Consider the following 65,699-nt stretch of genomic DNA (forward strand, 5'->3'; position numbering starts at 1 on the left):
CGTGTCTAACTTAGCCTAAATTACATTCAGCCACATGTAAATTACCCATCTTTCTTTATTCTAATAAATCACACTTTCACTGGCTGCAGCTTTATAAATTCTCAGTCTTAATACATAAAAGAATTAGGACAGGAAGAAATCAAATCTAACAAATTCAAATGTAAATCAAAGGCCACAGATGAGTTTGATTCTCCAAAAAAGACCAACCAAGGAAATCACTACTTTGACAGCAACCGCAAAACGATTGTTGTATTTCCTCAAAACTTCTTGTTTGTGAGAGAAGCTATACATTTTTGTATTAAATTCCGCTCTGTGTTTCATCCAATATCCAGAGTCTTCAAAGTGGGTCTTTCAAAACTTGGCTGTGCCTCATTTTCAAAACACTTCTTGGGGCCTGAACATCACATGAAACACTTTATAGTGTTTTGTGTTTGACATTATTACTTCAACAGTCCGCAACCTTAAAGGATCAAGTCGTGAAAGTAAATTAAAGGCCATCTTTTGGACAAGTTTGTGAGATGGGCCCTTCTTGCCCCAGACACAACTATACTCCTGAGCAACATAGATTCACTTCAGCTTTGAAAAGTAGCCATAAAAAAATCATAGTACTTACTTTAAAGTGCTCTGTAATATCTTCCTTCTGTTCAGTTGTTATTTCTCCAACACTGATCCGCCTCGGTCGATGGTCCAATGAAGCACTGTCTCTTGTCCACACCCGTGTTGTTCTTGGAAGTAGTCTGCTTCTCACTGGTGTTCCTCTGCCACGTCCTCTTACAACTCCTCTTCCTCGTCCCTTTGTGGGTGGATCCAGCAAGCCAAGAGATTTTGCCTAAAAACAGTACATGGTCAGTAACTAAAATACTCCTCACAAATCAATGAAACAGACACTGCTTCTCTTGAATTTTCTCTAAAATTTCTTATTCACTCTTCGCACTTTTGTTCTCACTCAAATGTGCCCCTCCCCTTCCCCAATGTTGAGCCACGCATATTTTGGAGCACTGAGACAACTGCAATACCCAAATCAAAATTGGAGAAGGGGAAACACACACATGTGTTTCAAAATTTTTGACAAGTATTGTAGATATATTCCTGCTGTGAACTACTAAAAGCCGAAGACACTGGGTTTAACAAATTTAAACATTCTTTGATTAACAAGTACAAGCATTGTTGGGGTGTAATTGCCAAAATAAAGTCCATTTTTATATTCTATTCTCATTCATCAGCATTCAACATGTTTAATTGCCCATTTCAACGTGCCATGTACCATGATACATTATTTAAAAGTTGATGAACAAAAGCTTAAACATTGCTGATCAACAAAATTAACATTGAACTATGTGAAATTCAATCATATATTCATCATTTCATTTAATACAGATGTGAGAAAATGTTACGATAAAGAATTTGCACATAATATCTCACATCTATCAAAATGCTAAAAATGATGCACTAGACAGATTGAATGTATCTCAAGTAACTACCTCTTGCTTTAGTTCTTCAACTTTTTTCTTCAGTTCTGTTGTGTCTTCCCCAGTATTCTGATGTGTTATCAGGTCAAGCTCCTGGTCAAGAATTGCTTTCTGGGCCTAAAAAAAAAGAAGGTCAAGTAACAACAGTTAGTTCTAATACATCACTTATCTTTTCGTGGGTTTAAAGCAAACCATCTCAATGACTAGCTCTCAGTCCGCTTATTAGCTTACACCAGTACTACACCAGTATAACAGAGGTCATGGGTTTGAGTCCCATTCACAAAGCCTGGATATTTTGCAGGCTTTCCTTTTACAAAAATTGCTTATTGTATGCTTATTCAGGTGACAAAGTTTGCTTTTCAGCCGATTCAAACCCAGTCAATTTAAGGTATAGTATCTGTCAATCTTGGACAAAAAAGATGGGAAATTTATACCCCCCTCCCCAAAAATCAAGAAATTATGGGAAAATGACGTCTTTTGTATCTTGCCTGGCTTCATCCTTGATTTAGGGGGATGGGCATTCAATGTTCCATTCTGTAGGTGTGCACAAGGTTTATCTATTTATCCACACAAACAAATGGTCAGCTACAGCAAGCAAAGGTAATTATGTTGACTTCGTAACTAATTATAATTCATTTATCATTACACAGTTTGTACTTACAATCTGTCTGGCCTGTGAGGGACTTTCTTTGGATTTTGCTGCCATAGCTGCTAACTCAACTTCCTTCTTCAGTGCTTCAATGTTTGAACTTAGAGATTTTACCGTCTGGAATAAAAAGCAAAAATATATGAACCATAAGTTGTAACAAGTGACATGAATACAAAATGCTTTGTTACAGGGTTCGTACTCTTTTAAGCTCTTCAAATTCCGCGACTTTCCATGACTTTTTCATGATGACCTTTTTTAAGATTTCCATGAGCTAATAGGCTGAGCTTTCGCTTTAAATATTTTTAAGATTTCCCTTGGTTTAGGAATACATTTTTGACCTAACTCAGTTCAGCGACTAGTTTCATTTATTTATTTATTTAGTAAGCTTCTGCAAGAAAAAAATAATAATAATAAAAATATTATATACATAATTATACAAAAAATCAAAAATAGAAGCAACATTAGGATTGGAAAAAGAAAGGCTACATGGAAAAGGCTAAAAGCAGCAGGTTACATGGCTAGTGAGAGTGCAAGCGTAGTTACATCTTAGGCAAATTGTTTTCGGTGTTCTGGGGTCCTCTACATTATAGCAAGTCCATAAGGCGGCAGTATAGTAATCCCTAAGAAGTCTCTAAAACTGGGCTAAGCTTAACTTATTGATCTTAACTCTGGCAGAAGTCTTACATTCTCCTTGCTTCAACATTCTGCAGTAACTAATCTAACAAAATTAACTTTAACTTCCCATCACTTTCCAGAACCAACAATAATTTAAATTCCATGACTTTCCAGGTCTTCCATGACCTGTATGAACCCTGTTTAGTAAGAGGATTATAATACCTTCACTATCATATCTTTCTCTGCAGCACTAAGATTCTTCTTTTCAAGTTTGGAGATTAAAAGCTGGCAAAGAAAACCAGAAACAAAGTATTAAGCATAGAGTAAAAATGAATTTTCAAACATAAAATGTTTTCACTTTCAATGTGACTGGTCAATTTTGTCTATAGGTGACCTCAATTTAACCCTTTAAGCCCCAATATCCACATTCAAATTCTCTAAACTGATCTCCATACATCTTCTTTAAGAATTAGGTGAGAGAATTTGATAAATGATCATGGAATTTTCTCTATGATGATCATTTTATTAATTCTCATAACTTTATCTCTTGACAGTGTATGGAAATTGTTAGGAAAAAATTGCTGTTAGTCACTATTGGGACTTAACGGGTTAAGTAAAGTCATGCAATAGGACATTTATAAAAAATCCCATACTGAGCGATGGAGAGCTTGTTTACTCCAAAAGAGTCAGCAATCTGTCTTTTTTTGTCTTGCCCTATTCCCTTTTTGGTTAAAAGTCTTTTGTTTCTTCTCCCTACAAATTTGACAGTTCTAAGAGAGACAAAGTGGGCTGCAAGCAGGTCTAAGAAATATCCGACAAATGTGAAGGGGATAAGTGGTGAGACAGACAACTGTAATGAAATTCATAATTTTTACCTTCTGTTCCTTGATCTGTTTATTGAGTAGTTCTTGTTTATGTTTCTGAATTTCCAGTTTCTTTTTTATCGCCTCCTGTTAAAAAAAAAATAAGACAAATGATACAAAAAAGATTCATAAACACTTTCATCTATGTTGAACTTATCCCCAGTGATAATTCATTGTTTTTCCCTCTGACCTGAGGATTGTAACCCTTTAAGCCCCAGTATCCAGAAACAAACTCTCCAGACTGATCTTCATACAGTTGCTTTGAGATTAGTGGAGAGAATTTGATATCAAATTGGAGATCAAAGCATTTTCCCTGTGGTGATCATTTTATTGGTTCTCATTACAATTTCTCTTAATTGTGTATTGATATTGTTAGGAGAGAATTGATGTTGGTCACTCTTGAGACTTAAAAGGGTTAAACTACTCAGCTGCTGCCATGACAACATTGTCGATAGATACCAGGTCCTGTAGAAATATTACTATTGATGTTAAACTATTGTGGCCCTGTTACGGTCTAATTCTGACAAGCAACATGTATGGCCTTGAAGCCGCAACATAAGACAGGCAAAATGACAACAAACGACATGAAGATGGGTTGAATCTGTGACAACGACGAGGAAAACCACAAATACAAAAGTAAAACTACTGCTACTGCTTTTGAAATTCAGACTAGGGGCATACACCCCCCCCTCCCCCCCCCCCCCCCACCCGCCCCAAGAAGGTCTCTTTATTATTATTATTATACTGTACTTACCTGCTTTTGAAGTTCTTGCTGTCTCTTGTTCATTGGTGGTCCACTTGGTACAAGGACAGGTGAAACTTTTGATGTCTTTGAGAATGTTGTCTTCCCACTTTGAAACATAGTTGGTTTGGCTTTGGGTTCTGTAGGAGCCTACAATAAAAATATTTGTGGTAGATCAGCATCAAATATCACCACTAGGTGTTTATCTCTGAAGAAAACCCAGCACACTAAATGTCAGCTACTTAAATCCCGGTACAGTGACCACATAAGTTTATCAACCTACTTGATACAAATGATTTTCATGCCCCAACTCCCCACCCCCAACCATACAATAAAGCCACCTATTCAGTGGCCTCCCTCTGTTGAGCGAACAGTAATCAAAGTCCGGAAATAACTGTAGGAGAGAATACCGTAAAATTCTGAAAATAAGCCCCGGGCCTTATATTTTTCAAAGGCCCTTTTGAGGGGCTTATTTTGGAGGGGCTTATATTCGGGGGGGGGGGGGGGGGGGCTTGTCTACGGAGGGAAATTTCCGGTACAAAATCAATTGGACTAGCCTTATAGTTGGAATTAAATTTACCACTTTTGCTTTGTTTTACTTTGTATTTGAGGGCAATTTTCCATATTTAGTACAAGCCCCTAGGGGGCTCATTTTTGGAGGGGCGAGTTAACTGAGGGTTTTTTGCGTTACCGGTTTGGGGTGCTTATTTTTGGAGGGGCTTATTTTCGGAATTTTACGGTAGTAAATTAAACCTCTATTGAGCAGCTTTGCATACACCTTTTGGCCACATGGAAGGGAAATGAAGCCCATGAAAGAAGGTGGCGACTTATTATGGACCAGTAAAGATGTTTCAGTCTTATGTTTCAGCTGCACATTATGTTAGTTTATGATGAACCTCCATTAAGAAACTACTTACCTGTACCATAAGGGTAACCACTCAGTGGGGGTTCAACTGTATACTAAACAGTGCATTTTGAGGTTTGTCGTGAAGGGGTTTAACATATAATACAGCTATTACAGTCAACTCCCTCTTAGACAGACACCTTTGGGACTGGCAGTAAGTGTCCGTCTTAGAGAGATGTTCATCTTATAGAGAGTCAAATAAAGGGAGTAAAGAAAGGCAGGGACCAACTCTAGGTGTCCGTTTTAGGGAGGTGTCCATCTTATAGAGGTGACCATTAAGAGAGAGTTGACTGTATTCAGGGTGCAAAGAAAGTCAGTTTTACAGCCTGCCATTCGGGCAAGCTGTAGCTATCATGAACTAGCCCACAAGTCATTTCAACCAGCCCCAAAACCCTTTTTGATTAGCAGGATTGATCACAATCCTGTAATATGAATTTTCCCAAAAAACAGCACTAGCCCATCAGGCAAGTTAAGAGCAAAAATCACTAGCCCGATGGCAAAATCCACTAGCTATCGGACACAACTTTCTTTGCATGCTGTTATTAATATTACCTTGTTGGCATCCTCTGTTGTGGTTGATTCAGTTTTCACTGGTTCTGTGTTACCACTACTGACTGTGGCTCCTTGATTTGAATGTCCATCCTAAAGAAAATGTCAACATACAGTGGCACCCTAATTTAACAATATGCCAAGGGAGCACTAAAATTATATCGTTAAATTGAAACTCTTGATGTAACGATATGGCTGTAAAATAACTGAAAATATTGTTATGTCAGAGTTAACCTTATGTACCTTTTTACTGCATATATTATTTCACTAAATATAATTTGTAATAATTATCAAATGATTCGCAAATGTGACATTTCAAGCGCCCAGCAATGTCCTTAAACAGTTTGCAAAGCTCTAGAAGTTTTCAAAGTTTACACAGTATATTCTGTGGTTTAAATCATAAAAGAGCAACAAAACTAAACTTAAACGTTCGAAGTTGCAACTTTTCTCGTCTCTGCTTATTGAGTTTGCGAAAAACAGACCGGTCAGTGTAAAACGCAGACTGCGGACTGCAGACTGCAGACTGCGGACCAGGGGTAAAATGCAGACTGAGTGTAAAATGCAGACTGCAGACTGAGAGTAAAATGCAGACTGGGGTAAAATGCAGAATAAAGACTGTAGACTTTTTTAAACATTTTTGCTCCTTCTTCTCCAAATCGGTGAAATAGCTAGCCGGTATCAGTTACACACTTCGCTTCCTAGTTGAAGTGGATTGCACATTCGCCAGAAGTTTCAATGAAAATCCGAACAGGTTAAGTCTGTGTACCTTGATTTGCAATACTTTCATAGAAGGTCATCCAAATTTCCTGCAGAACATCTTTCTTTGTTGTTGGAATGATTTACTCCCTTTTTATCAGCATAATTCTTCCTGTACAGTATTTTGGGTCAGCAGCTTCCATTTAAGCGTAAACATCGTGGTGTTGTAACAATTCCCGGTCCCTGGTCACGTATATCGAAAACTTCGCGTCTAAACTTGAAGCGTGAGGTCTCTCGGACGGAAAAAAGGTTCAAGATTGCGATTATATGTTTTTGGGTCGTCGACAACGTTCTAGAGAAGAAAGTCCTGAATGGATTTGTGAGAAGATGTCGTCAAGTAAGTGTTCGTTTACATGTATTTGCGGGATTTTTTTGCCCTTAAACCCTTCCGCGACTACAGTTTATGCTCGGTCTGCATTTTACCCCGGTCTGCGTTTTACTCTTAGTCTGCAGTCTGCATTTTACACTCAGTCTGCATTTTACCCCTGGTCCGCAGTCTGCAGTCTGCAGTCCGCAGTCTGCGTTTTATACTGACCGAAAACAGACAGTGGCCAGGAAGTAATGTATTATCGGTCAGTGTAAAACGCAGACTGCGGACTGCAGACTGCAGACTGCGGACCAGGGGTAAAATACAGACTGAGTGTAAAATGCAGACTGCAGACTAAGAGTAAAACGCAGGCTGGGGTAAAATGCAGACCGAGCATAAACTGTAGTCGTGGAAGGGTTTAAGGGCAAAAAAATCCCGCAGATACTTGTAAACGAACACTTACTTAACGACATCTGTTTTCACAAATCCATTCCTTTCTTCGCTGGAACGTCGTCGACGACCCGAAAACATAATCGCAATCTTGAACCGGTCAGTGTAAAACGCAGACTGCGGACTGCAGACTGCAGACTGCGGACCAGGGGTAAAATGCAGACTGAGTGTAAAATGCAGACTGCAGACTGAGAGTAAAATGCAGGCTGGGTGCAAAATGCAGAATAAAAACTGTAGACATTTTTAAACATTTGTGCTCCTTCTTCTCCAAATCGGTGAAATAGCTAGCCGGTATCAGTTACACACTTCGCTTCCTAGTCGTAGTGCATCACACATTCGCCAGAAGTTTCCATGAACATCCGAACAGCTTAAGTGTGCGTACCTTGATTTGCAATACTTTCATAGAAGGTCATCCAAATTTCCTGCAGAACATCTTTCTTTGTTGTTGGAATGACTTACTCCCATTTTTATCGCCATAATTCCTGTACAGTATTTTGGGTCAGCAGCTTTCATTTAAGCGTAAACATCTTGGTTGTTCATGGTCCCTGGTCACGTATTGAAAACTTCGTATCAAAAATTGAAGCGTGAAGTCTCTCGGATGGAAAAAAAGGTTCAAGATTGCGATTATGTTTTCGGGTCGTCGACGACGTTCCAGAGAAGAAAGGAATGGATTTGTGAAAGCAGATGTCATCAAGTGAGTGTTCGTTTACAGGTATTTGCGGGATATTTTTGCCCATTAAACCCTTCTACGACTGCAGTTTATGCTCGGTCTGCATTTTACCCCAGCCTGCGTTTTACTCTTAGTCTGCAGTCTGCATTTTACACTCAGTCTGTATTTTACCCCTGGTCCGCAGTCTGCAGTCTGCAGTCCGCAGTCTGCGTTTTACACTGACCGAATCTTGAACCTTTTTTCCTGTCCAAGAGACTTCACGCTTCAACTTTAGATGCGAAGTTTTTTTTCGATATACGTGACCAGGGACCTAGCCTCCCCGCAGACGTCCGTTGGGGTTCGGTTGTCACGCATTCATTTCTCCCCCGTCGGGGAGAAATGAATGCGTGACAACCGAACCCCAACGGACGTCTGCGGGGAGGCTACCAGGGATCGTGAACTGGTACAACACCACGGTGTTTACGCTTAAATGAAAGCTGCTGACCCAAAATACTGTACAGGAAGAATTATGGCGATAAAAAAGGGAGTAAATCATTCCAACAACAAATAAAGATGTTCTGCAGGAAATTTGGATGACGTTCTATGAAAGTATTGCAAATCAAGGTACGCACACTTAAGCTGTTCAGATGTTCATTGAAACTTCAGGCGAATGTGCAATGCACTTCGACTAGGAAGCGAAGTGTGTAACCGATACCGGCTAGCTATTTCACCGATTTGGAGAAGAAGGAGCGCAAATGTTTAAAAAAGTTTACAGTCTTTATTCTGCATTTTACCCCAGCCTGCGTTTTACTCTTAGTCTGCAGTCTGCATTTTACCCCCGGTCCGCACTCTGCAGTCTGCTGTCCGCAGTCTGCGTTAATAGGTCATATTGATGTATGCCACTATGTATCAACCACTGCCTTACAATCAAATGCCTCCATTTCAATGTGCAGTGAATTAACAAATGATACTCAGTCATCAATAAATAAGCATTTTATTATGTCCATATATGCAGTTTGTTTCTCTGTCATCAAATCAATTGCACTTACTGGGATTCTTCAACACTACAGGCTCTCCATGAACATGCATGTTTGTTCTATAAGAAGTGTAATGCAGGCCGTGTAGGCAAAATTGTGATAATTCTGTAACAAACTTCTTTGCAAACTTTGTCATTACCATTCAACCCAAAACTGTCAGTGAGTTTTGCTCTTTCACTCAAACTTAAAAACAAATAAAAACCTTATACAGATCACACTTATTGACATTACAGTGTAAAAACACTACTATAACACAGACCGTTAGCTGTCATAACACTGAACAAACTTACAACAACATCCTCCTTTCTCATGCATTTTGTTGCTTTTCTTCTGCATGAGTTAATTCAGACTAAGTATTAGCCTCCACAGAGGAGCGGGGAGGGGGGGGGGGGCGAGAGGTAAACTATATCTGTGCCAACTCGTGTCCCACTGGGCCGCGGTAAGTTCCACGTAGTGGTTCTAGTTCAGTCACACTTTCCAGTCAGCTCAAAGTCTCCCGCGCGCTCTCGGCTTCATTCTGTGTGCAGCGTGTGGTTCAGTTGTTCTGCTTCATGCTGCTCGTGTTTTTGACTATTTTCTTCAGTTTCTCAGTCTTCATGTCGATTCGAGCTTTATTTGGAAAACGACAACACACAATCGCTTTGTAGTTTTATTGACCAGTGAGTTTTAACGTGTTTTGAAACGAAACTCTTCTGAGTTGATTGCCATGAAACATAAGCTTCAAAGCTTAATTATAATGTTGAGGTTGGCAGCAAGTTGACAACTCTATTTATTTTTCTCATTCTCAGAATCAGATAGCGAAAGCTGGTTCCATGGCTTTTAGAAGTCGAAATTTTCATGCCATGTATTTAGCAACTGGAAGTTTCGTGTTTGCATGAGATGCAGCCGAGCCGCACAGTCTGAAATTATTGAAGTCTTCAACCAAAGAACAACCATGTAAAAGAATTAAATAGGCATTTTCTTGAATGAAAGTCATTTATAGGCATGTTTAGTTTCTCGGCACTGAAAACTCCGGGTGTTCTTGACTGCAGTCATTAAAGTCGAAGTTATTATTATCCCGCCCATCTCTTGTTTTGAGTTCTTGTTTTCTCTGATAATAAAAAAAATATTAAACGGACTAAAATTTAATTTCCTTGTTTTAGTGTTAATGATAATGATGACGTCTTTATTTTGGTTTCTTTCATAAGTATTGTTATTCTTTTCTTAGTTGTCGCCTTCTCCCAAATTAACTTATGCCAAACCAGTAGCATGCAAGAAAGCCGGTAAAAACAAATTCGTCTTGTCGAGCGCTCGCGACCTGCAAACTTCAAACATCATTTTCACCGTTGGTGCAAACAGATAACCATGTGGGGCAAAAGTTTGACTCTAGAAAAATATATAAGCTTTCGAATGAAGTGATTTTTTTCGCCCCCTTTTTTGTCAGTTTCTCCCTTTTTGCTTTTAAACAATGTTATGCTTACGCAATTGGTTTATTTACTAGACCGGAAATAAAAAGCTGACCGGATGTCAAATTTTGTGCTCATGCGCAGTGCGTTTTGTCGCGAACACTTACTCGGAGTACAAGCTAATCGCGCCCAACAAACGAAACCATTAATGGAAACCTCACTGGTCTTGACTTAACACACTGGTATGTTATACACTGCTCTGTGCATTTTATCTTTAACTCATTTCTAACGACGAAAATAAGTCAATAACGAACCCTTGATCACGCGACTGCTGTCCAAGTAGTTACGGAAGACGTCCTAGAAAGCAAGACCTTCTGTTTTATGTTTAGATTAAGAAATAGTTCTTCATTTAATTGTTTACTACTGATGCTACAGCTTTTCAGTAGGAATCTTATCTTAACGTGATTAGAAATTCCCAGTGAATCACTTGAATGTAAATTTCAAAGCGGAAGTTGAGGGGTGAGTCCGTAACCTGCCCGTACCTTGATCTGATATCCCGCAGTTTTGTAGGGATCTTTTTCTCCGTTTCTGATTGGCAAAGTTTCTTCCTCGCTTTGCAATTGGCCAATTACTTATTTATACCGACTGCTTAACACTTTGCCATTTGTACCTTTGTGATGATACAAAGAAAATTTGCTTTCCCTTTCGAAAGGTAGAGGCTATTTGTGATTCATCTGTCGACCATAATCCTTCAAGCTGACATGTTGTAGAAAGGGCGCACGAAAGGGTAAATTGTAAGGGGTGTAACCTCGATTGACGATTTCAACCCGACCTATCCAATCGAACAAAACCGAACAAAAAGCCAATCGAACCCAATCGAACTCCAATCGTTCAATTGGGTTGGGCAATCGAACAAAATCGAACACCTATTTTGCTGTGAGTTCGATTTTCGAACCAATCGAACCAATATAATCGAACAAAATCGAACTAATCCAATGCAATTGTCTCTTGACGCCTCAAACTGAGTAAAACACGTGGAATATAATCATTGTCAGCTTTTATTGAATAAACAGGAACTGAACATCATACTGCAAGAATGTCAATGTTCGAACAAAACAAAACAAATAAAAGGCAATTTCGATGACTGTTAAGGTACTGTGACTGTTAAAAGGAAATGCTTCTCAACAGAGAAAAATCGCACCATTTCAACAACAGCAACACAGGCAGTTGTGTTTAAAATTAGTATTATAATAAGCAGAAGGGACCTCGCTGCAGCCATTACTCTCTCCAGGTTCTCCAGAGTGGCCAAGAGTGACGTGGAGACGGGGAGAGCAGTCGTCAGCGTAACAGCAATAATGTCGGTAGAAGATAATTTTGTCAACATAGATGCTAAAAATAACAAAACAATTAGTAAAACAATTTTTTTCTTAAGATCAAAATCAACGTAGTAGGCAAGAAACTTGTAACTGTAACTTGTAACTTGTAACTGTTCGCGAGTGTCCGGTAAGAATGCTGTTTGCCAGGTTGTGTTGATCTTAGAATCACGCCCGGCGAAATTTATTCCGTGGGCCAGTTGTGGGGTAATCGAACGTTCGATTGTGTTCGATTGGCAAAATTTTATTGTGAATTCGATTATGTTCGATTGAGTTCAGCAATCGAACGATTGGTGTTCGATTGGGTTCGATTGCCGAACTGTTCGATTGGATAGGTCGGGTTTCAAAGGGAAAGATTGTAGCTTCTTTGTCGATTGGCCGCCAAGTAAAGGTCTACACACCGTTACGCCTCTTTTTGAAGATATTTACTAAGTAGAATATCTCATATGATTCTTTACAGACGATTAGTTTCAAATAACAGAGGTCAAGTACTTCATCGGCTGCATGTCTTCGTGCGAGTTATTTGGTAGTCTGAAATGTCATACGTCTCTACTTCCTAACTCGTGGGGGTCGCGGGGAAGAGAGACGTTCGAATTCCGAGCGTTTAATTGCGTCTGGTGACGTCATTAACTAATTTATGCATTTTTGCGAATGCGTAAATTTTGCTTCGTACGTACGAACAGGAAGAACCCGGTAACTCGAACTCTACAGGGAAACGAAAAACAGTTCGAGTTAGCGGGGAATTCGAGTTATCGGGGTAAAATTTCAGTGAAATTTTGATCAACGAAAGGAAATTTAGTTCGAGTTCTCGACGAGCACTAGTTGTCCGAGTTCGAGTTATCGAGGGTCTACTGTATGTAAATCTTTATTTATAGATTGTTTTCACTGTCACGCAACAAAAAAATAAATTGAAAACCGTCCAGTGAAAGAAGCCAAGAAAATGATATGTTATAAAAGACTAATATTTAAACAATTTGTCCAAGTCTCAGGTCTTTTTGGCCCACAGTTTCTGAGTTATTTGCCGAAGCGTTTCACACATCTTTGTAGAGCTTTGGATGGAGACGCCATATTGGTGCACAGATCAACAAAAACATCTGGAGTTCACTTGTTCTATAAAAGCTCCTTCTTTTCACTCGGAGCTAGCCTACGTGCGCATAAACATATCTTCTAAGACTTGAAATGGTTATACTGCTGAAAATCAAGAGGAGAGACTTTTTTTCAACGAGACAGCATTCCTATTTTGGTGTCACGCACTATGAAAACTCGGAAGTTCAAATTGCTGTATTTTCGAAATGAAACATGCCATGGGACTGAAAACGTGTACAAAGATTAACTTTTTGTTTACCTTCAACCTAGTGTAAATAAGAATTCGTAAAACCTCGCTATTTTGACTTTACATTTGATGACGTCACTGTGAAAACCATCTATACACGGAACAGCTTAGTTTTATACTGGAGCCCAGGCTTTTAATGATTTGCGACCCCATCTGAAGGAAGTTGACTCCATAGTGATTTTTAAAACACTTCTTAATGATATTATTTTTTAGAGTTCTTGTAAATATTTTGGAGTTTTTTTGGCATCTCAATTTACGTAGATATATAATTCTTAGTTTTTATCCATCGACATTGTACATCAGTTTTTACATTTTTCTGATAGTTGTTCTGTTATAGTTATTTTCCCTTTAACTGTTAATTTTTTAGTTGCCCAGGGCACCCATTTATAACAGCTTCAGCTGACGGGTTTACCTTGGTTAAATATGTTATCATCATCATCATCATTATTATTATTATTATTATTATTATTATTATTATAAATTAAAATCTTTATTACAAAAACTCAATTAAAATCCTATTTACAATGAACCTGCTGTTACAAAAAATCTAATTAATTCATCAAAACACTATCTACAATTCCATCCATTACAAAAGAAACCCCTCGGCCACAAAAGAAGAGGAAATAGATATAGTTAATAATAAAAGTTCAAAATTCTATAAAATAAAGAATGCCATTATGCAGAAATATTAAGATCATACAATCGAATTATACTAATGACGGCTAAACCAGTGTCCATAAAAAGCCCTAAGTAAAAGCATATAGACACGTATTTCAGATATCCGCACTAGCGACATTTATTTTACAGTCTAATGATTGCTCTATCTTGCTACGAAACGGCGTTCGCGAACCTCTGACGCATGCATGTACCGATCTTAAGAGTTCAAACGAGATCTGTGTCCTGAGCCAAGTGATTACAACATGATAAGGCTCGGTGTCTTTCTAAGCTATCTTGTCTGCGAGATGCTTTAAGAACCGCTGACACTCGTTTCCCATTCCGCCATTGGTTCCAAACACTAAAGGCGTAAACGAACCCATTTCTACATCTAACACCCGCTGCTGGTACTTGCGCTTCTTCTCTTCTTCTTGCTCTTTGAACACTTCCGATGTTGGCTTGCTCTGGTAACACTTGGAGTTGACGTGCGTAACTCTAACATCAAAAAATGCCGTAACTCCTCTTGCCCAGAAACCTCCCGCTTTGATGTCCAACCTTGCCTCAGAACTTGTAACAGCGCTCTTCAAATGAAATCGCTCGTTGTCCAGGGGTTGAAGGCGTGGTTCGATTTCGACATCATTGCAGATCTTGTTATCTTGTTATCTTGTTATCTTATTATTATTATTATTTATTATTATTATTATTATTATTATTATTATTATTATTATTATTATTATTATTATTATTATTATTGTTAACTGCTTCACATGAAAACGACCGGTCACCATATGCAAAACCAAAATCAAGAGAGAGAGGCTTAAAGCGTTCTGTTATTTGCATGCTTATAAGCGTCAGACTCACTCAGCGAAGACGGGTAGGACGGTCGCGGGGGAAGAAGGGAACCTTCTCTCTTCGAAAACTGCCCCTTAAAAAAGAGACGTCACGAAAACACAAGCGAACTCCTACGTGGCGCCTTGTATCTTTTCTCCATGATCTCCATCCCATGCAATTAATGTTCCTTGACAATTAAATACAAGTCTTATTTTCTCGTGCAAGGGACAGGGGCAACCAACGACAGCTTTCTGTAAAATGTCTGTTTGGAGAAGCAAAAACTGCCTAGAATTTTCTATACCTCGGGGATGGCTAAGAATTTCTAGATGACCGTTCCGTTCATGTACAATTTTCGAAGCTTATCTATAGATGGTTTTCACAGTGACGTCATCAAATTGTAAAGTCAAAATAGCGAGGTTATACGAATTCTTATTTACACTAGGTTAAAGATAAACAAAAAGTAAATCTTTGTACAAGTTTCCATTCCCGTAGCATGTTTCATTTCGAAAATACAGCGGTCTTGATTTTCAGCAGTATAACCATTTCAGCTATTAGAAGATATGTTTATGTGCACGTATGCTAGTCCTCGAGTGAAAATAAAGAGCTTTTATAGAAAAAGTAAACTCCAGATGTTGATGATTTGATTTCCGGCGGCCATATTTATTGCGTCTCCATACAAAGCTCTACAAAGGTGCGTGAAACGTTTCGGCAAATAACTCAGAAACTGTGGGCCAAAAAGACCTGAGACTTGGACAAATTGTTTAAAAAGTAGTCTTTTATAACATTTCATTTTCTTGGCTTCTTCCACGGGACGGTTTCCAATTTATTATTTTGTTGCGTGACAGTGAAAACGATTTTCTCAAGTCTAATTTTTCGCATTTTTCTCCCCCAGATTAAGCTATTTTTCGCAGAGAAAGGAAACCTAAAATTTTCGGATTTGAAAAGCGATGGAAAGAGGGATCTGAAAAATTCTCACTTTCGTAAAACTTTAAATTGGATCTTAAATTTTCGGGAAAATAATACTGAAGCCCTGGTAATTTCGAAAAGACTCAAGTTGCCCTAGGATGACCGAACAGATATAAATTTTATAGCGCCGATTAGAATGTATTTTTAAAAGTCTAAAAGTACTCTGAATAGCCTAAAAAGTTTTTTCAGTGCATTTAGGAGGAAACGGTCGTTGGGTGCCCCTAGGGAGTCAACTTTGCACTGGAGAAACACGACGGACAATGTTTTCACGAATTGTGAAATTGATTGGAGTTCTGGGGCTGATAATGAATCACCATTTATAAAGGATACAGTACTCATTCCACCTGCTCTGAGCGCTCAGTGTTATTGCTTCTAGAACACTTCATCCTACTCCATTCATCTCTAACTTGTCTCCTCTTCCGGCTTCTCATGTTTCCCTACTCTTTCTACTTGGTCTTTCTTAAACGTTCTTCCTCCAGTCAGCAACAGCGCCATAAATCTTCAGTCATCTTTTGACTGTGGACAAGAATTGGTCATTGTGTTTTGTACAATTTTTGGTTTGTTTTTTGTTGTGGTTGTTTTCTTTAATCTCTTCAAATGTAAAACATTTTTCCAGAGGTACGAACAATAATCCACGTTAATCCTTTTGAGCATTATTTTCATTTTTTGACTTCTCAACAATAGAAATATTCATTATAACTTTCCTTACAATTGCTGGTTTTCAGTGTCACGCCATTCAAAATAGATCAAAATAAAAATCAAAACCATTCGATAGATAAAGTCCAGAATCTGGGAAATGAAAGGAGGTAAATGTACAAAGACCCTCGCCAAGATTTGGGTCGAAGGAATAATTCGTATACGAGATATCCGAGGAAATGTTTTACCCAAAATTGTAGAGCTTTGCATGGAGACGCCATGCTGGAGCTCATCCGGATGAGCTCCAACATGGCGGACGGAAACCAACAGAAACATCTGTTACCGAGTTTTGCTACAAAAGCGTGAATTTACTCCTAGAGGAAATCGTAAACATTAAAGTAATACTTTTTCTAATACTTAAACTGTTTAGATAGCAAAATTCCTCGAAAAAAGTCACTTTTTTAACCTAAATGACAGCTCTCTCGGCCGTCATCTAAATGCTGCGTCACGCAAAAGCTTAGAAATTCAAGCGTACTCTATTACAAAACCACGAAACCTTTTGAAGCAAAAATTGGTTTGAAAATTAGTTTTCATCTGCTCTAATAAACCATGAAAGTAAAATGTCAGTGGGATGGATAGTTTTGTAGTTTGAATTTTAGTGACGTCATGTGAAAACCAACAATACTATAAAATTAAAAAAAACAGACAGTTAAGCCTAAATTAGTTGAAAGACAAGTATCTTTCAAGGCATCGGTAATTAAAGGTAATTAAAGCTTTTTTACAAGTGAGGTGGGCTGGTTCATCTTTATGTTGTCCTTGCAATCTCACTGTGGTATCACGTTACCGTTGTTAAGTATTCTAACGCTCTCGGAGAGGGGATTTCCTCTGTGTCTGTGTGTTTTTGTCTGCTTTCTTGCCTAGGATCCGCCGCCAGGGGATCAGGGCTAATGTTGGGTGCATTATGCGTAAGAATCCAATCTCTGTATTCAGTACTTGTCATGAAAGATTGCGATAAACTGATCTATGTTAACTTTCGCTAAAAAACAAATTTATTTATAAAATTACTTTACGTACATTTCAAAGTTTTTATATTATTGTCTTTATCTTTGCAGATTATCTCCCTTTACAATGGCTGATTGTTCGACGACAGTTTGGTATCCTACTTTCTAACATACCGTACGATACTGTATTTTTAAAAGGTTATTATCCTCGCAATGGCTACATTTTCGTTGGAGCAACTAAACTTTTTTAAGTTTTCCTCTGTCGTACTTGATGAATTTCCAATCGCCCTCCGCCATGTTTTTGTTCACATGTGGGACAATCAAGTCGCTCCTACACCAGGCTTTCAAAAATGGGACGACTCACCTCTGGTTCGCAACATGTTTCTCAGTAAAGAGGGTGGAAGGACAAAATATGTTCCAACCGGTAAATCATATCATGAGTGGGACTGCACAGCGCTGTTTGAAGCCACTCTCTATGCTCAGAGCTTTGCCATTCCGGACGGAAGTGGAGGCCTTTCAACTTTGAACAAATTGTACGTGAAGCCCCGTCACTTGCTAAGTGGAACATTTCACCCTGTCCTTTTAATTCCTGGAAACGAAGCCGAGACGTTTGCGTTAGCGTTAGATCAGCTTCGTCTCCTAAGAAACGCACTGTGTCACCAGACAAGCACCCAAAAGATTGACAAGACAACTTTTGATTATTATATAAAATTAGCAAGAGAGGCGTTAGCTGCACTCAAACAAGACACAACCAGGATTGATGAGATCGGGAAGCTTGAAGAAGAAGACTTTCCCACTGCCAGGGCTCAGAAGTTAGAAGGAGAGTTGAAGAAAGAAAAAGATGTTGACATCACGTTTAAGCAAATCAATGATCACCTCAACCAAATCGAGAGTCAAATTGAAACAGTACGATCAGACGTAAAAATATCAGTAACAGATGTACAAACGAAAGTGGAAGAAGTCAGGTCAGACGTCAAAACAGCAGTAACAGATGTGCAGACAAAAGTGGAAGAAGTCAGGTCAGACATACAAACGACAGTAACAGATGTACAGACGAAAGTAGAAGAAGTGAAAACGGCAGCAGCAGAAGTCGAGACAAAATTGGAAAATGTCGAATCAGAGGTGAAAATTGCAACAAGTGAGTTAGCGAAAGTAAAAGCAAACGTCGATGACGTAAAACAAGCAGTTCAGTCCGGGATCAAAAAAGGTATGTAAAGCGTTGGTTTCCTTGCAAAACACTGGCTGATCCGTCACACATCTTCCTTGGCTAAGAACTGCCTTGCTAGTTGCGTATGTGAAGGTTCCCAAAGCGAATTCCTATTTATATTTTTATAATAGGCAGTTGTTGGTAAGGTAATTCCACGTCTATTTAACATTGATTTATATTAAGATGTAGCAGTAGTATAGGGCGCACCGGTTACTCCTCTTTTTTGGGGGGGAATCTCATTAAGGTGGGGGGGGGGAATAAATTAACGTCGCTGACGTCATAGGCTATTGTCTTGATCTCATGAATAAAATGCGCAGGAATCTCATTAAGTATATCCAGTTTGACGGGTTTATCAATGACGCCATGTGCTATTTTTAGATGGATGATGTCATGGTTGGTATAACCGGTTTGACAGGTTTTAGTTATTTTCGGAAGATGATGTCATATGTATTCCGGGGTACTATGATGTCATAGTTGTTTTGATTGGTTGACCGGAATTAGAAAGACGCTCATTGGCTGTCTCGTTTGACGAAGCCTTCTGGTTGGTTGCCGTATTTTTATTGTTTGAACGGCATAAAAGCCTGCTCACTGCCTTCCCGCATACTAATTTGGATTTCCTGCATACTAATTAAGTGTCGCCCTGCATACTAATTCCGTATAGGTTTACTAATGAGTGTTTCTCTACTACAATAGGAACAATAGGCTTGCCTAGACTTGCCCGGTAAGTAAATTAATTAAAAGGAAAATAAGAGCAATCACCTAGCAACGCGAGAAACAGCTTCCTATATCTTATTTAGCGCTAAAACTCGGATATATATAAACAAGACATACACAAAGGGGAGCTGAAAACGCTTTATTTCAAGTTTGTCTGACTATTACAGAACTGTTTTCTCCTTTCTATCTCGAGGAAATGAAAAACTATTGAAGTCTCAACGTTTCACGCGTCATTAGTTAGGTAATTATGCAAGTTCACAAGCCCAAAGTTGAATACAAATTAGCTCTACAGGAAAAACCTCAAGGGACCATATTGACGTATTATTATAAAACAAATAACTTAACAAGGATCAATTGATTAAACACGCGACTAATAATTGCTAGCAATAAAATCAGACACGAGATACCGTTTAAAACAAAAAGAGTCAAATACACAGCAATTTGAAAGAAATCTATTAAAATAGTCAAAGAAAGCAAGCTGTCTTTGTTTACCACGTTTCCCTCCTCATTTTTTTTATTCCCTCCTCCTCAATTTCGTTATTTTCCCTTCTCAATGTTATTATTCCCTCCTCCACAATTTTAATATATAGATTTAGCCAGGGCTAAAAGCGAAGCTCCTATTAACTCGAATTTATAATTCAAATCAAACAATAAACTTGCAATTGTATTTTACAAATCAGTTAACTTTAGAGCACATTCATGTGACTTTTGACGGATAGGCTAAGTGATTTTAGAGAAAAATAATTTGCAAACAGTCCAAGCTAAGAGTGAACTTAATCTTACATCGAGTTGATAGCCTTATATGTACACCCAAAAAATAGCAATCATCTTCGATCACATTCAAGAGCCATAATGGCTCTTGATCACTGTCATGAGGGGACACAAAGGGCTTGCACTGTAAGTATCCCGGAAGGCTCCATACAATTCCTTATAATTTTGTTATAAGGAATTGTATGGAGCCTTCCAGGAGACTTTTCTTCATTAGCTTAGGCGCGGCGGATTTTGTCACGTATGATCAGCGCGAGGTGTTTTTCCCGACACCCTTCTGTCAGGAAAATGTCATCATATGAAAGCAAACCAGACACGATCGCGTCGGCAGGCCGAAGCCGGCAAAAATAAAAGGCTTTTCTTCTTCCAGTTTTGTTTCGATGTGGTCAAAAAAAATCAGGTTTGTAGGTTGTAGGTAATAAAATATTGTCTTGTTCAGTTCTCAAGGACCTTTAGAAAACGAGATAATTGACTAGAGAAAGAAGCGTGAAAACGCTTTTCTGGAATAAAATATATTTTAATTCTCGCAGCAATTTTGCGAAATCGCGAAGCGCAATATATTCAGTTTCTTCCAAAGCCGTCATGAGTAAGCAGTGTAATGCCATCACAACTAAAAATGAATTTAGTTTGTATCGCAAAAGCCGCGAAAATAGAGATGAAACAAAAAATGGATCGGAAAAATTAATAAAATCACCAAAAAACCGTCTCGCGGGAGCTTTGTCAAACAAACCGTTGGTTTATTTAACCTAACCTGGAAAAGAAGACGTCTGCACGCAGAATTCATTTCATACTACATGTAGTTGTGATTTCGGGAATGGACTTCGGAAGCCTCATTGCCGTAATATCTTCTACATTGCAGAAACTACAGCAAAATCGCCCTGCTCGCGTGCTAACTTTCCGTTCCAATTATGACTATACGGTACCAGTGAATTGTAATTTATTTCCATCAGCGCGTAGTTAGCTAGTTAAGCAATAATAATGCACAGCACTGTAAATAACACGGTTCTAGAATATCTGACGGCTTCGCGTTTTGTTCGTCGCTGCATGCGATTTAATCGCTTATAACCTAACAGAAAATGCATAAATACAAACAAGCTCGCTGTTCCACAACCCCGCACTGAATTTTAAAAGAGAAGCCTTTCATATAACGGAAGAGTGTTGTAGAACAGCTTGTCTCTGAAGGTGCGGCAATAATTTTTTTAAAGGAAAATTAAAAAACCTTAATTTAGATATATGTAAAAATGTGAAGCAGGTTTTTTACTGTTATATCGTTATTATTTTAGTTTTTATCTGGTTATATTTCTTTACTTGAATGTAAATATACCCAAGGGAAATACCGTGTATTACCTTACCTTACCTCTGTGATGTGTGTAAATTTGTCTTTTGCTATGATTTTAGACAATACGACTTCTCCTGACTATCAATTGTGCGTCAAAACAATGTATCAAGCGCGCGATAAAGAAATTGTCTAAGTGCCACGGTGTAGCACTTTATGACAAAGTTTTAACTGGAAAACTTGTTGCCATCTGATGTACACCTGTATAGTTTATGTTTGTAAGCTCTACCTAAAATAATCACTGGGTTACACTGCACCCATGGGTGTGCCACCTAAAGTGCAGCCTATGTTTGTTAGCTCTACCTAAAGAATCACTGGGTTACACTGCACCCATGGGTGTGCCACCTAAAGTGCAGCCTATGTTTGTTAGCTCTACCTAAAGAATCACTGGGTTACACTGCACCCATGGGTGTGCCACCTAAAGTGCAGCCTATGTTTGTTAGCTCTACCTAAAGAATCACTGGGTTACACTGCACCCATGGGTGTGCCACCTAAAGTGCAGCCTATGTTTATTAGCTCTGCCTAAAGAATCACTGGGTTACACTGCACCCATGGGTGTGCCACCTAAAGTGCAGCCTATGTTTGTTAGCTCTACCTAAAGAATCACTGAGTTACACTGCACCCATGGGTGTGCCACCTAAAGTGCAGCCTATGTTTGTTAGCTCTACCTAAAGAATCACTGGGTTACACTGCACCCATGGGTGTGCCACCTAAAGTGCAGCCTATGTTTGTTAGCTCTACCTAAAGAATCACTGGGTTACACTGCGCTAAAAATCAAGCTTTGTTCCCCCTAAAGATTTGACACCATATTGGGCCCCGAAAGACGTTAAAAGTTCCTCCACAATAGAAGAGTGTTTTGCTAGAGGTTAGAAACATTTGGTTTACATGAGTTTCAATATAAAGGTGCAACAACTTATCAGCATAATTATAGCACACAAACATTGTCATCAAACTCCTGGCATGTAGCCTGAATAAGCCAAGCAAATATAAATAAAGCATATAACCAGAAATATTCGTCAAATGGTCTCGTAAAGTAAATTATACTTCACTTTGCGAAAGAAATTTATCTCTTGTATCCGTGTTACGCATCGAAAAAGCGAGGAGTCATCGCATGACATTAGGTAACAGAGGTAATACCCACGGGTTTCACGAATTCCAATTCCACGATTTTTCGCCGAGTAACAAATTTAAAACTTCAATTCTTACCTTACAGTTGTCGGTTCATTTACCTTACATTCGCCAACACTAGTAAACATGGACAAAACGATGAAATCCGGCACTCTTCTTTCAGAAGTAGCAAGCCGCATGAAGTAAAATCCACCGATATGCGCTGCATTCTCACCCAAATATAAACATTTGTCGTGGAGAAAATACGACGAGGAGGAAAAAATGCCAGATCTTCGCCGCGGCAATGTATTCTAGCTACCAAGCCGGCGTATCTCCAGAAGGTGGACTCGAAGTGGGACAAACCTTGTGATTTTTTTAGGAGCGCTTTGCGCGCAAACTAATTTATTCTGGCGCGAAATGAAGATTAAGAAAATGTATCTGAAATCTAATACACGACAAGAAAATTTTCGCACTTTCGAGGAGCGCGACATATTAAATGGGATTAAGTCGGATTAGCTGCCAGCGGAGAAAACATCCCTGCGTGAGATTGTACTTCCAGTAAAAAGCCTCTGTGTCCTCTCATGGATTAGGCCTGGAAAACAAATTCTCGGAAAACAAATCAGGCCCAATTTTTTGCGTTCGACAAGTTTACAATTTATTTTACAAAATCTTGCTAACAAGTCTGGGGACGTGTAAACCAACCTTTTATACTTTTTATACATCATCTGAGGTGAAACAGTACCATGAGGCACTGTTTTTATTATACAGACCTCGGACAAATCACAATTTTGCAATACAAATTGTACTCATTCAACATTCAGGTCTACCAAAGCACGCGTGGGCTTTTACCGAAACCGTTAAAAAAATTTCTAAAATCACCTATACGGCTTGCCGTTTCTCACTTTTGACAAGCGCCAAAGTCGACTGTTTAAATCAAGATTAATAGAGTTATACGCTTTAACATGATAAAAAATTTATTATGTTTATTTCTTTATTTAACGGTTTTATAACTATGTGTAATCTTCAAAAGCGTTTGATACACGCGGCATTTTGACTACTCCTGCAAGCGATGTTCGTGAGCGACTGAAAACAAACGGCACAGCGATTAAAATGGCAAAAGAGACTACTAACAATCAATATAAGGATAATAATTCGGTGAAAAATATACAGAGACAATAATTTTCATTCACAAAGACAAGTAAAAAGTATCTCTGAACATTCTTGTTTATGTTTTAAGCCGGCTTCCCGGCGTTTGCTTTTTTCAAAGATGAACGCGAGGCAAGAAAATCGCTCAAAGCTTTCTTTCACAGCCAGAATTATAACTAAATATTCTTTGGAACATTTTCTTTGTATTTGCAGTGAGAAAATGTCTAAAGGCTTTTTAAAGTTCTATAAGCTTATAATCAAACCTGATACTCGGTCAGATCGATCATTGTCTCAAATCTTACAAACGTGCATAAACTAAATAGCCGTATAAACTACGCCCGACTTCATTAAATTAAATATAAAAAACAAACATCAAATACAATAATTACTCAGGCTTACCATTCGAGATGCTCTGAAAACTATCAAGTAAGGCCAGGATCGCTTCAGAGTTTTCAACCCTCTTACGCATCAAGCAAGGTGAAAAACGAAAACGATGCCATCCGAAATTGGATTTCCGACTTTGACAAGCGACGTATTTCTCAACCAAAAACCCAATAAACAAACTAGCTATGAATAACAGAAGACTCTTGATAGCAGCAGAATTTCATTTTGTACATTCAGCGGAGAAAGACAGTTAAAAACATCACAAGTGGACACAAAACTCTGTCAGCTTCAGCTGTCAAAGTAAACAAGTTTCAAGATGCTGCATAAATATTCCGTATGAACTCACCTGTCAAATTTTGACTAATCAGAGCATCAAAATTGGACGTAGAGCGTGACCAACGCGTGATCTTGGTGAGAAAAGTCAAAAGCAACTGGCATGTCTTCCCTGCCTGTAAAAACTGGCTGAATTTTAGCTTCCGAGGTCAGTTTGAAATCAAAATATTAATTGTGCGACACATATAAAACACAACATATTTCTTATGAATTAAAAAAAATAAACTTGAGCCTGCGATCATTTGAAAACTAGAAACTTGTCAGCGGATAACTCGACCTCGATGGGTCGACACCTGAGCCCGCGATACGGTCAGGTGATACTGGTCAGCGGATACCCTGTTTTGACAGCTGTCAATTGATCAGAACATTGATGTACAATATGTGTGCAATAACAGTCTTCCTGTGCTGCCAAACTAGCCAGAAAGTGTGAGATTGAACATTGGTTTTCCTGTGGTGCGGACGGACGGGCGGGCTGCGGGCGGTGTACGGTCACGTAATTACCAAATTTTCTCGGATGGGTAGATTTACTTACCCATGGTGCTCCGCAGGCGCGCTTTGCGCGCCAGAGCTCCGCTATTATTTTCCCTCCTCCTCCACCTCCTCCTCATTTCTATTGTTTTGATAGGGTCGATGTAGGGTCGATGTAGGGTCGATGTGGGGTCGATGTAGGGTCGATGTGGGGTCGATGTTTTATTTTGGCCTCTTTGGCCTTTTCGAGAGAAAACAATAGAAAGGAGGAGGAGGAGGATTATGTTAGTTATCAATACAGGCTAAAAAGGTGCCCTTTCTGCCCTTTCTGCCCGATCTGCCCCTTGAAAATAAACAATAAATTCTAAATTTTTCGTTCGATTAGCAAATCATTTAACTCAAGTCCACGAGTTATCGGAAATAGAACGAAAAATTTAGAATTTATTGTTGATTTTCAAGGGCAGATCGGGCAGAAAGGGCAGAAAGGGCACCTTTTTAGCCTGTGTTTTTTCCCTGGGCGCGCGCGGAGAACTCGCATTTAAGTCGTGTAAGGAAATTAGTTTGTAAGTAAACCATTGGTCGAATTTAATCGTGGCTTGTTTCCTGACTTGACGCGCACAACTTACACGCGAGATCTCCAAGCTTGATCTCCCACCTTAATGCGATTCCCCCCCAAAAAAGAGGAGTAACCGGTGCGCCCTATACTACTTGTAGCGATATATCGCTATGAGTGAGGCAGTAAATCCAGTACATTTACCATAAAATAACAACCGGTTATACACACTGATTGTGTGAGCCCCCTGTGCCTGAATTAACAATACCATAGGCCTGGCGTAGTCAATCGAACGAAACCGAACCAAAAATCAATCGAACCCAATCCGTCGGATTGTTATTCGATTGTTTCTGTAATCGAACATAATCGAACTGGAACTTTTCGGTGAGTTCGATTTTGTTCGGCAGAAAGACAAAACGCAGCTAGTTCTAATTGAATCGGAAAGATCATTACGAGCCGCAAGGTCGATTTTCGTGCATGAACATGTCTTCTGCGCGCCATCGGAGCGAGATATTTTAACTCAGCTATGGTTCTCGTCAAAATCGCTTAATAGCAATACTTGAATTCATGGTTGGTGTTAAAAATGGTCTTGTTGCAAAGCCTTGGAAAAAAAAGGAATATTTTTTTCGTTACTTAAGCGAAAGGCAAAATCTGGCGCTTCATGAAGGTCGAATTGGAACCCTCCAAAGAAATATTCAGTATGTTACCTGGTAAGTTACATATTGTTGCCGAAATGGTTTCAAACGATCAACGTGAGAAAGAGTTCTGGATGTTATTTGGCAATATGTCCGAAGAACAGAAACTGAGTTCGCCGATATAAGGTAAGAGAGAACTTTATTATTGTTATGGCTCTCGTATGTGGAGTTCGAGCACATCTTTGAAGCCGGTTTGACGACACAGAAATTGTGGTTCCAGGAAAAATCAAACTGAGGAAAAAATTTACTTGCCATTGATATTGTGTATATCCTCGATTACTATATAATAACGCGCAAATATTATAATTCAAAGGACATTTAGAAAACGCGCCAAAAGAGCCGTGATCCCGCCAAAATGCTCGAACCATCTAACAGAGTGTAAAAAGGGCGCTGGTAGGCAACACACGACTTTTACCTCGTGCCAAAATGCTGCTTGTTCCAGTTGTTTTCTCTGGTGGGTATATTATATTCTGGGTTCTACTCTTTGAATGAGTAAATGTGAATTTTGCCGCTTGTTTCATACTGAGAGGTCATGACACGCATATTGATGTTCTGCGGTAATATGTTATTGTTTCTGGTCGGCATGATTTGCCCTCTGATGCAGAAGCACTTTCTTCGACCTCTTTTGAAACGTAAATCTCTTCCTTTGCAGCTAAATAAGAGTTTTAGGTTGTTTATTCTTCTCCAAAGTGCCTCCTGGATCTGAATAGCTAAGGGCGATATACTTTTGTCCGTGAATGTGATGGTTTCCTTCAATTTTTGTCACGCTGGGCCCAGCTCGTTTAGTATTTTCTGCAGTATGTTAAATTTTCACCGATAGTGATTTACAGGTCCAAATTTCGAAGAATGGATTATAGGAACGCATTTTGTGAGGACAGATTGAATAGACCATGTTTTACGAGCTAGCCAATTGCAGTTTTCATACGCTGTGTTAGTTTGGATGATTCAGTAGATTATTTTCTCCTCTCCCTCTTGGCTTACAGGCGGCGCGCCCAAGTTTAAGAGGTGAAGAGAGATTTTTTTAAGGTAAAAAACTCGTAGATTGAATCGTCATGTGTTAGCTAGCTAGCCAATTGCAGTTTTCATGCGCTGTTAGTTTGGATAATTCAGTAAATTTTTCTCTCCTCTCCCTCTTGGCTTACAGGCGGCGCGCCCAAGTTTAAGAGGTGAACAGAGATTTTTTTAAGAAAAAAACTCGTATATTGAATCGTCATGTTTTATTGCAGTTTTGATGCGCTGTTAGTTTGGATAATTCAGTAAATTTTTCTCTCCTCTCCCTCTTGGCTTACAGGCGGCGCGCCCAAATTTAAGAGGTGAAGAGAGATTTTTTTAAGGTAAAAAACTCGTAGATTGAATCGTCATGTTTTAGCTAGCTAGCCAATTGCAGTTTTCATGCGCTGTTAGTTTGGGTAATTCAGTAAATTTTTCTCTCCTCTCCGTCTTGGCTTACAGGCGGCGCGCCCAAGTTTAAGAGGTGAAGGAAGATGTTTTTAAAGTGAATAGTACATAGCTAAAATCGATCGTGTTTTAGCTAGTAAATGCAGTTTTTTTACATTGCTTTAGTTTGGATAATTCGGTAGATTTTTCTCTCCTCTTCCTAATGGCTTACAGGCAGCGCGCCTATACTTAAGCGGTGATAAAGTATAAAGTAAGTCACAGCTTGAATCGATCGTGTTTTAGCTAGTCGTTACAGAGTTGTTGTTTTTGTACATATCGTTAGTGTATATAATTCAGTAGATTTTTATTTTCTCTCCCTTTTAAGTCTTTAGCTCTTATGCGGTGTGCCCAATCTTATGACAAGTAGTGTTGGTTTTAAAAGTTAAATTAATTTAGTAATTGTAATTTTTTTTCTGATCTATGGCTCTCACTCTGGATAATATTGCGCGTGATGCCTCTGTTTGATGTACACCGGAAACCGGAAAAAAGCTAGTTTTGTCCGCGGGCCGAATTACGTTAATTTCGACAGTTTAAGGTAAAATATTAAGATAATGTCTAAATCATTTGTGAACTGTGATAGTTTTTTTTTTGCGTAAAGATCTCTCTTCGAATCAAATGTGACAATTAGGCCAGATTTATACTAGCGATGTACTGGATGTAAAAATTTCCTCCGTCTATGTTGAAACCGAACAAACCTCGCGAGTATCCGCTTGGGCGGGTGATCTCCCTGAGAGATTAGTGAGTTGTTGTTTTCATTGTTTATTCATCAAGTTCTCAGTTGTAATGATTTTTCCGTTGTATTTTTCTTATTTATTATTTATTGAGTGGGTCGGCTAAAATTAAAGACGAAGAGTGAAGCTCCAATGCAGAATTTTTGAAGTCTATTTGATATGATGCTTTCGACAGTGCACGTGAATAGCAACTACGTTGGGTGTCCACTTAAGATAAACGGGATTAAGTGTCAAAGATGAAAGATTGCTCAATAAAACGAACATTGTTGACAGCTTTAAGATAGGTTCAGGGTCTCTTAATGTAATATAACCCTTGATTCAAAACAATAGACTTGGCGCCTCGCCCTTCAGAAATATGCGAAGATCGCGACGTTGAACGTCGCTTTCCTCAGAAAATCGTGCCTGCGGATGTATGTGCGGCAGTTTGAAAACAAAAATATTTCAGTTAACCCGGAATTAACTAAATTTCCATTGTTAAAGTTATTAAAAATCAATAAATTCACAACTGTTTCGGTATAACACGAAATTCATGGGTGATATAATCACGACTAATGACATGACGTAACAATCGTTGATTAGTAAGATCATTACTACTAGTTGCGAAACTTGAGAGACACCAACGGGTACGTGAATATTGTTCTTATTTACGGTTTGTTTTAACATTTCTTGACTGATAATAGTTCTGTTGATATCTTTACGTAGATTTCGCATTTTTATCTTCTGTATTTCTGTACATTTTGGATGAAATAAACCATGTGCAGTATTTGAAACCTGGGCGACTAGCAGCTAGCAGTACAACAAGTAATACTGGAAAACATGAATGGCACAGTAATACCACGTAAAATGTCTTTCCCAGGACAATACCGACTGGGTGCTGAACACACGCAACAGTGTATAGCGTTTACAAAATAGTCACTACTACCAGTGTTCTCATTACCTCAAAGTAAATGCCTATTAAAACTACAAACGGCGTTTGTAATAAGCTCTTGCACAACAGACGCAATACAAACTTAACTTTTGGCGTTACAATGCTTCATTAAAAGAAAAAAGAAATCCAACATCGACGGCCAAAGAACACTGTCTCGTATTCCGTCCTCTGTGACATCTTTGCGTACTCGTGTTTGAAATTGAAGCCAATTGATACATAACTTATTTGAACTCAAAGCTTTGTTTGAAACCAGATGAAACTGGTTTATGTTCGATTGTTGCAGTGTTCGATAGTTAGGTTCGATCGTTTTTAAACAATCGAGCGTTTGACTGTATTCGATTGGCAAAATTTTGGGGTGAGTTGGATTAAGTTCAATTTCCGAACCTAATCGAAGACTCGAACGATTGGCTTCGATTACCGAACGTTCGATTGAACACGCCGGGCACAGGGAACCCACGCTCTTATTTGTAAACTGCAAGTGGAAATTAGATGAGAGATATAAAACTTATCTGTGGAGTGTTCAGTTCTTGAATCTGCTCCGAAGCAGAGTGAAATTGAAGTTACTGTACGATGCCAAAACGAATCAGTTACGATGTTTGTGTCGGCGCTTTGTCCGTAAATTTCACAAGCTTTATTTTTATGTGTTTGTCTTGCATATCACTGTTGGGTCACGCGGTTGTCATTATCGTCTCGCGTTTTACTGTTGGTTAATTAATTAACAGTACAGTAATTAGCGCGCGTTAATTAAAATTGTTGCCCCCGCAGGGATTTCGCCCAGAAGGCGAAATCCCAAGGAGGCACTCTAGTAACTCGCAAGTATATTAAGGAAAGTACTTCAGTTGAAATATACAGTCATGCAGTCGATATAGAAAAAAACTCGATTTGCTTGAACAGGGGCCGCGAGGAATCGGTAGGTAAGGATGACATTTCTATTGTTTGCTCCCGCAAGTACGAAATGGTTAGGATGACGTAAAGACAGAAAATCCCGAACGGAACGCTCAGGTAGATTTTGTGACATTTATTGTGCAGTCATACTTCGATATTCTTTTGCGTCACGCAGTGACATTCTGTGGAGCAGTTGTTTTGAAAGTCATGGACCAAAAGACACTCGTTAAGCGCAGATGAGGTTATAAGGTGCGTTTAACTGTGTATATATAAACACTTGGAGAGTTTGCCAGACAGGAGTTCACAAATCTTTGATTTCTATTGGTAACCTTGCCAGACACCACAGGTAGCCCAAGCTCGAAATATGAGCATCGGCGAGCATCGGGATTGTTGCGTAACATTCAAAATATAAGGATTTGTATGGGAAAAAACCTATCGTTTAGAACTCTAACCTACGAAAATGATAGGATTTCAATAAAAAAACAGCTTACCTTACTTAAAAAGTGTGTTACGTCTCTCCTGTGGTCCACGGGCCGATTTATGGCCGTTTTATGGGTTTTTATATAAACGGTTTTCTCTCTATATAAAGGTTTACCAAGGTTGGGCACTCCAGCGAAGCGGCTCGACTGATCCACCGAAGGAAAATGGCCGTAAATTCGCTCCAACTGCTCCAATCGCCTCCAAATTCCGCCTAGGTAACACACGATAGTTCTCCTTTCCATTCGTTACCTTGCTTCAGGACGCCTTTGCACCGAGAGCGAATCAAAGGTCGCCAATCTCTGCAAACCTTCCAGATTGAAGCCATCGACTGAGTAGCCTGCGTAGCTGGCGGTATTGTGTGGGTGCGAGATTAAAATTTTGGCGGCGGAGCCGTGTTCCAAAAAAAGGGAGTAGGGACGAGGCGGTTGAAATACCGCCTGCTAGAAAACCCCGGTATTCTGAATAATCCGCACACCAGTGTGCGGAGAAACGGATTGTCGAGGGCCATACATATGTCAGTCATGTTAGATGATCCTTCACATATATTTCCCAATTATGGGAGCAGATGGCAAACTGGAAAAGACGTAAGTGATTGTGGTTTCTCCTTTAAAAAGACCATAATTGATGACCAAATTGTCGAAATGGCGTCTTTAAACTTTACAGCGATGGAATTGTCTTTATTTAGCCCTAAGAAACAAAGGTCAAAGAAAATTAAAACACTTTACAACTGCATCTGAGATCAAATCCTATCAGGAACACCTACAGAAGAATAAACCACAGGAAATGGTTACTCAGTATGCATGTAACAAACCAGCCTCATGACCTTTTAATGTTAAGCGTAGTGTGGGAAAAAAAGATTTACTCAGTCAAAGTTTAGAATGATACATGCACTGTGTAGTGCAAGTCAAGTAACCTTCGCGCGAGAGCCGAGAAAATAAAAAAAACCTCTGTTCAAGCAAACTCACAAGGTCACATTTCACATTATCACGAGCTTAGGAGTCGTGTTTAGCCTGTCAACGCTTATTTCTAAACTGTCTCGCGCGAAAATAAGCGGAAGTTTCAAATTGCAGGTTTCTCTTTGATTGGCTGATTTAACTGGGATCAGCTAAGGTGACAAAAGTGGGCGGCATTCGAAAACTCATGGTTCTCTGGTAGGCGGTATTTCTCGCGGCTCCGCCGTCAAATCTCACTCGACTACTGCACAAAACCGCCAGCTACGCAGGCTATTGACTGAGCCTCGGCCTGAACTCCGCGTTACCGTTGAAAGATAGCGACACGGCCTGAGACTCAAATTACTCACTCTCGGGGTGGAAGACAGTCTTTTGCTCCCGTTGACATCAATACAAAACAACGGTAACGCGGAGTTCAGGCCGAGGCTCAGTCGATGGCTTTAATCGGGAAGGTTTGCAGAGATTGGCGACCTTTGATTCGCTCTCGGTGAAAGGCGTCTTGAAGCAAGGTAACGAATGGAAAGGAGAACTATCGTGTGTTACCTAGGCGGAATTTGGAGGCGATTGGAGCAGTTGGAGCGAATTTACGGCCATTTTCCTTCGGTGGATCAGTCGAGCCGCTTCGCTGGAGTGCCTAACCTTGGTAAACCTTTATATAGAGAGAAAACCGTTCACATAAAAACCCATAAGAAGGCCATAAATCGGCCCGTGTACCACACAGGAGAAACGTAACACACATTTCAAGTAAGGTAAGCTGTTTTTTATTGAAATCCTTTCATTTTCGTAGGTTAGAGAAACGATAGGTTTTTTCCCATTAAACTCATCGACAAGATGAGCTTGGGAGCGGGTGCCTTAAAGGTAGAAAGGCCTATAGCGCAAAAGGGGAGCCTTGCCTTGGAGGTAACCATGGCAAACAAGCGAGCGCCAACCACCCAGCACCGTCACACTGAAGAAAATTCAGTGGAATACTTACCACAACCCATACTTACCTCTCCAGGGGGAGGGAAGAGTGGGAGCAAAACCGGCAGCTATCACAATCAGTGATAGTAATGATCTGCAATGATCACAAAGCAAAGCTGAAATATGCCAACACATGTTAGCCCTTGAAGACTGCACGGCCACCTCGCACAGGCTTGCATGCCTGGGGCTCAACCGCTGACCTGCAAGCATTGTCTCGAGGTTAGGCTTGTCTAAATTACAATTTAGCCACATTTAAACTCATCGACAAGATGAGCTTGGAAGCAGGTGCCTTAAAGGTGGAAGTAGGCTCTTACCGATAGTGCTAGCACTTTTTTGGCATTATTCGGCTTCGCGAGCATTTTTTTTACATTTTATCCCAAAAAGCACTGCTAGCATTATTTTGGATTTTCGACTGATTATTTGTATAATTTTGTGTTAAAAAGCACTATCTGACTTTATTTATGTCGTTCAAAGCCGCATTTTGCCCTCATTTTAGTCAAAGGAGCCGAGGAGGCCTGGGGAATAGGTTTGATAGGTCAGCGGTTGCCCTCTAGAAACCCCGTCCACACTCGTTCCAAGATGGCGTCATCCACGTTGTCATCGAGGAGCAATGGAAGTCAGCCAGCCAAGGCAGAGATAGCTCGAGATCGTACTCTGCCATTTTGTTGTTGAAAAATGTAACTGAAAATCTGAAAAATGTAATATTCCATGTTTAAAAAAATCGGAAAAAGCAGGAGCCCATCAAATGGAGCCTCCATCTCCCATACAAGCCCTTGGAGTCAACCCTTTCCCGAGTAGATTTATAATTAGAACGGTTCCCAGGGGAGACTTCGCGCGCCGACGGTGGGAAGAGCCAATCACAACGACGAAATGACACTGCTTTTGTACTTCATCAAACAGCAGGAAATTCGGTGTTGACAGGCCAAACGCAGTCATAAGCTAGTGAAACGTGACTTTAGCGTTTTCATCCCTCAGAGATTTTCTTTTTTTTTCTTTCTAGCGGGTAGATTATACTGCGGAGAGCTTTAAACTCTGACTATGTAAACTTAATTTTGGTTGCTTGTCTCACATTAAGAGGCCATGAAGCTGGTCTGTTACGTGCATAATGATTAACTACTACCTGCAGTTTGTAGTTATGACAGGATTCGTTTTCTTTAGCCAATATTTTTGAGCCTTAAGGTTCCTATTGCGGCTAACTGACTCAACATTAATCAAATTTCTAGTTTTTCGAGGTTTTTTTTTTTTCCGGAATGCGTTTATCTGAATAAATACTTGTAGTCCTTGTGGTTGTTTTGTCCGTCAGCTAGTGTGATGATTCCCTGCTATGTTTTGTGACGCCGGGCCCAGCCATTGTTCTCTCGCAAAAAAATGATCTACAGATGCGAATTCGAAGGAAGGAATTGAGCCTAAATCGACTTAAACTTCTACATTAACTGCTGAGAATTGTCCTGTTAGTCAGTCACAATTCTTTTGGCGCAGATACAATCCATTTTGTTCTTCTTGAGAGAAGTGGGTCTTTGGTCTAGAGCGCGATGTCACAAATTCCTCCGTTAGCAAATTACTTTTGAGTTAGCTTCACGGTCGAGCAACTGTTGTCTTCTGTTCAACTTTCCAAGTGCCAGTTTTATCAGGCAACTCTCCTGGTGATACAAGTCAGTTGTAAAGGGAGACTGCAATTTCTCAAATTTCGGAACTGAAGCATTCCTTGTCAGTTGCTACTTAGGTCATCGCTTTTGCACGCGGTGCATAACTGGCGAAATCCACTCCACGGTGATGACAAAATCAAATGATCCTGGCACTTTTTCGGCGCTGATCATTGAAAAGTTCCAAATCGTCCACAGAACGCTTAATCGTTGACTCTTTTCTAGGTGTATACTTAAATGTGGGATGTATAGCGGCAAAAAAAAAAGAAAGAAAGAAATACTCGCAAAGATAACCTTTCCGTGATCCTCAGTTCGCTGCCTTTGTCCCATCGCTTCATGCTCAGTCTCAGTCGGGTGATTCATTAACTTTTATCTTCATGATACCCAGATCCCAGCGGCTGTAAAATTGTAAAAATGGACGTAAAGTAAAAAAGGAAAACGGTCGAAGGACGGGCTTCTGAGTTCGACTTCATAGAATTTTATTTTTTCACCGTGAGTCTTACAGAAATATGTCATTTTTCGCGGGAAACAAGCCGTTCTATTTATAAATCTACTGGGGAAAGAGTTGACTCAAGAAATTAATGGAGATGGAGGCTCCATTTGATGGGCTCCTGGAAAAAGTGAGCATTTTTATGTAACCCACGAGCACTTTTTAAAAAAAAATAGCATTATTTTAGCACTTTTTTGGCAAAAAACAAGCACTTCTTTAAGCATTTAATGCTTTTTTTTACTAGCACTATCGGTAAGAGCCTAGGTGGAAGGGCCTATAGCGCAAAAGGGGAGCCTTGCCTTGGAGGTAACCATGGCAACCAAGCGAGCGCCAACCACCCCAAAAAAAACCTCCGACCCTAGTGCTTGGAGGCCGGAGGGACCGCGAGAATGGGAGCCGTGGGAGCTCCAAAACCCCCAACACCCCGAGCAGCCCGTCACCCTCGATGAGAAGGATGAACAAGCATACCTCAACTAAGCCTGAGGGCAAGCAGAATGAAGAAAACGGGCTCAGAACAAAAGGCCAATGGGATCAAGTTGGCTGGATATGGTGCTCTGCAATAGTAGACCCACCAGATAGCTGAGAAGACAAGCCGGCTAACACCTCAGCGGAAGTGCCAATGTACAGTTGATAAGCATTACTTGTCCAGCGACCCAGAGCTTGAATGAGAAGATCAGGAATTCCCCGCCTTGCTGCTACTGTTGCCGCGCCAATCCGAAAGCTATGGCTGGAAAAATTCCCGGGCAAACCAGCTGAAGCCACAATTTGGCGAAGCCAAGCGGTCTGGAGTTGACGAGACAGAGGTTGACCTGACTGAAGCTGGAAAAGGGAGCCAGGGCTATCCCCACGTACAGAAAGATAGGACACCGCGGCTCGAATAGCGCACAACGGATACTTTCCAAGACCAATATGAATAAAAGTTCCCTTTCGGAAGGGATCAGTCTTTGAAACCTTAATCTGAACACGCAGGGTCTCAGGCGAAGACAGAGAGTCTAAAGCAATATCGTGAAGAGTCAAATGGTCCGACGGCGAAAAGCTGTTTGCACTAGGGACTGTGAATTCAGAGGCTCGCAGGAAGCCACAATAAGCCAGAGTACAGGCAGCCCAAAACATGCGGTGATCAGGCAGTGTAAGATCCAAAGCATTAAAAATCACTAACATTATTGAATCAGTGATAGGCAGTCGTGCCGACGAGGCGGAGCCTCATGAGAAGACACACAGGGCTTGCACTGTAAGTATCCCGGAGAGCTCCATACAATTCCTTATAATTTTGTTATAAGGAATTGTATGGAGCTTTCGAGGAGACTTTTCCTAATTAGCTTAGGCGCGGCGGATTTTGTCACGTATGATCAGCGCGAGGTGTTTCTCCCGACACCCGTCTGTCAGGAAAATGTCATCATATGAAAGCAAAACAGACACGATCGCGTCGACAGGCCGAAGCCGGCAAAAATAAAAGGCTTTTCTTCTTGCATTTGAGAGGTCAGTTTCGTTTCGATCTGGTCAAAAATCAGGTTTTTAGGTTGTAGGTTATAAAATATTGTCTTATTCTGTTCTCAAGGACCTTTAGAAAATTAAACGAGACAAACGAGATAATTGACTAGAGAAAGAAGCGTGAAAACGCTTTTTTGGAAGAAAATATTTTTTAATTCCCGCAGCGATTTTGCGAAATCGCGAAGCGCAATATATTCAGTTTCTTCCAAAGCCGTCATGATTAAGCAGTGTAATGCCATCACAACTAAAAATGAATTTAGTTTGTATCGCAAAAGCCGCGAAAATAGAGCTGAAAAAAAAATGGATCGGAAAAAATAATAAAATCACCAAGAAACCGTCTCGCGGGAGCTTTGTCAAACAAACAGGGGCACCCAACGAGAATATAGTTCAAAACCACTTAAAAATAGCATTGTTAAACGTATTTTAGTATTTAAACGGTGGATATAGGCATATTTTTATCCCTTAAATATTTTTCATCTGTTCGGATTTCCTAGCTGAAAGTCTAGTGATCCGAAAATTATAGGGATCAAAACCCATCTTTTCGAAAATTCCAGCTAGAAAAAAGGCTCCTGAAAATTCTAGGTGACCTTTTTAGAGTAAAAATCCGTTAAAAATAGGTAAATTATACAATTTTTTAGATGTTCGAAAATCCTAGGAGAGGCAGGCAAGCAAGAAATTTTACAACAAATGCTCCGAAAATTCTAGATCTCAAATCGTCTTCCGAACAGATATTTTCCGAAAATTGTCGTTGGGTGCCCCTGAACAAACCGTTGGTACGGTTTATTTAACCTAACCTGGAAAAGGAGACGTCTGCACGCAGAATACATTTCATCCTACATGTAGTTGTGATTTCCAGAACAGAACGCGGGAGCCTCATTGCCGTAATATCTTCTACATTACAGAAACCACAGCAGAATCGCCCTGCTCGCGTGCTAACTTTCCGCTCCAATATTATGACTATACAGTACCAGTGAATTGTTTCAAAATTTAAAGCGGCCGAAACTTATTTCCAACAGCGCGTAGTTAGTTAGTTAAGCAATAATAATGCACAGCACTGTAAATAACCCGGTTCTAGAATATATGTCGGCTTGGCGTTTTGTTCTTCGCTGCATGCGGTTTAATCGCTTATAACCTAACAGAAAATGTAAATGTTCCTGAAGGAAATACCTTGTATTACCTTACCTTAAGGCTGTGATGTGTGTAAATTTGTATTTTGCTATGGTTTTAGACAATACGACTTCCCCTGACTATCAATTGTGCGTCAAAACAAGCGCGATAATGAAATAGTCTAAGTGCCATGGTGTAGCACTTTATGACAAAGTTTTAACTGGAAAACGTTGTTACCATCTGATGTACACCTGTATAGTCTATGTTTGTAAACTCTGCCGAAAGAATCACTGGGTTACACTGCACCCATGGGTGTGCCACCTAAATTGCAGCCTATGTTTGTTAGCTGTACCTAAAGAATCACTGGGTTACACTGCACCCATGGGTGTGCCACCTAAAGTGCAGCCTATGTTTGTTAGCTCTGCCTAAAGAATCACTGGGTTACACTGCACCCATGGGTGTGCCACCTAAAGTGCAGCCTATGTTTGTTAGCTCTACTTAAAGAATCACTGGGTTACGCTGCACCCATGGGTGTGCCACCTAAAGTGCAGCCTATGTTTGTTAGCTCTACCTAAAGAATCACTGGGTTACACTGCACCCATGGGTGTGCCACCTAAAGTGCAGCCTATGTTTGTTAGCCCTACCTAAAGAATCACTGGGTTACACTGCACCCATGGGTGTGCCACCTAAAGTGCAGCCTATGTTTGTTAGCTCTGCCTAAAGAATCACTGGGTTACACTGCACCCATGGGTGTGCCACCTAAAGTGTAGACTATGTTTGTTACCTCTGCCTAAAGAATCACTGGGTTACACTGCACCCATGGGTGTGCCACCTAAAGTGCAGCCTATGTTTGTTAGCTCTGCCCAAAGAATCACTGGGTTACACTGCACCCATGGATGTGCCACCTAAAGTGCAGCCTATGTTTGTTGGCTCTACCTAAAGAATCACTGGGTTACACTGCACCCATGGGTGTGCCACCTAAAGTGCAGGCTATGTGTTAGCTCTACCTAAAGAATCACTGGCTTACACTGTACTCACGGACGTTTGCCTCGCGCTCTCTTCAAAGGCAAAAAAGCTATAGTCTGTTTGGCCAAAAATCAAGCTTTGTTTCCCCTAAAAATTTGACACCATATTAGGGCCCCGAAAGACGTTAAAAGTTCCTCCATAATAGAAGAGTGTTTTGCTGGAGTTAACAAACGTTTGGCTTACATGAGTTTCAATATGAAGGTGCAAAAACTTATCAGCATTATTATAGCACACAAACATTGTCATCAAACTCCTGGCATGTAGCCTGAATAAGCCAAGCAAATATGAATAAAGCATATAACGAGAAATATTCGTCAAATGGTCTCGTTAAGTAAATTATACTTCACTTTGCGAAAGAAATTTATCGCTTGTATCCGCATCCGCATCGAAAAAGCGAGGAGTCATCGCGTGACATTAGGTAACAGAGGTAATACTCACGAGTTTCACGAATTCCAATTCCACGATTTTTCGCCGAGTAACAAATTTAAAACTTCAATTCTTACCTTACAGTGGTCGGTTCATTTACTTTACATTTGCCAACACTAATCAACATGAACAAAACGATGAAATCCGGCACTCTTCTTTCAGAAGTAGCAAGCCGCATGAAGTAAAATCCACCGATATGCGCTGCATTCTCACTACAAATATAAACATTTGTCGTGAAGAAAATACGACGAGGAGGAAAAAATGCCAGATCTTCGCCTCGGCAATGTATTCCAGCTACCAAGCCGGCGTATCTCCAGAAGGTGGACTCGAAGTGGGACAAACCTTGTGATTTTTTAGGAGCCCTTTGCGCGCAAACTAATTTATTCTGGCGCGAAACGAAGATTAAGAAAATGTATCTGAAATCTAATACACGACAAGAAAATTTTCGCACTTTCGAGGAGCGCGACATATTAAATGGGATTAAGTCGGATTAGCTGCCCGCGGAGAAAACATCCCTGCGTGGGATGGTACTTCCAGTAAAAAGCCTCTGTGTTCTCTCATGGAACAAGCTTAATACCACGCACCACTCGTTGCAGACGAGGGCAGTTAAGGAGAGGGTCAGGGAATCCATATTGTATGTGGAGAGAACGCACAGCTGACAAGTAGACTTTGATGGAAGCTGCCCGGAGAGAATCAGCCAAGGAGGTGGCAAAAAGGCACACAGTCTATTCATCTGCAGGGCACGGGGAGCCATTTGCCTGAAGCTTGCCAGCTTGGACGCAGAACTCGTAAAATTTTCTCTGGGCTGATTCATAGGATTTGCGGATAGAGGTAGCTAGCCCATGAAGGAGGAAGCTGACACATCGTTCCTGCGAAGTGGAAAGGTTAACTGATCAAGGAGCCGCCGCGGGAGTGGTGTGGGCTGTGGGTTTGCTTGAGGAGCTAGGCGCCAGAATTCCTGCCAACGAAAACGAGACAGGGCATCAGCAATTTCATTGTGAACTCCAGGCGCATGTTTGGCAGAGAAGGAGAAAGAGAAACGAGATGCAGACAATAACAAATCTCGAATCAAATACATCAGGTCGGGGACCTTGGAAGTCCTAGAATTAAGGATGTGCACCACAGCCTCATTATCGCAACGAAACAAGATGTGCTGTCGAGGCCACTGAGCTCCCCACACTCGGGCTGCAAGAACAACTGGGAACAGTTCCTTATAGGCAATGGACTGAGACTGCTGCGGGTGCGCCCAGGAACCGCTGAACCATGCACCATTGAGGTTTTTCTCCAAACCCTAAAGACCCAGACGCATGTGAAACCACTTCGATGTCAGCAGGCGGAGACATGCCAGGAAAAAGCCAGAAGCTGACACCATTCCATGAGGAAAAGAAGGTGTGCCACCACTCTAGGTCAAGGTGAAACTCGTGGTTTAAGCGGATGGGGTGGTCTCGCCTACGAAAGCAGCACAACAAGTCTATCATACGACGCAAGAAAGTACGCCCAGGCCAGACAACCTTAGCAGCGTGCTGTAGATGACCGATCAATGATTCCAGTTGCCCACGATTGCCACTGCTGAACTATCCGACAAGCGACTTCCAATTTGTCAGCGGGGAGCCTAGCAATTTGTGCCATCGAATCTAGTTCGATACCCAAGCCCACCATCACAGAAGAGGGGCCCACACTCTTAAGGTGATGAAGAGGCAAGCCCAGAGTGAGACAGACTTGTTTAGCTATGCTAAGATACTGAGCACAAAGGGGGGAATTAGGGGGACCCACTGTGATAAAGTCGTCCAAGTAGTGCAGTATGTCCGGGACCTGGTACGAATGTGTTAAAATCCATTCCACCATATCTGCCACCGAATTAAAAAGGTATGGTGCAGAACGAAGACCGAATGGGAAGGCCAGGTCCACATAATATTTGCCGTGCCACCTCATACCCAACAAAAATCGATCAGAAGGGTGAACTGGGATATTTCGATATGCCGCCTCTACATCAAACTTAGCCATCAAGGCACCTGGACCATGTTGTGAGACCATCCGAATAATGTGATCCAAGTGAATGTATTCCATGGTGAATTCATCCGGAGAAATCTTATCATTCACGCTTGACCCATTAGGGGAGGAAAGGTCCACAATCAATCGCCATTTGCTAGGTTGCCCCTTTTTGCGAATAACGGCAAAACTGCTTATATGAAGACCCGGAAGGGGAGGGGAATCAAAGGGCCCAGCCACTCTGCCAAGAGAGACTTCGTTAGCGAGATAAGCATCGACAATTTCTGGGTGTGCATAAGCAGAGGGTTTGTTCCTAGAAGCAGATTTTAGCTTTCGCGGGTAGTTATAGCCCACCCTAAACCCCTTGAGTAGGCCCTCAAGCACGAAGGACACCTGTGGTTGGTTGGTGTGATTCTTAAGTTCCCACGCAAATTGCGCCACCTGAAGGGGGGTAACCGCAGAGACCGGCGGCAGAAGGCCCGGAAACGCAGACAAAGGCTCAGCCACGGGTGAGGAAAAAGAGCCTACGAAGGAAAACCAGACAAGAACCAGCAAAGAATAACTTAGTCAATGCGGAAAAATAATAATCAATAAAAAGGACCACATACTGCAGAATAATGACCATCAATGATTTACTAGAAACTGAAACAAAGAAAGCCCTCGGACAAAAAAAAGCTAATAAACAAAACAGCAGATATGAGGGCAAACCTAGCAAAATACAAAAACAACAATAAACACAGGGGGAGCAAAGTCTAAAAAAAATCAAGTACGGCGTGACTTGCTGCGAGACCGTCTATCGACAAGCGGCGAAGAGGCACCATGTTTGGGGTCTGTGTTGACCTCTTTTTCTGCGCGGCCAGGACAGACACTAGCTCTGTGATCAGCTCCACCAGCGGAACACGTATGTAGCAAGCGGCACGAGCCAGAAGGAGCAATGAAATGACCCTGTTCCAGGACCTGCACTTGACAGTAGCGGAGCGATCCCCAGCAGGTTCCGGAAGGATGGCAGACTCCCCCGAACATCCACGGGCTGCGACACCAGCGGCATGAAAATTATAAAGTTGCACGCTCATGGCTGACCAGTCGGTGACCCGAGAAGCTGCTGCATGTTTGCGGAACGCTAAATCGTAGTTCAGCCACACACGACCACTAAACTGCTGATAGGTCCGCAAAATCTACAGCTTGTATTGGTACAGATCCTTCCGGCGGTGTGGGAAATAAGAAGTGAGGATCATCACAAAAATGGAGAAGGCCTCCATCCAAGTGACGATGTCGTCAATTTTCTTACGAGAGCACTTAGGGTTGCTGGTCAGGATCATGGGATCGTCAAAGAACAGCTGTGGTTCTGATTCCGCTTGAGAGATGTTGGCTTGTAGTAGGTCCCCTAAGTCCACGAACTTCCCGGAGACGATCTGACTGACGACTTTTGCGGGAACCGGGGAAAAACCAGGGCCCACGACAAAAGGCGGATCTAGCACTGGCAGAGGATGAGATAAAGTGTCCGCACTCAGTCGGTCCGAAGGCGCGATGAAGGTGGAATTAGCACTGAGCGGTGAATACCAAAGCGACGGGCCCACAACGGATACAGCGCTTGACGAGGGCAAGATCGAGGGAACAGGGGCAGAAAAAGTGTTCACAAACGAAGGAACTGCAAACGAGTGCGTACCTGTATGTGGAGCACCTGATAAGGTCGAAGGAATCGAAGAGAGAGCGCCACCAGAATCCAGAAGCATCGCATAACGCGAACTTAGGTCGGAGGAAACGCCCCCAATAGCCTGCACAGTGGGTGCAGTTACGGGCTGCGATTCACCCGAACTGCTGGGCTCAGGAGGTTGAACAGACGCGTTTTCCACTGCTAATGAGGCCTTGACCGCATCCACAATTTGCTGAACCAGCGCCGAAGGGAAGGACATTGTTGAAGGGGCAACAGTCGAAGTGGAGGATCCAGAAGTGGAAGCCACACTCGTTGAGGGAGACGGCAACATCGCATCCCGACTATTCCGCGTAGCACGAGACATGCTCAACAAAAAGCAGCGAATCCACGTAATTAAGGAAGAGGCGACTTAAGAACGAACGACAAAGGCAAAACCGGCAGCTATCACAATCAGTGAATAGTAATGATCTGCAATGATCACAAAGCAAAGCAAAGCGAAGCGAAGCAAAGCTGAAATATGCCAACACGTTGAAGACTGCACGGCCACCCCGCACAGGCCTGCATGCCTGGGGCTCAACCACTGACCTGCAAGCATTGTCTCGAGGTTAACCTTGCCTAAATTACAATTTAACCACATTACAAATCCTTATATTTCGAATGTTACGCAACAATGCCGATGCTCATATTTCGAGCTTGGGCTACCTGTGCAGACACTCTTTCTCTCTCTTTGACCGGGATAAGACTCAGCCCCAAACAAGCAAGACGAGTGAACAACGGCTAGCTTATCACTAGCAGAACGATGGGCGATTACAGAAATTCGCCGACAATCAAATTCTGTGTTGACTTATTCCCTGCTCACAGATGTCCTTCCGTTATAAAGTTTCAAATAAGACTAGAATGCGCGAGCGTGAATCGATCAAACGTCCTTTTAATTTCTAAGGCTTACTTTCCGGCAAATAAAATGAACTGAATGTAAAAAGTGAAAGAGAAATAGCGAAAAGTTCAACTTCTAATTAAATCTTTTCTTATGGTTTAGAATAAACTATTCTCGAAACTGAGAATGTTTTGATCAAAGCTGTGTAAATCGAGCTGAAACTGTGCATGCAACCTTGCGTTTCCTGTATTTATCTCACCTATTGTGAGATAATTGTGAATATGATGAGATTGTGAGCTATTGTGAATATGTGTGAATATCTTCATTACGAATCGGTATATTTCAAAGAGCTACACAACGAGCAAGAATACTATTGACCGACAATATACAGAACGGGGGCAGCTGTAGTGTCAACTATTACTAGTTAATAAACTAGTAATAGTTGACACTACAGCTGCCCCCGCTCTGTACGTTGTTGGTCAATAGTATTCTTGCTCGTTGAGTAGCTCTTTAAAATATACGCGTCCGATTGACGATCAAGATTTTCACACATATTCCATACAACAGGTGAGATAAAACTGAACAGGAAACGCAAGGTTCCATACACAGTTTCTGTTCGATTTACACAGCTTTGATCAAAACATTCTCAGTTTCGAGAATAGTTTATTCTAAACTGCATAAGAAAAGATTTAATTAGAAGTTGAATTTTTCGCTATTTCTCTTTCACTTTTTACATTCAGTTCATTTTATTTTCCAGAAAGACGTAGAAAGTAAGCCTTAGAAATTAAAAGGACGTTTGATCAATTCACGCTCGCGCATTCCAGTCTTATTTTAAACTTTATAGCGGAAGGACATCTGTGAGCAGGGAATAAGTCAGCACGGAATTGGTTTGTCGGCGAATTTCTGTAGTGGTCCATCGTTCCTTTAGTGATAAGCTAGCCGTTGATCCGCTCGTCTTGTTTGTTTAGGGCTGAGTCTTATTTCGGTCAAAGAGAGAGAAAGAGTGTCTGGCAAGGTTTCCTATCAAAGACTTGTGAACTCGTGCGTGTCTGGTAAACTCGCCAAGTGTTTATAAATATACCCAGTTATACGCACCTTATAACTTCATAACGAGCGTCTTTTGGTCCATAACTTTGAAAACAACTGCTCCACAGAATGTCACTGATAACACGTAACGCAATAATAATTTATTACATTTAATATAGCACTTTAACTATTAAAATATTCTAAAGCGCTTTACAATATGTACAAGAAAATAAATATATATATACAATAAATGGACAGAAACAATAAAAGTAATAAGAATATAAAATTACAAATTAAAAGCTTTCTTAAAAAGATAAGTCTTCAACTGTACTTTAAAAGAGTCAATGTTCCTACAGTTTCTAAGGCTAGATGGCAAAGCATTCCATACTGTTGGTCCAGCATGGAAAAAGGCTCGATCGCCAAAAGTCTTCCGTGTCACCTTAGGGATTACAAGCAATGTTTCAGAATCAGACCGCTGGCTGTATCTAGTTCTAGCCTTTACAACAAATAGTTCAGATAAATATTGTGGCGCCAGGCCTGTCAACGTTTTAAAAACTAAAAGCGCAATCTTAAATTCTACTCTAAATTTCACTGGCAACCAATGAAGTTCCCTAAGTACCGGAGTAATATGGGCAAACTTAGGAATTAAGCATGTAACCCGAGCCGCCGCATTAAGAACTTTTTGAAGTCGGTCATATCGATATTGCGGAAGCTTATACAAAAGAGCGTTGCAATAATCTAAATGTGACGTAACAAACGCATGAATTAAACACTTCGTTGATTCTACCGACAGATATTTCCTAATTTGCCTAATATTATAAAGCCCCCTAAATGCCTTACTACACACCTTTCCTATATGAGTATTCATAGACATATGGTTATCAAGCCATGTGCCAAGATTTCTAACATGCTAAAGGGGTTGAATGTCACAGTCACCTACTTTAATTGAAGCTATGGTGACCTTAGATAACTGTTGCGACGAACCGATGATTAGAAATTCTGTCTTTGAATCATTAAACATCAACCTGTGTGAGACTAACCAAGCCCTAACACCAGCTGTGCAGTTCTCAATAGCCTTAATCGCTTGATCTTGAGCAGCAAACGAATCTAGACGAAACGACACGTACAACTGAGTATCATCAGCGTACCCATGAACTGATGGAAGGTGCTTCTTAACAATCTCAAACAGCCTTGATGCATACAATTTAAAAAGGACAGGTCCCAAACAGCTCCCCTGAGGAACACCATAATTTAAATTGAAGGTCTTGGAGGACTGATGATTAACAATTACACGCTGTACCCTTCCAGTCAAATATGATCTAAACCACTTCAGAATATCACCGCAAATTCCAAAATCTGATTCCAGGATGTTAATCAGGATGTTATGATCGACAGTGTCGAAAGCGGCACTTAAATCTAAAAGAACAAGAAGAGTTACTTCCTGCTTGTCCATGTTGGAGAGTATATCACTCTGGACTTCAAGAAGAGCCGTCTCAGTTGAATGGAACTGACGATAGGATGACTGATGAACTGGAAGTAGAGCATTATCAGAGCAATGCCGGAAAAGCTGACCCACAACTGCCTTCTCAGCTGATTTGGAGACCATAGGCAGATTATTAACCGGCCTGAAGTTCTTATATACTAGTTTAAGTCCCAGTTTCTTTAACAACGGTCTAATTAAAGCAGCTTTCCAACTGTCTGGAACTTGTCCCTGTTGAAGGGATAGATTAATCATTTTAGTTATGACTGGAATTAGTTCACTGCCACACCGTTTCAACAACCATGTCGGTATCTGGTCTAACTGACAACTAGCATTAGAAGAGCGCATAATAATATCAGACACTTCTTCCTCGGAGAGGACATCAAACTTCTCAAACTTGTTCTCAGGTGCAGGAACATTTAGAACTTGTGGAACAACAGTAATAGCATCAATGTCATTTCTAATTAGGTCAACTTTCCGGCAAAAGAACTCTCCAAAATCATAAGCTAACTTGCAGGGATCATTATGGGGAGGGAGCTGATTTTCCTCAGGCTTATTAGACAAGGATCGTACAACTTGAAACAGTTTTCTTGAATCGCCACCACAATGAGATCAGAGTAATACCTCTGCTTTGCATTCTTCAGAGACATAGAGTAGTTATTACAAACTTCCCTATACGCATCCTTATCCTGCTGTGATCTCTATTTCAACATCTTCTTTTCTAGTTTTCTCCGCGATATTTTGAGTTTTTTAAGTTCGAAACTGAACCACGGCACTCTTGGTCTTACAGTCAGAATCTTGGTATTCACGGAGGCGTGTTTATCCAAGATTTGTGACAAAGTGGTATCATAACACTGAGCCAGTTCTTCGAGGCTTGTCCATTGTGAATTGCACAGAACAGATGATGCAATGTCCGATCTAATATTATCCATATCAATCTGTTTGAACTTCCGATAAGAAACTTCCTTGACCAGCATATTAGGACCAGGGATAGATAATTGACATTCAGTAAAGCAATGATCAGAAATGTAGTATTTCGACTTTGGAGGGAATACATTAATGTCATTAGACGACCGTGAGATTATGTCCAGAAACATGCGTGGGGGTGGTAATATATTGCAGCAAACCAAACGTATCCATGAGTTCCATGAACTTTCTGACATCAGCATCACTGGGATCATCAAGATGAAAATTAAAATCACCAGAAACTAGCAAGACTTCAGGACATAACACAGTAGTTTCCAAAAAAGGGGAGAACTCTTGGAAAAATACGCTTGCTGGTAGAAGATGTTCCTTAGAATAAGGAGGACGATAGACGACCACAAGCCTGATTATCCTGCCATGCGCAGATAATTTCCACTCCGAGAACTCAAAGGACGACTTTTCCCCACCGTCAAAAAAGGACAAATCCAGGCTCAAGTCGTAGAAAACACCCGTACCGCCGCCATTTCGCTCAGATGGTCTGGGGAAATTCTTGAAATTAAATCCTGAAGGTGATAATGAGGCCAGACTAACAGTGTCATGATCATTGAGCCAGGTCTCAGTCACCGTACAAACATCAAGTCTACTATCCAGAACATGATCCAAAAACTCTGCAGTCTTGTTCCTGATTGACCTTGTGTTTACGTTGCCAAATTGCAACAATCTTTTAGGTGGAAGAGAAGATGGCGTTCTTTCAAGAAACCTCAGATTAGATGGATTCCTAGTCGAAGACGCAATATCCAGCGCGTGATCCCAGAGCAAAGTAGCATCCCGCGAGTGATCCCACGGTGTGGTCATGTCCCGAGGGAGATTGCGGTCAGGCAATGCAGATTGCATATTTAATAATCCTGTACAATTTCCCTCAACAAAATCAAATTTATCTGAGAGAAAATCCTGTGAAATATCCCGAGCGTGATTTAGTTGATCAATTACACGTCCAGTAGAGCTCTTAACGGACTGTAAGCAAGCAGCAGACGGCGGTCCCAAACGAACCTACTCGCAGCAAAGGAGTATCGAAGTATGACTGCATAATAAACTGTCACAAAATCTACCTGAGGGGGTCCCTTCGGGATTTTCTGTTTTTACATCATCCTAACCATTTCGTACTTGCGGGCGCAAACAATAGAAACGTCATCATCACCTACCGATTCCTCGCGGCCCCTGTTCAAGCAAATCGAGATTTTTTTTCTATATTGACTGTATGACTGTTTATTATATGGCTGAGTCTGTTTTCGCCATGCGATTGGTTAATTTGCGGTCCGTAACTTGCTATACGGACCAAACTTTCAAAGAAAATGCTCATTTCGGAGCTCTTAATCTCTTTACCCCGGAAAAAAGGTTGCAATTATGTTACAAGACACCTTGAGGACTTAGATTTTGACTTTGTGAACGAAGGCGATGAAGAAACTAACTCGTAATTTTATCGAAGAGGATTCTAGTCAGTGTTTGAAAATTTTATCGTAGCACACAGTTAAGAAGAAGAAAATGTACTGGCAGAGATTCGAGATGTTTTGCCTAAGAGAATATGAGTAATTCGTTCGACAATATATGATAACAAACATGCCTGCACCCGATCATTTTGACGAGCTTCTTTATCATTTGCAGTGTTTTTCCAAAGACCAACGAGAAAAAGATAGAACCGACTCCGAGCCAGACACAATATCCAGTTTTCAAGACTCCAGCGTCACATTGGCAAGTGAACACTTACAGTGCTCTTAGTTTTGACCGAATATACTTAAAAATATGTCTGTAAACCCTGAGGACTGGAATGTTGACTTCGCCTTTCCAGATTTTCACCTAGCTTTGTTTGAACGAGAACGAAGGTGATGTGGAAACTGAATCGTAACCTTTCCGTGGAAGAAAATATGGTCCGTGTTTGAGATTTTAACGCAGATCACGCTTGAAGACGAGAATGAACTGGCAGAAATTCGAGAGGTTTTCCCCAAAAAATTAACGAGCGAATCCTTCCACAATGACAACAAACTTACTTTGAAAAGCTTCTTTGCCTTTTGCAGTGTTTTTTTTTTTTTACAAAGACCAACGGAAGAAAGATGGAAAGGACTTCGAGAAAGACACAGTGCCCGGTTTCCAAAATACTCCAGCGTTACATTTAAGAGCCAACACTTACAGCGCTCTTAGTTTTGACCAAATAAACTTTTTCAACATGGCGAATTTGATCACTTTCTCGGAAACCCTCTGTTGTGTGCTATTGTTTCGTGAGCCAATAAAAACTTTTTTGTTAATGATATATGAAATAAATCATATATGAAATGCGGAAATGAAAAGAAAATGAAGAAATGATCGTCGCCGTGAACGCAATTTATGCAATTGCGTAAAAAAATTCAGGACCTCAACGGGGTTTGAACCCGTGACCTCGCGATTACCGGTGCGATGCTCTACCAACTGAGCTATGAAGCCACTGACGTTGGGAGCCGGTGAATTGTGGGTTCATATGTTCCCGTGAAAGAAATTGGTGTTAACGATATATGAAATAAATCATATATGAACTGCGGAAATGAAATGAAAATGAAGAAATGATCGTCGTAGTCAATTGCATAAATTGCGTTCACTGCGACGTTGTTCAGTACTCGATGGAACGAAAGTCGACTAAACGACGTTTAAACCGGCCGTAGGACACAGAGTGGCTATGAACTAAAGGTAAGGGAGCTTTTTGAATCAATATTTCGCGTGATCACGATTTTTTTTCTTAGCGTCGTAGATTCGAATACATGTGATAAAATTCGAACAATAAGGGCCCGAATCACATGTAATAATGCAAGAAATATCGACCTTCGTTATCTTAAAGGCTACTAGTACAGATAGACAAACAAGAAGACTTCGTTATCTTAAAGGCTACTAGTACAGATAGACAAACAAGAAGACTTCATATCTTTAAGATTTTGGCATCAGATAATACGCTAATAATTCTAGTACATTCCGACCAAATGACCTCTGAAGCCCGAACCCACACATAGTGCGCTTGGGCTGCCTGTGACCCAACCAGAAGAATGCTGCGTTTATTCGAGTTTTATAGGCAAATATCTCGGTACAACCTTAAAACCCACACCAGTCACAGTTACGAATCTGTCTCAGCAAAAAAAGGGACACATCGAAACCTTTTACAAACATATCCATCTTTCTGTTTTGCATAATATTTATTTATTTATCTGTCTATTTATTTATTTATTTAGTTAGTTAGTTAGTTAGTTAGTTAGTTCGTTAGTTAGGTAGTTTTCGTCACAGGGTCCACAGGTTGCAAAATATACGTTTAAATACAATATATTTACATGTGTTATTTATTTTCTTTTGAGTAAGTAAGATCGACAACACGACTGTGATGAGGAACGAGGGGGGAAGCCCCAATCTCTCCTCCTTTTTGCCATAATGATTAATTTGCATAATTTCACTTTTTCGTTCGCGCCGCGCGTGGCAAGAAGGACGACCGATCGCGGTCTAGCATTGTTTTCCCAATGCACGTCACGTGATATTACTCTAAAAGACTGTTTTCTTTGATTTTCTTCTTCTTCACATACATGACGTATTAAAAAAGGGAAGGAACAAATTCCCTTAAAAACATCTCATGAACTACAATGGGGAAAAATATAAATGCTAAAAAGGATCTACAGCCTTAGTCGATTGAACGTTTATCCTAGCCTGGCGCGGCCATTATAATCAGTCTTTTCAATATTATTGTTAATTACAACTACAAAGTTCTGATTATTCCCTGCAATGTAATTTGTTTGTATTGTCTCTTCAGATGTATTTGTGCTCGACTCGTCCATACCTGATGAATTACCAAACTTTGTTGGCCGCGACAAAGAATGCAAAGCAATAGAACATCATTTAACAGATTCAGTTACTCGACTGGTTAATGTCTGGGGTCCACCTGGATTTGGAAAAACATCAGTGGCCATCAGGGTGGCGTATCACTTACAAGAGAAGAATATTCCAGTTTACTTCGCCTCCGTTCGTGGAGTGGAAATTATGGAGGATTTAGTGTCAAAGCTGCTCAGGATGTTCGTAGACGATAAACAAGTGCATCACATTTCCTCGTCTGACCTCGTTATCCAATGTTTACAGCAAATTCGAAATCCTTTTGTCTTAATATTAGACAACGCCGATGATTTATTAGGATCCCAAGATGACAAATGGAAACAGCACGTGCTCCGATTTATTGCAGAGATCCTTACTCACTGCAAACGTGTCAAGCTTCTCTTAACTACCCGCGAAAGTCTCGACTACCTGAGCCACAAGCTTTCCATCTTTTTGGAGAAAATTAATGTATTGGATGAAATTTCGTCAGCGCATCTGGTAAGGCTGTTGTTACCAGATGCATCGGAAGGTGACTGCAAATGCGTAGTGAAGGAATGTGGACACGTTCCTATGTCCATGCGTCTAATGTGCAGCATCATTAAGGAAGCAAATATATCCATAAATGTGCTTTTAGATGAACTAAGCAATTCAACTATAGTTGAAGTTTTGAATAGTGAAAGCTTTCCTGACGATTTCCGGCTAAAATCTGTAATTGACACATCTTTTAAAAGGCTCATGATTCCCGAACGAAACGCATTTGTTTCGCTTTCTGTTTTTCCTGAATGGTTTGGAATAGAGGAAGCTCAAGCCATATTAAAAGTAAACTCAGAGGTTAAAACCAAACAAATCATTCGATCACTGGAGAGAAAGTCCCTTATACATTGTGGAGACAGTTTTAGCCGTTTTACAGTCCATTCACTTTTACGGTCCTTTATTAAGGAAGAAGTAAAGAATGACGAACGGGTTGAAGCTGTATTTCTAGATGCACAGCTTCAGTTTTACGACTATTACATTTTTAGGTGTAAAGTTGCTAATAAAAACTTTCTCATGCGACGTTATCCAGACGCCTTCAGAAGCTTCCTTGACCAGCGTGAGTGCATTATTTTATCCCTTTCTAATGGACCTGGAAATGACATTACCTACACCAAGGCTATAGACTTGTTATGTGAGGCAAGATCATTTCTCTATGTTGTACTGCATGGTGAAAAAATGTTATTTGAGCGCCTTTATGACATAGCAGTAGAAGAAGCAAAAAGAAGAGAAAAGGTCGGCGACAAAATAATGTTACACTATGCCAAAGAATTTCCTCTTAGTGGGTGGAATCAGCCAGACACTGCCTACAGCTACCACAACCTAGCTGTCACGCAGCGTGCAATGGAAGACCTTAGAGGCGCTTTGGACTCTTTCCAAAAAGCAGCACACATGAGATCAAATGTGCTTGGTGATCATGAAGACACTGCCTACAGCTACCACGAGCTTGGTTTTATGCAGTATCAAATGGGAGACCATAAGTCAGCTTTTGAAGCATTCCAGAAAGAAGCAGACATAAATTTAAATTTGCGTGGAGATCACATCCTCACGGCACACAGCTACCACAGCCTAAGTGTCACGCAGCGTGAAATGGGTGACCTTAAAGGAGCTTTGGACTCTCTGCAAAGAGCAGCAAACATGAGATTAAATCTGCTTGGGGATCACAAAGACACGGCAAGCAGCTACAACGATCTTGGTTTAGTGCAGCGTGCCATGGGTGACCTTAAAGGAGCCTTGGACTCTTTACAAAGAGCAGCAAACATGAGATCAAATGTGCTTGGTGATCACAAAGACACGGCAAGCAGCTACAGCGAGCTTGGTCTTGTGCAATGTAACATGGGAGACCTTAAAGGAGCCTTGGACTCTCTGCAAAGAGCAGCAAACATGAGATTAAATCTGCTTGGGGATCACAAAGACACGGCAAGCAGCTACAACGATCTTGGTTTAGTGCAGCGTGCCATGGGTGACCTTAAAGGAGCCTTGGACTCTTTACAAAGAGCAGCAAACATGAGATCAAATGTGCTTGGTGATCACAAAGACACGGCAAGCAGCTACAACGAGCTTGGTCTTGTGCAACGTAACATGGGAGACCTTAAAGGAGCCTTGGACTCTTTGCAAAGAGCAGCAAACATGAGATCAAATGTGCTTGGTGATCATGAAGACACTGCCTGCAGCTACCACGAGCTTGGTTTAGTGCAGCGTGCAATGGAAGACCTTAGAGGCGCTTTGGACTCTTTTCAAAAAGCAGCAAACATGAGATTAAATCTGCTTGGGGATCACAAAGACACGGCAAGCAGCTACAACGATCTTGGTTTAGTGCAGCGTGCCATGGGTGACCTTGAAGGAGCCTTGGACTCTTTACAAAGAGCAGCAAACATGATATCAAATGTGCTTGGTGATCATGAAGACACTGCCTACAGCTACCACGTGCTTGGTTTAGTGCAGCATCAAATGGAAGACCTTAAAGGCGCTTTGGACTCTTTTCAAAAAGCAACACACATGAGATCAAATGTGCTTGGTGATCATGAAGACACTGCCTACAGCTACCACGAGCTTGGTTTTATGCAGTATCAAATGGGAGACCATAAGTCAGCTTTTGAAGCAGTCCAGAAAGCAGCAGACATAAATTTAAATTTGCGTGGAGATCACATCCTCACGGCACACAGCTACCACAGCCTAAGTGTCACGCAGCGTGAAATGGGTGACCTTAAAGGAGCTTTGGACTCTCTGCAAAGAGCAGCAAACATGAGATTAAATCTGCTTGGGGATCACAAAGACACGGCAAGCAGCTACAACGATCTTGGTTTAGTGCAGCGTGCCATGGGTGACCTTAAAGGAGCCTTGGACTCTTTACAAAGAGCAGCAAACATGAGATCAAATGTGCTTGGTGATCACAAAGACACGGCAAGCAGCTACAACGAGCTTGGTCTTGTGCAATGTAACATGGGAGACCTTAAAGGAGCCTTGGACTCTCTGCAAAGAGCAGCAAACATGAGATCAAGTGTGCTTGGTGATCACGAAGACACCGTGTCCAGCTACCACATGCTCGGTCAAGTGCAACGAGACATGGGAGATCTTAAAGACGCTTTGGAGTCGTGCGAAATATCGGCGAACGTGACTTTTAATCTACTTGGTTACAACGAATACACGGCAACCACCTACTACAGTCTTGGTGTACAACAGCGTGAAATGGGAGACCTCAAAAGAGCTTTGAAGTCTTTAAAAATAGCACAAGAATTGACATCAAATTTGCTTGATGATCACGAAAATACGGCACATACCCACTACGAGCTTGGTAGGGTACAATTTGAAATGGGAGACCTGAAAGGAGCTTTAGACTCATTACAAAAAGCAGCAAACATGAGATCAAAGTTGCTTGGTGACCACGAAGACACGGCGTCCAGCTGCCACATGCTTGGTTTAGTGCTGCGCGACATGGAAGACATAAAAGGAGCCTTTGACTCTTTACAAGAGGCAGCGAACATGAGATCAAATTTGCTTGGTGATCACGAGAAAACAGCACGCAGCTATCACGAGCTTGGTGTTGTGCAGCGTGGAATGGGAGACTTGAAAGGAGCATTGGAATCTTTACAAAAAGCAGTGGACATGAGAACTAAACTACTGGGTGATCACGGAGATACGACGAGCAGCTTGAATGAATTACGTGCTGTGCGGGACAAACTACCATGAGGGCTACGCGTTCTCTGCTTGGCAAAGTGTTTCGGCGAAAAATCGACACAAAAAATAACGTTACGAAATAAATGGGAGGTATTAAGTGCACAGTTTTGTTGAATCATACCTCCTTGCAGTGGATCAAAATTTGTTTAGTAAATTTCCAGGAGCGCTCACCAACCTCAGTTAATTGTCTTTATTCGCGTCACAGCGTTTTCTGCAACTTGTTGAATTTTAGGTAAACGTTTCTTCTCGAATTAAGACCATTGCAGGAGTCATATAAACGAGTCGACATAAAAGCAGTATTGAAACGTTACTTTTAGTATTTATATATATATATATATATGTTTTAGTAGTTTACAATCGTATCTAGGTTTTTCTGCTCTTTGCAATTGATTATAAATCAACATTAAAAACCCCGATAAGGATATGTTTAAACAAACTCATGGTAATGTATTGTATATCACACAAAGGATGCTAAAGGATAACTCAAACACTTTAGGCCATATTTGGTGCTATTCACCCTAGGTAAAGGCAGTACATTTGCATCCGGCAGATTGTTATTACACATTCTTACGTTAAGATTTGCCTACTCCCTGCACGGCGTTTTACCAGGCCTTCTTGGTCAACTCACTTCGGTGACCACTTCTTCGCTCGGACCACGTGACCTGAAGAGAAATGGCCGCGCGGAATAATGAGGCCTAGTGGGGACTAGGCAACGTTAATAAGGCGATTAATGCTCGCCGTTGCTCTTCGCTAAAATACAAATGCTTATAGTTAGTAACATGACCTGGAACCTAAGGTTTTCCAATGTGCTGTGTTAGCCTAGCATGACAGGATCTAGAATTTTCCTTGTAAATGAATTTAAGGGCGCATTCCCGGCGCTCATTTCCTCTAGCTTGCTAGTGTTTCTAGCCCCACAATAGCGTAAGCCTCGGCTACAATAAAAAAGTTAGGAAAAATGTATTAAAGGCGCAATACAGTGCTTCTGTATCCTACAAGGTTAAATATTTCTTAACTTTTCAGCGCAGTTTCTTTATGGCAAATATCGGCAATGTGGGCATCACATTTGGGCCTGTTATCTAATGTAACGCCGTACATATAACTTGATTTATTTAAAAAATGTGAATCAGTTTATCCGGCTTCATATGGTGATTAGTAGGGAGTTAAAGCTTCACGTATACGGCAAACGTCATGATCAGATTCAAGTTGAGAATTTCTCAAAATAGAAAATGAGCAGATTAAACAGCTCAAAATCTTCTGGATGAAAAATTGCGTGAAACACTAACTTATGTGTAGAAATAATTAACAGTAAACGACAAGTACCGGGGAAACTTGGTCACGTGGTACAAATTGGAATAAACGTGATGCTTAAGCTCTCTAATGTTTCCCAGTACAATTGCCCTGCCCTTCTTAAGATTAGCCTTGTTTTAAAACACAAGTGCAGCGTGTTGGCTAATTCCCAATTAAAATGATCCAAGCTGGGGAAAGGGATCTGAACTGTGAATTTTCGAGTCGTCTGCATAATTCATAAACTCGCACCTCTCGATAGAAAAGTTTGGATCATTCATAAAACATAAGGTACTCCAGAAAAATTCGCCAACATTTGACAAATTGAACGAGATGGAATAAGAGCAATGGAGTTTGAGACTTTTTACTGAGTGACGTCGTTTTAGCCGCCGTCACCGCCGGAGTTGCTTAAGCTCCCTGATAGCATCGAGGGACAAAAAAAATTAAAATTAAAATTTTCGATACGTAAAAACAAAACCAACAAAGATAGGCTTAAAATGTTCCGTCATATGCATGCCTATTAGCCTCTCAAACTCACTCAGCGAAGAAGATAAGACGGTTAGCGGAAAAATGTTGCATGTAGAGCCGGGCTGTGGGGGGGGGGGGGGGGAGGGGATAGCCCTTGCAGTAGTGTCACGCCCATGTGGCGTCTAGTATTTTTTATGGGTAGATGCCCGTAGGAGTTATCTTTGCACTGGAGGAAACTCAGTTTTTTGTAACAGTGATTGGAGATTTGGAACAGATATTAAATTACCATGTATGAAGTATACAGTATACTCACCTCACTTGTCCTGAGCGTTGTTACTGCTCCTAGAACACTTCCTTCATCCTACTCCATTCTAAATCTTGTGTCTTCTTCTTGGCTTCTTGCCACTTCTTCTGCCTTCAACTTTCTTCGTCCAGTCAGCAAAAGCACTTTTCCAGTGCTATTCTAATCAGCAGTCACAATGTGACCATAGACAAGAATTGGTCATTGACTTTTGTAAGATTTTTGGTTTGTTTTTTGTTGTTGTTGTTGTTGTTTTCTTTAATCTTTTCAAATGTGAAGTATTTTTTATTGTGAATCTGAAGTCATTTTTTTACTTTCAATATTTTTCTGCTTTTCTTTTCCACTGATATCTTTTTTAAGCATCACTTTCATTTTTTTTGCATCCTCAGGCCTTCACAAAAGTACAAAGAAGTATTCACTATAACTTAACTTATAGTACTATAAAATTAATACAACAGACAGTAAAACCTAAACTAGGTCAAAGACAAATATTTTTCAATACAACATTGAGATGGGTATCACCTCTTTGCCTTTGACTTTGGGGAGCGATGACAGTGCGTTTTAGAAGAAATGGACACAAGAAATCTTGTTCTTTCAAAGACAATTGGAATCCACTGAAGTTAACGCTTGATGTTAGTAGTAATAGACCGGGGGGTTCTGCGCAGTGGTGGAGGTGGTGAAGTGACGTCACAATAGCTCAGGGGATTAAAATGATGATATCATCATCTAAAAATAGAAATTCTGTCTAACAATCTAGGGAGTTGATGTCATCAAAAAAACGATGAGATCATCATCAAAATAATCATTTAATATGGTAACTGGTGAGATGACATCATCAGCTTAAATTAGAAAGGTTTTTTGACATGATGAGCTATTTTCTATAGTCTATGACATCATTATTTATTTTATCTTTTTAAGATCATATTAATGAAGGTTATTATTATTAATTATTATTATCATCCAAAACGAAAATGGGTATTATTCAGTCTTTCATAAGAATAAAGTTTAATCATCATCGTATGATCGCGAGGGCCATAGTTCCCCCCTCGAAAGAAATAACGTCTCTCAAGAAAACACTTTGCGACCTCCCAGGGTCAACAATTTCCAAGCTAAAAGAACTCCATTCTGAAGTATTTCTAAAAGTTAATTTGGGCAGACTCTTGGTGTTCTTGAAATTTGCAGCGGATCTGGAACTGACGTAGGAAGAATGGGGACAATTATATGCTGTTATTTATGCCACTTTAATATATCAAATCTGAGAGCAGTTATATAAGGCGATGATGCAGGCAGTAAAATCATTTAAGAGTCGAACATTGCGAAGTGATTAGAGCGATGGGTTGTTGTCCACCATCCACCACTTTTGGACATCATTAGTCAGTTAATTATGCGAGTTCGCGAGCCCACCGTTGCATACAAATTAGTACAGCTCTGCAAGAAAAGCCCCAAGAGAGAACCTTCAAGTAACTTATTATCATAAAAACAATAAAAACATAAAATAACTTGACAAGGATCAATTGAAACACGCGACTTACAATTGCGAGCAATAAAGTTTTTAAATAAACTTTATTAAAAACCAATAACAAAAAGAGTCAAATACACAGCGATTTGAAAGGAAAAGGAATGAAAATTAATCCTTTGACTGACTATTACAAACCCGTTTTCTCCGTTCTATTACGAGGAATAATAAATAATCCTTCCGTGTCTACACAATTCCCCTTTGGCCTCTAAGCCAAGAGTTCGACTTTGTTTGTTTCTTTCGGTTTGTCTTGTTCTTTGTAGTTGTTCTTTTAGCTTTTGCTTTAAAAGAGGCTTTATTTCTTAGTGATCTTGACAGTTCGTACACCGTTTCTTGTGTCTGTACTGGACTGCGAGTACTAGTTGAGTGATTTTTTCCGGAATTATCCGCTTCACTTTCGTACACGACGACTTTAACTTTAGGTTGCAGTTTCGCCTCTTGTAAATACTGTCTTCGCTGTATGTGGTCTAACTAATGAACATCCGCGAGATGGTTAGCTAATCTGACAAGGTACTTCGCCCCGCACCATAAAATCGGACAGTTTCTGCAAACTCTCTTGTAAACCATGTTCAAAAAACTGTTGACAGTTCGATGGCTGAACACAAATGACTTCTATTTCGCAAATAGTCAGGTTATACAGAGTATTAGAAAGGCCAAACACAGGCCTGAAAGGCCATAACCAGGCCAGAAGAGACAAATGGAGACAAACTGGCCATTTTCAGTCATATGTCTTTTTTCTTGTACACACGCGTGGGTATCGCGCGTCGCTAGTTACCCAACAGCTTTTAATATTGGAATTATCATTTTTATTAAGTGTAATCGCAAATAACAGTGCCTAATTCTTCCTTTAGTATTTGGTATTTCAAATTTCAGATTTGTTACTTATTGCACAAGTTTACTGTTTATTGGGTAACTAAATTGTTAGACAGAATTTCTATTTTTAGATGATGATATCATCATTTTAATCCCCTGAGCTATTGTGACGTCACTCCACCACCTCCACCACTGCGCAGAACCCCCCGTCTATTACTACTGATGTTACAATGTTACAGAAAGCTAAGCTCACTTTAGTTACTAGTCTGAAACAGTTAAATCATGACAATTATTTTACAATGCTTCGACGCAGTTTGGCCGTATCAACTTAAACAATAGTTGTAACTATCTTTTCCACGAGCGTTCATCTTCTTCTTCATCCTCTTCATCAAAATCTTCTCCAAGAAGCAAAGCTTCGTCTGCATCCGCATCAAATTCATGTTTTCCCTAAAATACAAAAGGAAAATAAATTGTTCTGAAATAATCCGTTGCCTAACAGCAAACCAAAAGAGTTCTGAAAGACTCCCTGACAAGAAAGCCTTACTCTCTATTCAAATTAGTAAAAGATGGGATATTCAGTGGGCATGCGCATTGATATGGCCTTTACAAATAGATAAATTTGACTCATGTCATAACGTTATGACCCAAGTCAAATTTAGAAGGATTTGTATGGAGTCATCAGAGCATAACTGGGCTAATATCTCAGAGACAATTTGCCCCAAAATGCCAGTTTTTGGTAAGTAGGCCTCTTGGATGTTGTTCTTTCAGGCTATCCTGACAAATCCAGTACTTTCAAATTTTAATTTTTGTAACGTTATCACTTTAGCACTCTGTTTAGGACACCACAACACATACACAAAACGTTTATATTTCATAGAGTTCTTACCCGTTCAGCATCAATATCCAGTCCTAACTCTTCCTCTACTTTCTTGAGCACTGTAGGAGTCGTAGGTGTCGTTGGTACTGCTATTGCTGGTGACGTAGGCGTCAATGGAGGTCGATACCAAGAAACCTTCAAGGCTCTGCCTTTGATTGTCTTGCCTTTATTGAAGGCCTAAAAAAGATAAAATTCTTGTATAAAGCTCTGATTGAAAAGCCAGCGACAGTATAAAACAATATCGATTGATAACCGCAAATCTTCAAAACTAAATTTTGGGATGTCATAGGGTATAGTCAATAACAAAAGGCCAGCTTTCAAATCCTTTCATGGATTTTTCATTTCAACAAGACCACAAGAAATCTCTCTTTCGTAATCTGCCCAGTAAAAAGGGGAGATAAAAAATGCCCTTGTGTGACTGAATGCTAAGACAGGGGAGGAGCTGCTAACCACTCACACATTATCAATCAACTAAGTATCAAGACTGTGCTTTAAGGAAAATTGAAGGGAACCCAGTGCTCTGAACCTGTAGAATACAGGGTACCCAGCATATGATTTGCATGAAAAAACTAAGATTTTCTAGTGGCCCAGGTGTAAAAGTTGGTCACCAGGGGCCACCGGGTTCAGCTAGGGCACAACCCAGAGTTTGGAGAAAAATAATGGAGACTACTCACAGTTTACAATTCAACAAAAAAATCAAAACATAAATTTCTCGATGCAATGTACCCCACTGCAATGCTATCACCCAGAAAGGAGGGAGGAATTGGCTGGGAAATAAGACAGATAGATGCTAGAAATAACTGTTTACAGAAAACCGACACATACCGACCGATTACTAGACCAGTCTTCATACAACCCGACCTCTCACAAGGCTACTACTATCCGGACTCTGACGAGACGAGCGCAACTAGTTTGCGCGGACTCACCTGACAGCCTACAAGATGAGACTGATTATCTTAACAACGTTTTTAGTAAGAACAATTACAGCACGGACTTTGTTAGACGGAACACTCACAGTAACACTGATTCCAACACTCACACCAACTCTGGCCCTGTTACGACAGCGACTATTATATACCGCACATCAGAGGCACCTCTGAAACTATTTTACGTATATTACAACCTTACAATAATACGTGTTGCACACAAACCGATAACCACTTTACGGCGACTGCTTACTAATGTCAAGGACAAAGACAAACCGGAGGACAGACAGGAAGCAGTATACAAGATCAAATGCTGCAACTGCCAGGCTTCTTACATTAGTGAAACTGGCAGAAACCTAAGCACGCAACTGACCGAACACAAACGAGCGACGAGGAATGGTGACGTCAACAATCACATTGCTGAGCGCCATTTAAAGACGAAACATCAAATTGACTGGGACTCTGCGACATGTATAACGTATTCTACAGACTACTATCAACGTCTTACTTTACAAAGCTGGTTTACTAACTTAGAACAAACGCCACTGAATCGTAGCCAACAGTTACCAGCGCCGTACAAAAGACATTGACGAGATCAAGCAAAACTAACTACGAGGGACGACTGGAGAACTGACAATTTGACTAATAATAGACGATTGTTTAACTGTGACAATAGACGGATCGAAACGCACCAATTGCTGATTACGAGTCTTCATAGCCAATAACATCACGGCTTAACTTAACTTAACTTAACAATAACATCGCGACATAATTGACCAATCAGATGAATTACAACTCACTTTGACTCTGAAGATGACTACCGCACAGGTTCTCGAAACGTCAGTCACTGTCAACAACAACAGTCCTATTCAGGACTACGTTCACCCGGACGATCAAACTCAGCCTACTATTGATAAGAATATTAAATAGTAGTAATAACTGAATATGCAATATCCAATATCTTTTCTCTAAATCAAAATCTAGCGTCCTAAAAGTCCTCTTTCGATGTCAAAGTCCATCTCTTTTAGGTTGAGATTTACTCTCCTCATTGAAGAGACACCGATCGGCGTAACGTCCCCTTTGCCTTTATCAAGTGGAAACAACCGACTAGCCAAAATTAACTCAATAGTAAGGGGATGAACAAACTCTGTACACAGTCGTCTTGCTAGAGTAGCCAAGGAGTCACAAAGGTTCATGCTGGACTTCTTAAAAGACTTGCAGGCCAGTATTCTCTTGAATCCGTTCGCATCCACGCCCGAGGGCCCACAGGAACCTTTAGTTCTTAATGCTGCTTCTTGCACCATCTCTCCGTTTATTTGCTGATGTAGGACGGCCGGAACATCCTCCACTGGCCCGAATAACACAGAGCGCAATTTAGCTTGTTGTTCCTCTGGATGTTTATCCGCGAGTTGTTCCATGATTTGCTCCGATAATGGTAATACGCCCCCGATCCTCTTCGTTCATATAGCGTAAAGCTGAGTGTATTTGACCTTCCATTACAGGTTTAGCGAATATCTTCGCTTTATTCGGTAGATTCGCTTTCCGAGATATATCAAGGTGCCTTTGTTGTTATTATCATTATTATTGTCTCTATTATCACAGTCTTTGCTGGGGTTCTTTTTGTGCATCAGCCGGGCGCAAACCATGCACCTAGAGCGTCAGTCACTCAAGTCAATCATTCTGTTCATATACTGAGCACCTTTCTGAGGATTCGTGCAGATCCCAGCATGCAGATCTTTTGAATCTCTGTCATAGTAGCTCTCTCTGATACTTTCTTGATGGTTTCTACCATACCCTTCTTCACTGTACCAAGCGCACCAACAACCACAGGGATCACTACGGTTTTCATATGCCACATTCTCTGTATTTCTAGTTCTAGGTCTTTGTACTTGCATTTTTTTTCAGTTTCCTTCAGTGCGATGTTTCTATCTGATGGAACAGTCAAATCAATCAGTTTGCAGGTGGAATTCACTGAATCTTTAACGATGATATCTGGTCTGTTCGCTGTTATAGTTCTATCAGTATTGACTGGCATGTCCCACATGATGGTGATGTTGTTATTTTTATTGTGTATCACGGTCTCTGGTTCGTGTTCGTACCATTTGATCATTATTATTTAGTTATTATTATATTATTATTATTATTATTATTATTATTATTATTATTATTATTATTATTAAGAGTCACCAAATGATTCCTTAAAAGATCTCTGGAATTCGTCAAGCTGTCACACTAATATTCAATATGATGTGTTCAAATCCACTACGGAAGTTCTTAAAGATTTCCGTTCTAATCAAGAGGATAAACCGAAACACCTCCTAACATCTCAAGGTTTCTTCTTCTCAAATGTTATCAAGCATTCATTGTCATCTGTAAATTCTATTTTGTCAGAGGCCCAGTCTCATCTACCCAAGAACATTTACAATTTTACCATCCATTACATCAACAACTCCCTCCCTACACGTAAGAATATGGCAAGATGTGGATCATCACAAAGTCCTGATTGCTCCTTTTGCCTTAATCCTGAGTCACTCCTTCATGTTGTCGCTGGTTGTCAACAGTACCTTGATCGCTTTACCTGGAGACACGACTCAATCCTTAACTTCATTGCCAAGTCTCTTCAACCTGTAATTAATGTTCACTCCTCGCTCTATGCAGATGTTAATGGTTTTCTGAATCCCTCAATAATAACTGGTGAAAATTATCGTCCAGATCTTCTTTTCCTTATCCAGTCTAACCTTAACAACAATGCAGTGCGTAGAAAAGAAAAATATCTGAACTGAGTAGAAATTACAGATGTGTGAAATTTGTAAATCTCTTAATGAGCTCCCTTGGCGTTTTCTCTAGCCTGCGTAGCAAGCGTTTCCGTTTGGTTTCGGAGCAAAGAAAGACCGATAGACCGAGGAACGGGATTCTCGGTTTTGGCCGCGCAAGAAATGAAACAAGAGCCAAAAAATGATGAAAGTTCCTCGTCTTTTACTTACGCCATTTTTCGCGCGGTCTTTGACTCTCGTTCCACGTTCTTTGCTCCTAAACCGCACGGAAATGCTTGCTACGCAGGCTACGTTTTCTCCGATGAATGCTCCACGTTCTTAGACTTGATGAATGACATTGGCATTGACAAAAAGCAGCAACTTTATATAATCAAGAAAATGATAAATATGGCCATTAGAGCAACATATTACATCTTTTGTTGTAGAAATAGGAATTGGGATAGCCCAGACTTAATGCAATTTTCATTTCTTTTCTTTTCCTTTCTTTTCTTTTTTCTTCTTCTTCTTCTTTTTTTTTTTTTTGTTTTGTTTTGTTCTGTTTTGTTTTGTTTTTCTGAATAATCCAACCTCAAGCAGCATTTGTAAATTGCCTATACGTAGCGAGATTTACAATTGTACATCTAAAAAAACTAATAAACTTTCCATTATTATGTCCATTCCTTGTAGGATGTTCGGCCTGGTTAATAGTCCTTGGGAGCCGGTTACAACTGGGTAACAACTCTCTGGGGGAGAGCTGGGTACAACCTACAATTTTTAATGCTTCGAACCATTCCGAGCTGATTTTTTAGACACTTTGAAGGGTCAATGTTTTGGTACAGAGGGACGGAAGCTAAACCTTTACCCGGAGTAGTCAATGGATAAAAATTGGTAACGATTTATCAATCGATAAAGCGATAAAATGGGTAAATCTGATTTGATTAATAATGATTGTATCGATCAATCGGTAGAAATCTGATGACACACTCGTTTCGTTCATCAATTTTTACTGATTTCATCAATTTGTATCGGAAAATAAATGAGTTCATCTGTTCATCAAAAAATGAAAACTGAATTCAGGCAAACAGTAAATTTGTTGACAATTGAGTTGCAATTGAAAGTCGAATGATCAAAATTACCCTCACTTTTTTTTCAAAAAAAAATCTGGTCTTATCTTTAAAAGCAGGTTAAAAATCTTCTTCCGATGGCTGATATTGGCCAGGTTTGTAGGAGCCCAGTTTTTCACAATTTAGACCTGCCACCCTTTCATAATAAGTTTGGTGTAGTTCCAGGTGTAGTAAAGATCCCAAATTAGTCAATAGGTAGAAATCGTTAGTAATCAAGTGATTTTTATGGATTGATCACGGTAAAAGTAAAAATCTATCAAGAGTAATCTTTTAGACTGAATTTAGTTCAGACATTTCGCGCGGAGGAACGTCTGCGACTCAGCGACAGAAATTCCATACTGATGACGTAAAATCTGTCCGGAATCCGGTCAGAAGCGCTGATTGGTCGACGGATTGCCCTACTTTTTTCTTGGCCTTTGAGTTTAAAGAGCAAAGGCAGTGCATTTTATACACTTTAAAGGTTATCAAAGACTACCGGAGTTCACTGAAGTTAACATTTGATGTTACCATGTTACAGAAAGTTTAGCCCAGCTGTTCTGAAATAGTTAAATCGAGACGACAGTTATTTCACAACGCTTCCACTGCATGTAGTTTGGACTTATCAAGTGAACTTAAATAAGTCTGTTATAACTGTCTTTTCCATATGATCTTTCATCTTTTTGTTCTTCCTCTTTATCGAAATCTTCTCCGAGAAGCAAAGTTTTGTGCGTATCTGCATCAAATTCGTGTTCTCTCTCTGATGTGGGAGAATTTGATAAAAGATCAAATCACTGTTTTCCCGCAGGCGATCATTTTATTAGTCATGCAACCTTTTTTTCTTTACTCTGTATTGACATTCTTAGGAGAAAATTGAGGTTAGTCACTGAGATCTCTTTCCCACCCAAACAGCCAAGAACCTAGACGGCAGGTAGTCTCTCTCGTTGCTCGAAAATCTCTTTAAGCAAGTTCGTTATATCAGCATGTGAAAGCAGCGCGTTGCGCGGGCTCTAGTACGAGCGAAAAAGAGGCTGCTCTGGTTTCATGCATGGAGCATTTCTGTAGCCCGTAACTCTGGTAACGAAAAGTATGGATTGGCCGGTCTATAAAGTGATGACGTGCATCTGTTTTATTAACTGTTCATCAATACCATTTTGAGACCCGCTCTACTATTTAAGAGGTTGTCCGGGTAGAAAGAATAAGGCAAATCTTCGATATTCAACGATTTCCTTGCAGTACGTTTCACAATACTTTTGACAAACGGTTTCCGAAGTTTGTTTCAAATTCCCGACGTTCGCCACGAACTTGGCAATTTCATTACGCAGTTGTCAATCAAGTCGGGAAATTTGAACCAAAGTTGTAAATTTAGCGCCGAACTTCGTTGGAAAGTTGCCAAGTTCGTTGGGAGAGAAGTTCACGCCATCGGTTAAATAGCCGTTGGTTTGGTAATTATTATTACAATGCATCCATTCACAGTGCAAGGAAAAGCAATCCCAAGTTCTGTTAGGGAGAAAATTATGAAAGCTGGTTAGAAGGGAAAGGGCCAACACAAATAGGGAAAGAGTTACGTCTACAGAAACAAACCATTGCCAACATCGTGGACAACTTCGTTCGTAGAGGGAATTCAGAAGCCGAAAAAGGGGGAAATAATACTCGGTAAGCGCGTACTGACGATGTTAATGTTTATATTGATTACTGTAAA

At 40.5% G+C, this 65,699-nt stretch overlaps 3 protein-coding genes and 1 pseudogene across 3 annotated transcripts in view; 2 read left to right on the forward strand and 2 right to left on the reverse strand.

Annotated features, from left to right (window-relative positions):
* The window catches only part of LOC140947327 (zinc finger protein swm-like), a 7,658-nt gene extending 1,560 nt beyond the window's left edge, over positions 1 to 6,098 (reverse strand). Inside the window, exons 1-7 of the mRNA XM_073396393.1 lie at positions 5,795 to 6,098; positions 4,351 to 4,488; positions 3,609 to 3,683; positions 2,956 to 3,018; positions 2,131 to 2,235; positions 1,482 to 1,586; positions 614 to 829 (exon numbers count right to left, since the gene is read on the reverse strand). Coding sequence (XP_073252494.1) covers positions 614 to 829; positions 1,482 to 1,586; positions 2,131 to 2,235; positions 2,956 to 3,018; positions 3,609 to 3,683; positions 4,351 to 4,458 — 672 coding nt within the window. The 5' untranslated portion in view covers positions 4,459 to 4,488; positions 5,795 to 6,098. The remainder of the gene's footprint in view (positions 1 to 613; positions 830 to 1,481; positions 1,587 to 2,130; positions 2,236 to 2,955; positions 3,019 to 3,608; positions 3,684 to 4,350; positions 4,489 to 5,794) is intronic.
* LOC140949149 (uncharacterized) overlaps positions 1 to 18,384 on the forward strand; it is a 93,816-nt gene extending 75,432 nt beyond the window's left edge. Inside the window, exon 2 of the mRNA XM_073398380.1 lies at positions 17,281 to 18,384. Within this exon, the coding sequence (XP_073254481.1) occupies positions 17,383 to 18,384 (1,002 nt within the window). The 5' untranslated portion in view covers positions 17,281 to 17,382. The remainder of the gene's footprint in view (positions 1 to 17,280) is intronic.
* Positions 18,385 to 34,915: 16,531 nt separating this feature from the next.
* On the reverse strand, positions 34,916 to 40,279 carry LOC140949150 (uncharacterized; annotated as a pseudogene).
* A 7,719-nt stretch (positions 40,280 to 47,998) lies between these two features.
* LOC140949151 (uncharacterized) lies at positions 47,999 to 54,223 on the forward strand. Its single transcript, XM_073398382.1, has 2 exons — positions 47,999 to 48,134; positions 50,196 to 54,223. The coding sequence occupies exons 1-2, from the start codon at positions 47,999 to 48,001 to the stop codon at positions 53,969 to 53,971; spliced, it is 3,912 nt and encodes a 1,303-aa protein (XP_073254483.1). The 3' UTR covers positions 53,972 to 54,223.
* The last annotated feature ends 11,476 nt before the right edge of the window (positions 54,224 to 65,699 follow it).

The sequence above is a fragment of the Porites lutea genome, chromosome 9 (genome assembly GCF_958299795.1).
Source record: "Porites lutea chromosome 9, jaPorLute2.1, whole genome shotgun sequence".
Taxonomy (NCBI): domain Eukaryota; kingdom Metazoa; phylum Cnidaria; class Anthozoa; order Scleractinia; family Poritidae; genus Porites; species Porites lutea.

Excerpts from the sequence above, each read along its gene's own strand:
- LOC140949151 (XM_073398382.1), top strand. The coding sequence starts at position 47,999 with ATGCCTGCACCCGATCATTTTGACGAGCTTCTTTATCATTTGCAGTGT. Across the intron at positions 48,135-50,195 it reads CTCCAGCGTCACATTGGCAA|ATGTATTTGTGCTCGACTCG; the intron begins GTGAACACTTAC and ends TTGTCTCTTCAG.